Genomic DNA, 72089 nt, shown 5'->3' with positions numbered 1-72089 from the left:
AATTTTTTATACAGTATTTTCAGAAGCAGGTCAACTTTTCAATCGCTAAAGCCATCTTTCCCCAGTCAGTAATAGAGGTGATACTCACTCCAAGTTAGAATCAAGGAGAGCATTTCATAATTATGGTGTCATTAGTAATGATAGGTCAGAACCTGGGAGAACCCACAGGCCTAGAGTACTAGACATAATCAAAATATTTAGTATCCATTACCCACTGAGACCACTGGATCTATATCTTCCAAGAACTTTAGACATACTAAGTAGCTGTGGTCAGAATGCCTGCCTATTTAAGTGCAGTGGGTTATCATTTAAAAGTCAGCGTAAGTAACAAGGATATCTGTGGTACTGCAGTATGTTCTCATGCCTAACATTATAGTTGGATAAGCTACACTTTTCTCCTCCCATGAAAGTTTTCAATTTAAAGCATTTTGTCATCCCAAATTGGGCTGAAAAGTCAAAATCTTTTACATTTCTATGAACTGAAAATTGAAAAAAAAAAGCTGAGATGAGTTGAAACGTTTTGTTTTGATGATTTATATTTTTTATTGTTTGACCATAATTAGCTGAAATTTAAAAACCCTCCAAACTTTTTTTTTGTTCAGAAAATGTTGAAATGAAATATTTCAATTTGAAAACTTTTTTTTCCAAATTGAAAAATTGATCAAAAACCAACCCTTTACTGTACAGTTTTGGATTTGATTAATCAGAATTTTTCAATGAAAAAACCATTTCACTAAAAAAAAATCCAGGTTTGTGGTACTACATTGTCAGATGAAGAATTGCTATTTTATGTTGTAGTAAGCGCAGGATGATACCTAAACCATAATGGCACCATTCACTATAAAAAACTCTGGAAAAACAACTGATTTGGGACCTGATTTTTTTTTTAAATACATTTGACTTACTACTAGTAAACATTAGGGTGGGATTAGAATGTTCAGCAGTGGCCTAACTGTGCTTTTTATGTCAGAGGGAATTTTACTGTTGATGTCAAAGAGGAGACTTAGGCCAGCACTGTAATTTTTGAAAATCCTATCCCTAGAACCCAGTTCTTCCACTCATTCTTCCATTGTGTAGTGCCTTATTCCATGAGCACTCCTTTTTGTTTCATGAGCATGAGTAGAGAGTCAGAAACTGGCCCACAATTTGTTACACAAACTTTTATATCTTTCAAAAACAAAATTGTAGAGGGGTAAGAGATGGTAGTTAGGGATCTGAACTGGTGTTATTTACTACAAAGATGGCAGGGAGCAGAAAGGAAAAACTGACAACTGATGCAACTGGAAAAATCCGCAAACAGTACTGTGTAAGGTTGCAATCCAATGTCATTTCCTCAAGTTGTCTAAAATCCAGGACTGGCTCCAGGTACCTGCGCAGCAAGCAGGTGCTTGGGGCGGCCAACGGAAAGGGGCGGCATGTCCGGCTCTTTGGCGGCGGGTCCCTCAGCCCCTCTCGGAGGGAAGGACCTGCCACTGAATTGCCACCAACCCTGCTAAAATCATTATAGAAAAAGATGTTAGACTCTTCCCAAGGAGCCTTGTATCACTGTAACAATAAATCAAACACAAGAAACAAATTGGCTACTGATTCATTAGGGGCCAAATTCAATTGTTTCACAAGTTTTGTTTCACTGCTATCTTTAAAAATGTGTTTTTGTAAACAGATTGGTAAACAGAATCAATAGTCTATAATACTCTATAATTGTACAGCTCTTTTGACCCGAGGATCTCAATGTGGTTTATGAAGGTGGATAGCTATTACCTCCTGTTGAGGAAAGGACAATTGAGGCACAGAGAATTAAAGTGACATGACTAGCATCAGACAGTGTAATGGCAGAGTCAGAAATAGAATCTAAATCCCGACAAAATGCTCCAAATAGTGGAGAACTCTGACTACTACTGTCACTTCAACTGTCATGTTGCTCTCCCCGTACGAATCCCCAGTATTGTGTATCCAGGTCATTGTTGATAGATAAGCAAAATACTGTAGTATAAATTATCTTATTTGATAGCCTGTATGTGATTGAGAATTCCTATTGTAACTGTAAATTAGTCTAGTAGGTTGGATTCATTTCCTTGTTCTGTCTTCTCAGTAGTGTCAGCCAACTCAATGTACAATTTTTGGCTAGACAAGACAAAAAAGATATGTTATAGTCTGGTGCCTTCATTGATAGCAAGAGGGTTAAAGTAAAGGGAAATGGGAGAGTTGATTTCTGCTTAAAGGAGAAGAGCTCCTCTTCCTTTCCTGGGCTAAAATCAACAGCACTTCTTTGCAGCTTCCCTTCCTGCTTGGTTGATGCTTCAGACTCCTCTCTTCAATCTACTTTAACCACATCTTTAGCTAGGTTATCCAGATGAAGAGGCCCTTCTCCTGTACTGCCTTCCACCATCTGTGAAGAGATGAAGGAAAATCTGACTGTAATCGATCGCGCCAGGGCTCGACCCTCCTGAGGGCAGGAGGGGAGCCACACCGACTCACTCCACGTCTTCTGTGGAACCGGCTGAACAATAGTCAACAGGGTTAGGAAGCTCAGACCCTCTGGTGCAGGGCTGAGTGGCAATGCAGTACACTAAGCTCAGGCCCTTTGGTGCAGGGGCTGAGCAGCAGACAGTATATAAGGAGCTCAGGCCCTTTGGTGCAGGGGCTAAGCAGCAAACAGTATATAAGGAGCTCAGGCCCTTTGGTGCAGGGGCTGAGCAGCAAACAGTAGATAGGGAGCTCAGGCCCTTGGTTGCAGGGGCTGAGCAGCAAACAAAGTCAGGAAGCTCAGGCCCTTTGTGGCAGGGGCTGAGCAGTAAACAGTACAGAGAGCTCAGGCCCTTTGTGACAGGGGCTGGGCAGTAAACCGTACAGAAAGCTCAGGTCTCTAGACCGGAGCGGTGGGTTGAGGGGGAAGACTGCCACTCACGAGTGGGGTGGCAGGGGGGACACAGGCCCACCCACTCCACTGTGTCCCAGCCCGGGGCCCTAGCAGAGGCTGTCACTGCTGCTGGTCAGTGGGGTCCTGACCGCAACACACTGACATCGGCACTTTGGTGCCTGCAGCCTGACAGGGGTCGGTTACCCCTGGGCTACTTTCCATTTCCACCTCAGGGCCTACCTCGTCAGTTGCACTGGGTCCAGGCCAGTCAATAAGCATAGGCTCCTCGGGACCAGGGCTTGGTGGCAGGTCTGGCAACTCCTCGGGGAAGTCCGGCCAGGCCTGCTCAGGCGGCTCCTCTGGGTAACAGCAGGGGCGGGGAAGCTGCGGCGGCTCCTCTTCGCAGGGTGTGCGGGGGAGTTCCAGCGGCTGCCCCCAGTATCTGTCACAGGGAAGCTCCGGTGGCTCCTCGTTGTAGTGGGCGCGGGGAAGTTCCGGCCAGTCAGGACAGCTGCCTCGGGTCCTGGAGGGTTCCCAGTCAGGAGCTCCCGCCGGCACGTCTGCTCCCAGCGGTGGCTGGGCTCTGACTGAGCTCTGCCGGCCGGCTTTTCTACTTCCTGTCCCGCCCCTTGACTTCCGGGGGCAGGGACTGGTGGTGGTGGCTCTGCCCACTTGGGTGTCTGTAAGGGAGCTCCCTCCTCAGGGCAGGAGGGGAGCCACACTGACTCACTACACACACCCCCACTTAAGTCTGGCTCCCGCCTGTCGGGGCCAGGCTCTTCCATCCCCCATACGGGACAGGAAGTCCGCGTTAGTGTGGTCCTTGCCAGCCCGATGCTGGATGGTAAAAGCATAGGGCTGTAAGGCCAAGTACCAACGCATGATGTGGGCGTTATTGTCCTTCATCCACATCAGCCACCGGAGGGGGGCATGGTCTGTAACCAGGGTGAAGGGTGCCCCCAAGAGGTAGAAGCGGAGGGCCTTGCAGGCCCATTTGACGGCGAGCGCCTCCTTTTCTACCACCGTGTAGTTCCTTTCTCGAGGGAACAGTTTGCGACTAAGGTATAGTACGGGGTGGTCCTGCCCATCCACCTCTTGGGACAGGACCGTCCCCAGCCCTACCTCGGAGGCGTCTGTCTGTAAGATGAACCCTCAGTGGAAGTCTGGGCTGTATAGGACCGGCTCTCAACAGAGGCATCGCTGGAGGCTCCGGAAGGCTGTCTCGCACTCCGGGGTCCACTTCACCTGTCAGGGACTGTCCTTCATTAGTAGTCTGGTTAGGGGTGCTGCTATGGATGCAAACTGGGGGACAAACCTTCGGTAGTACCCGACAAGGGCCCAGTTACTGCCAAACATGTCGCTTAGTGGTCGGGGTCGGACAGTCCATTAGGGCTTGTACCTTTCCCACGAGGGGTTTTACCTGACCTCCCCAAACCGTGTAGCCGAGGTAGGTAGTCTCCTGCCAGGCGATGCGGCATTTCTTGGGGTTGGCTGTCAACCCCGCCTGCCTCAGGGACCTCAGGACTGCCGCGACCTGGGGCAGATGGTCTTCCCACCGACGGCTATAGATGACGACATCATCCAAATAAGCAGCAGCATAGTCGTGATGGGGTTGGAGCAAGTGGTCCATCAGTCTCTGGAAGGTCGCAGGGGCCCCATGAAGACTGAAAGGCATCCTTGTAAATTGGTATAGCCCCGTCGGGTGGCAAAGGCGGTTTTCTCCTTGGAGGCCTCGTTGAGGGGAATTTGCCAATACCCCTTACTGAGGTCGAGGGTGGTAATAAATTGTGCCTCTCCCAGTCGGCCCAGTAGCTCGTCCACGCGGGGCATCGGGTAGGCGTCAAAGCGCGAGATGGCATTCACCCTCCGGAAATTGATACAGAAATGGCGTGTGCCATCTGGCTTGGGCACCAGGACTACTGGGCTACGCCACTCGCTTTGGGACGGCTTGATGACTCCCAAAGCCAGCATTGCTCGCACCTCCTCCTCGACGGCCTCACGCATCCTGTAGGGCAGTGGCCGGGTGGTTTCCCGGACCACCTTCCCAGGCTCGGTCTGAATTGAGTGGCAGACCAGGGTGGTGTAGCCCGGAACTGCTGTAAAAGTCTTCTGGAAGGCCCGCAGGAGGCAATTGGCCTGCTTGTGCTGGTCTTCGGTCAACGACTCGCCCAGCATAGGTGTCGGGGGGTCCTCCGTCTGGGGCACGCGGGGGCCCAGTTCTGGCTTGGGTGGGTATGGGATAATTAAGAGACCCTCCTGGTCGCGCCACGGTTTTAGCAGGTTCACGTGATACCGTTAGGTCCCCTTGCGTCTATCCGGTTGGCGCACCTCATAGGTGACCGGTCCCACCTTCCGGACTATCTTGTACGGTCCCTGCCAGCGGGCCAACAACTTGGACTCGCTGGAAGGTAGGAGGAGTAGGACTCGATCCCCCGGCATGAACTCCCAGACCTGTGCCTCCCGGTTATAGGCCCGCTCTTGCCGCTCCTGTGCCTTCCTCAGGTTCTCACATGCTAGGGCCCCCGCTTGGGACAAGTACCCCTGCAACCGGAGGACGTAATCCAGGAGGCCCTGGGATGGGGAGGTCGACTGTTCCCAGGTCTCCCGCATCAGATCTAGGAGGCCTCGTGGCCGGCGCCCATATAGCAGCTCAAACAGTGAAAACCTTGTTGAGGTCTGAGGGACTTCCCGGATGGCTAATAGCAGGGCCGGCAGGAACTGGTCCCAGTGGCGGAGCTCCTCCGGGGGAAATTTCCGCATCATTCCCTTGAGGGTCCGATTAAAGTGCTCCACCAGCCCGTCGGTCTGCGGATGGTAGATGGACGTGCGGAGCTGCTTTACCCCCAAGAGGGAGCATACCTGTTTTAACAGTTGGGAGGTAAAGTTGGTTCCTTGGTCCGTTAAGATTTCCCAAGGGAGCCCTACTCGGGCGAAGACCTTTACTAACTCCCCGGCAATGGACCGGGCAGTAATGCTTCGCAGTGGGATGGCCTCTGGGAACCGGGTGGCATAGTCCATGAGTACCAGAACGTACTGGAATCCGGTCGTACTTTTCGGTAGGGGCCTCACGAGGTCCATGGCAACCCTTTCAAAGGGCGTCTCCGTTAGGGGCATGGGGACCAGGGGCGCCCGAGGCACTCCCGGCGGGGCAGCAAGCTGGCACTCCGGGCAGGAGCTGCAGTATCTTTTTATGTCCTGGTAGATCCCTGGCCAGAAGAACCGTCCTAGGATCCGGGCGAGGGTCTTCTCCTGCCCCAGGTGTCCGGTGGCCGGCACATCATGGGCCAACTTCATTACGGCTCGCCGGTGGCACTGGGGCACCAGCAGCTGTGTTTGCGGCTCCTGGGTACGCGGGTCCCGGTCCAGCCGATATAGGCGGTCTCGGCGCAATTCGAAATGCGGCCACTGAGTGGCCCGCTGGGGATCAATGACCGTCCCATCCACCGCTGCAAGTTGTTCATAACAGTGGCTGAGCGTGGGGTCCGCCCACTGATCTCGGCAAAAGTCTGTGTCGAGGCGGGGTGCAAGGGCGAGTTCTGGCTGTGGCCCTGTCGCGTCTGTAGCTTCCGTCTCATCCTCTGTGACATCATTGGGGCCTTCTGGCCCGGGCTCCTGAGGGTCCGCAGCTAGGGCCGGTGTGGCCCGAAGGACTTCCTCAAAGGCGGGCCAGTCCCGGCCTAAGATGACGGGATATGCTAGGTGGGGAGCTAGGCCAACTGTCAGCGTCCGGGTGACACCTGCGACCGTCAGGGGAACTCGGGCGCTGGGATAGGGCCGGACATCCCCATGGATACTTTGTAACTGTATCGACCTGAAACGGGAGTCGGCCGGAGGGCCCAGGTCCTGGCGTACTAACGTCTGACCACAGCCGGAGTCGATCGAGGCCTGGACGGTCCGGTTCCCAATGACCACTGGGACTGTGAGCTTGGGGTTCAAGGGTGGCCGGGCCCGGTTGTGCCCTGCCCAGACTTGCCTGTAGCTGCAGTCCATGTCAGGGCAGTCTGGCTGGAGGTGTCCCATTTTCCCGCAGCCGAAACAGGGACCGAGCTCAGGCCGCCTAGTCCAGGAGACCCCTCGGCTTGGGCTCCGGGGTGGGGGCTCCGTCGGGTCCCCGGGGTTCCTGGGCCGGGGAGCGTTGGTGCCGTCCACGGGGCCGCTTCCAGGCCACGGGAGCGTTGGTGCGCCGGACCCGGAGCAGCTCCGGGTGAGAAACGGTCCGCGGCCTGAGTGCCGTGCCTCGCTCAGGGTGTTCCCCTTCCTCTCCATGTGCGCTGGTTCGGACCTGGCGCTGGGACGCGGAAAGGTGGGGCCCACCGCAGTTTCGGCGGCGAGGAAGTCCTCCATGAGCGACACGGCTGCGGCTAGTGTCGCCGGCCGGTGGCGGAGTACCCAGGCCCTTCCTCGGGAGGGCAGGATGTGGATAAACTGTTCCAGGATAACCTGCTCGGTCACCTCCTCCGCCGTCCGGACGTCCGGTTGTAGCCACTGCAGGCAGGCCTCCTTTAGAGTCTGGGCCACCAACCGGGGCCGGGCGCCCGGGGGGTAGGCCTGGCTCCGGAACCGCTGCCTGAAGGTCTCAGGGCTGACGTCCAGGGCATCTAATATTGCGGCTCTCACTCGGTCATAATCCCGGGCTTCCTCTGTTGCCAGTCCGCGGTAGGCCGTCTGGGCCGTCCCAGTCAAATAGGGGGCTAGCAGCGTGGCCCACTGGTCTCGGGTCCACCCGGCGACGAGGGCCACGCGCTCGAATGTGACTAAGAAGGCCTCGGGGTCGTCATCCGGGCCCATCTTGGTCAGTCGGAGGTGAGCAGCTAAGCGGGGCGCCCCCGGCCCTTCCCCGGCTGACATCGGCACTTCGGTGCCTGCAGCCTGACAGGGGTCGGCTACCCCCGGGCTACTTTCCATTTCCCCCTCAGGGCCTACCTCGTCAGTTGCACTGGGTCCAGGCCAGTCAATAAGCATAGGCTCCTCAGGACCAGGGCTTGGTGGCAGGTCTGGCAACTCCTCAGGGAAGTCCAGCCAGGCCTGCTCAGGCGGCTCCTCCGGGTAACAGCAGGGGTGGGGAAGCTCTGGCGGCTCCTCTTCGTAGGGGGTGCGGGGGAGTTCCAGCGGCTGCCCCCAGTACCTGTCACGGGGAAGCTCCGTTGGCTCCTCGTCGTAGTGGGCGCGGGGAAGCTCTGGCCAGTCAGGACAGCTGCCTCGGGTCCTGGAGGGTTCCCAGTCAGGAGCTCCTGCCAGCACGTCTGCTCCCAGCAGTGGCTGGGCTCTGACTGAGCTCTGCCGGCCGGCTTTTCTACTTCCTGTCCCGCCCCTTGACTTCCGGGGGGCGGGGACTGGTGGTGGTGGCTCTGCCCACTTGGGTGTCTGTAAGGGAGCTCCCTCCTCAGGGCAGGAGGGGAGCCACACCAACTCACTACACTGACCTCAATGAGAAGTTTTATAAACATATCCTCTGTCCTCAATCCCTCCATCCTCACCCTCCTGTAATTTCTCTTCCATTCATGTCAGCAAAAGGAAAAAAAACATTTTTAAATGCTTATCCAAAATTGGGTAGGGGTAACATACTTAAATATCACAATGCTATTGTAAGCAGCACAGTACATTGCAGGCTGAAAAACTGCAGATTATGTCAACCTTAGGTAAGTATGGATGATATTAAAAGTAAAGTTCTCCCCCTTGCACCCAAAAAGCCATTAGCAAGGTTGTCAAAAAGAAGAGCCTATCAGGATTTCAAATAAAGGAAATGAAATATCCATTTATGACTACTTATCTCCCAGATCCTCGCTGCATCTTAAGCAGAAAATGATATATAGTGACTTCAGAAACACAATTACCACATTTAAACATCTCTGCTGTAGGAAAATACCAAGGACTATGCACAACAGTAGGCAATAGTAGAAGAGAAAGAAAAAAAAGGACAGGAGATAGCGGGAGGGAGGGAGGAAGAGGAAAAAAACAAAAAAAAGCTTACCTTCTGCCCCCTCCCCTTTTCAGAAAAGGAACTGTGAGTGGTTTGCCACTCCAAAACTCTTGTTGTATACAAAGAACATTACAAATTGCATCCTACTGTTATGCACAAATAGGAAAAATAAAGGCACAGAATTAATCAAACCATATTAAGAAAGATGTCTGTGTAACCCTCTCTAGAGTTGAGAGAGGGGGAAAAAGTGTTTATACATTAATTCCTGAGTCTCCCAAATTCTGTAGTTCTCCATTTGTAGCCCCCAAAAGGGGGCAGATAAGTGAAAGAAATACCAGCATAGCCATTACTATGCTTTTGGGGAAAGGAAAATGTGATAGCATAAAATGTAATATTAATGAATAATATTTTTTTACAGTTTTACTTTCACACTAAATCACCCTAACAAACTAGGTGACAAACTGTCCCCTACCAGTATGGGCTATTTCTTCCTATGGTCCATTAAAATGATGAATTTGGATTCACATGATTTCAAGTTGATCATTCCCTTGGACAAGCTAAATTTACCCTCCTCTCATGGTTAAATGCCAGGATCATCCACAAAGTCTTATTCGTATAAACACAAATTAAATTTCCTAGCATTGTCTTCTATACCAATTTTGAATGGAACACTGCTCAATTAAAACAAAGACATGATCTAGCAGAAAGTTGGGCCTGAACCTGTGTAATATCATCTGAGGTTGTTATTCACATCTAACACAATTCAACTTTGTATAAACTTAATAAAAACCTACTCAGTCTATTCTCAGTGGAACATTAATGAGATAAATTGCTAAATACTGTATAGTAAGACCATTTTTTGTTGTAAAAAGATAAATGGGCTTTATTTCTTAATTTTAAAAGGTTGCTAGTATGTGCAGATGAGCACAGCTCAGAATGTTATTGTAATAGGGTTGCATTCACCTCTTGCGAGCATCCTCTGGCTGTGTGTATGCACCTGCACTCTCTACTGGTTTGTGGTGGGTCTTTGCTGACTCAGCCCTCTGGCCAAGTCATACAGTCTGTCTGTGATAAAAGCAAAGCAAACCCCTTTTGGGGTACAAGTCCAGGGGCCTCTCTAAGTGCCCTCTGTAATGCCTCTCTCAGTTTGTCCCTGCTCCAGACTAGAGCAGTGCCCCAGGGCTTCTTCCCTGGAGGCAATATCTTCACCATCTTTGGGCCTTTCTGGCCACAACTCTCCAGCTAGGCCACTACAGTTCAGTTTCCCCCCTCTGGGGTGCCTCAATGTTCCAGCCACTTCCCCACTGTGGCTAATGAAGGGGCATGGAGGGACCCAGGCCCATTCACTACTCCAGGTCCCAGCCTAGGGACCCTGTAGATAGAAGCTGTCTGCTCTGTCCCTTTATCTAAATCACACTGCTGCTCTAATTCCCTGGGCCACTTCCCCACAGCCCTGTACTGTCTTCACCCTTATCTCAGGCAGGGCCTTGTCCTGATGGAGTCCCCACAACCAGCTCAGGGCTCCTTCTCACTCTTCCTGGCTTCTGGAAGCACTACCTCAACCAAAGACCTGCAGCTCCCTCAGCCAACCATCCACTCTCCTCCAGCTCTACTAAGGAACTGAACTCACTCTGGCCTTGCAGCTCTTCTTATATTGACCTGCTGGGCCCTGATTGGCTGCTTCCCACACAGCCACTCTAGGCAGCTTGGAGGACCTCTCTACTGTCCTTTTCTGGGGCAGAGTGTGGTAGGGCCACAAGGCCTCTAGCAGGGGGCCTCAGGGTCTTGTTCACCCTATCACAGGTACCATTTATCCTAAGGGCTCATATCAAATATTTAATATTCTTTAAGAAATACATTGTTGGTTTGGAAATGGTTTGGTAAGTTATTGTAATGGGGAACTGGCTTTCAATTTTTATTTGCTGCATAGTCTAAAATCATAGCATGCCAAGACTGAGATTTTCTCTTTGCAGGAGAATGTTGAAGTGGGAACTTCAATGATCTACACCCTATCTGCAGTATGCCTCTCTTTTGCAATCACACACTGTTTTTAAAGGCTTTTCCGAGTCCTGTGTGTCAATAAACACGTCTATTATAAGAAAAATCTGTCCCAAACCATTTTGGACTGCTCAGGCAGCACAGCAATGAATGTCGAATGGGGAAACAGATTAGATCAAGTAATAAAAAGCTTTGTCCAGAAACATCTAGCTGTTTCGTCTGGTTTGATGAGAACAAAATGTTTTAGGCAATTATGCTTTTGCGTAAGCTTTAACGAGTGGTTAGCATTTTGTCATTAAAACTATATGTAACAGTTTGGATTCAATCCAGTTTATGGCAAATATCACCACTGAGTTTATGGGAACCTACACAAGTTTTCTGCAACATTTTTTTGTGAGCTTGACAAATATCATTTCTACATTCCTCCTTGGGATGCTGTAGTTACATTAAACTTTCCATTGTGATGGTGTGTGAGACAAACAAACAAATAAAAACTAAACACCCCCTGCAATATTAAAATGAAGTACTGCAAACAGAATAGCTTTGTTTTATCAGGATTTCCAGTCCCAGGTCTTTAGCTTTGGATGCTTTTGTGTGACTTAAGTATCATTCAGCTGTGCTCCACATCTGAAATTGCTAGCATACAAAGGAAATGGAAGCTGTTCTCCAGCACTGTATCCAAAAAAGACTATATGATTACAATCCGTTGACTGTAAGGAAAGTGGGTTGATTTTCTTCTATTTGCTATCATCAGCATCATCTTTGTCAAGAAAAACGGTGCTATTTTCTTGTAACAGACTTTGTGAAGGGAATGAAGTATCAGAAATTAATCCCTAGAATACAATATGTTAAGAATGGTAGTGGTAAATTATTTTGACCTTTATAATATTCTTTATTTTGGTTGGCTAGTCATCCTATTCCCTCCTATTTACAGCTTTACCCATTTCTGAGGAACGCAAGGAATGGCTAAGTACTAAACCTGAAAATGTCAAATGCTACCATACTCCAAGGACATATTAGACATTCAAATTCTGATATTTTATTATTATAGCAAAGATTGCAACAAGAGTAGAAAATAAGCTAACATTAATCCACTCTCCTGGCAGACAGTAACAAAGAGGAGAAATGGTACAGGCCATCCTATTACAATTTTAAGATATTCATTTTGTGGTTCCCTTCAGAAGCTGCTCATCCTTTCTCAGATGAGTCATAAACAATGGAGCCTTTGAAAGCTATTACAGGGCTGTACATGCTGTGCTGTTACCTTCACCAAGAAAACCTGGAAGCAAGAGAAGTACAACTACTAAGTCTGCCTCTCTAACAAAGGCTGCTAAATCCACTCCTCCAATATTGCCCTTCTCAGTACCCTTCCCCAGTTAAAATGGGTGTGGAAGGACTCTCTCATTTACATTCTTTTGTTTAATCTAGATCACTTTCTCACGCTTCTGAAGTAATTTTTGCACCCAATCTCATCTCAATAAAACCCTGTCTTTCCTTCCCACATTTATTTGTACTGAAATAGTATGGTCAAGATACTGTAAGAATGCAATAGCTTCAGTTAGCTTATACATTTGTACCAAGTTTAGAGGAAACCAAGAGCAGTATCATAACAAATATATGTAAAATGGTTCAACAGCAGCAGATTTTTTTATCTTCGCAGTAAGATAAAAAAACATTAATGTGTTTTAATACACCAATTTTCCATAACATCATAATGACACTCAAACATAAAAAGTAAAGACTGTATAAGATTCAGAATCATGTTTTATTTACATATCCCATTTAGATTGCCATAGAGTAGTAGCTTGCCCTAAGTAAGCTTAATATTGTCTTTGTGCCAAAAAGAAAAAAAAAGTATGACATATTTACACAGAGCTTCATATTATATAATTGCTACATAAAAACAAAGGGTCAAAAGTCTGGAGCTGCATCAGTTCACACAAGCAGAGAATTCAGCTCAAGATGTATATATTTGGTGGATTTTTTTGTTTTTTGTTTTGCTTGTCCACTATTAATTTCCATCACAAAATTAAAAAAGAACATCTAAATGAAAACAAAATCCTGTAATTTGTCTTGCAGCATCAGAGAAACCAAACTCTCTATGAAGCCACTCAGTCTCTGTCAAAGAAGTGCATTACTTTCAGGTCCTCCCAATAATATTCCTGCTGGATAAAATCAGATGAGTATGTAGATCTTGTAATGGTTCATAAGGTTTACACGAGGGTAGAAACCTACCGTAACAGTGAAACTTGTCAAAAGCAAATCTAACCTAATAATGAACAGAATTTGTCTGTTCAATCTCATTTTCAATTTATAGTGCCTTCATCAAGGATTATATTAAGTGCTTTGTGAAGGATGCCAAGGCCTACATTTACAGAAAAAAAGACGTGTACCACATGTACCTTGTCTCATTGCCCAGTTGCAGTAATTGCATGTGCAGATGACCACACAACTGGACACACATTTTTCTGAAAACATATGGTTAAGTTATTGAGTTGCAGTATAGTCATGATTATGAAAATGATACTAAACCTGATGACCATGTAATCAGTGTAAATAGTATTTATTGATGACCTGCAGCCAGACCCTCTTAGGCTATGAACTCATCAGCTTTCACAAGCTAAGAAAGTTTGGATCTAATCAGTACCTGCATAGGAGACCACCATGGGAAACATGGAGGGCCAGATCTGATTATGTAAATTTGCTTGAGTACCCCAGCTGAGGATGTGACCCAAAGGCTGGTAGTTCATTAGGTGATATTCCCTCAGAGATAGTATTGAACCAATGTTCAAACACTGTTGGCCTAATTCTCCACTTCTGCACCAGTTTTATGCTAGCGGAACTCCACTGACTTTAGTGGAGCTATGCTGGTGTACAACAAGAGCAGCACAGTGGAAAATCAGGTCCTGTGGTTTATCTGAACAGGGAAAACATTTAGCTTATGAAAGTGAATCATTCATGTAAAAACAATGTCCTTGTGGTACTTAAATATCCCTTGAAAGTGTAAGGATATTGGCCAGGGCAATATCTGGTGTTTATGTTCTACCTACCATACCACCCCTTTAATTTCAAATCAGAAGATATTCTTCATTTCCTCTCTTAAACTGCATTAGGCACTGTGCTCCACCCAAAAGGTGATGAAAGTGATTCTTGAAAAGTATGAATTCATTAAATTTATGTTATATGGTAACACTCTTGTGTGAGATTTCCTCAGAGGAGATCCTACCAAGACACTATGTGGGATGGAATGGAGTAAGCTACTCAGTTCAACTCTTCTCATTTAAACTCAAATCATATCTTCGTTGTATTACAGCTATAACCAATTCTGTAATATACTGAGGAGATATCACAGAGTAAATTTTGAATGGCCCAAGTAATATTACCCTTTTATAGCTGCATCACTTCCAAGAATCACTATAAACATATCTTATTGAAAGTACTCACTTCGGTTAGTGTAGATGCAGGAATACAGAAATGTGAGCACTGAAATATGTTTCAAATGTAGCCAGAACATTTCCTAATATTAGAGTTTATTTTATAGTAAGTGCCTATTAAACCTCACTCCCTGATTTAATATTGAAAGCAGACAACCAAATGTAAGTACCTGGAAGACTGAACAGCCAGATTCAAAATATCATTTTCCAAGGAATTTTATGCAAATCTCCACCATGGTTCAACATACAAAGTATTGGCAGAGGGATTAGAAGTCATGTTCTGGGTAAGAGCAGCCAATCAGAGCTTCTCCAGGAGGGAAGCAGAGATTTCCCCCTCCCCTCTGCACAATCTCCTTTTTGGCTCCTGGAGAGGGAGGGAGAGAGAGAGGAAAGAAGTGTATACTATTTTCACAGGAGGAAGCAGAAAGAGTCCAGCTATTGCAACAGGGTGAGGGAGGGTAGAGGGCTCCTGATTCATACTGAGAAAGTAGGGTAATTGGCTTGTTATCTTAGGTGCATGTACACGAACGCAAGAAACCTGGGGAAACAAGAAGGAAGAAATGGAAATCCTGACACAGTCAATGAACTATGTGTTTGGAATAACAGAGACTTGTGGGGTAACTCACATGACTGGAGCACTGTCGTGGATGGGTATAAACTGTTCATGAAGGACAGGCAAGGGAGAAAAGGTGGAAGAGTTGCACTGTATGTAAGAGAGTGGTATGATTGCTCAGAGCTCCAGTATGAAACTGGAGAAGAGCCTGTTGACAGTCTTTGGGTTAAGTTTAGAAGCGAGAGCAACAAGGTTGATGTCGTGTTGTGTGTGTGCTATAGACCACCAGACCAGGAAGATGAGGTAGACAAGACTTTCTTCAGACAACTAACAGAAGTTTCCAGAACACAGGCCCTGGTTCTAATGGGGAACAAACCATCCCGCTGTGCAGAAAAAATAGCAAATATGGCAGGCAACCAGCTTGGCTTAACAGTGAAATCTTCGGTGAGCTTAAACACAAAAAGGAAGCTTACAAGAAGTGGAAACTTGGACAGATGACTAGGGAGGAGTATAAAAATATTGCTCGAGCATGCAGGGGTGTAATCAGGAAGGCCAAAACACAACTGGAGTTGCAGCTAACAAGGGATGTGAAGAGTAACGAGCAGAGTTTCTACAGGTATGTTAGCAACAAGAAAAAGTCAGGAAAAGTGTGGGACCCTTACTGAGTGGGGGAGGCAACATAGTGACAGATGATGTGGAAAAAGCTGAAGTACTCAAAGCTTTTTTCACCTCAGTCTTCACAGACAAGGTCAGCTTCCAGACTGCTGCACTGGGCAACACAGTATGGGGAGGAGGTGAGCAGCCTTCAGTGATGAAAGAACAGGTTAAGGACTATTTAGAAAAGCTGGACATGCACAAGTCCATGGGTCCAGATTTAATTCATTCGAGAGTGCTCAGGGAATTGGCTGATGTGATTGCAGAGCCATTGGCCATTATCGTTGAAAACTTGTGGTGATCGGGGAAGGTCCCAGGTGGTTGGAAAAAAGGCAAATATAGTGCCCATCTTTTTAAAAGGGAAGAAGGAGAATCCAGGGAACCTCAGCCCAATAAGCCATCCCTCAGTCCCTGGAAAATCATGGAGCAGGTCCTCATGGAAACCATTTTGAAGCAGTTGGAGGAAAGAAAGTTGATCATGAACAGTCAACATGGATTCACCAAGGGCAAGTCATGCCTGACCAGCCTGATTGCCTTCTATTTCAGTAGGAGGATAGTGAAGCACTGGAATGGGTTACCTAGGGAGATGGTGGAATCTCCATCCTTAGAGGTTGACAAAGCCCCGGCTGAAATGATTTAATTGGGATTGGTCCTGCTTTGAGCAGGGTTGGACCAGATGACCTCCTAAGATTCTTTGAAGCCCTAATTTTCTATGATTCTATAATTCTACCGAGGATGGTTGTGTTCCCTCTTCTCCCCACTCCATGTAATCAACAGGTTAACTCCTCATGGGTTCACCTCCCTCCCTTTTTCAGCTCTGGATCCCCGAGCCTATGAGCAGGTGAAGAGTCCCCACAGCTGCAGGAAGGGCAGAGGTGTATGGAGGAACAAGGGGCAGATAACTGACAGGGGGCAGGACAGATGGGCATAATGAATTGCTGGGCTGGGAGGAGACAGAATTAATTAATTAAAGCTTTGAAGCTGGTGGAGAAGTTGGGAGCTCTGCACCCCCTGGTAGCATTTTGTACATATCTCTGTAATTTGATCTCACTGGGTTTTCCAGCAAAAGCTCTTGCAGTAGAGGACAAATTCACCTTACTCTACAAACATGGCAGAGTCCACAACAGTAACTGTGTACTCACACACACGATGGGTGAGGGGAGTTTAAAAATTAAAAAGACCAACACGATGACATGACCTTGTCTTTAACAATGCTTTTTGGACCAATCATGATGGTCTGACTCATGGTTTTTGATTTTTGGGGAATTTGCAAAACTAGAAGCTAAAGATCACACCTTAAGACACAAGTCAGTCCTTTGGTAATTGCTTTAAGAACTAGTCACTTTGTAAGAACTCATATGCAGACACTAAGAGACACTGTGTTCAAAGATTAAAAGGTTTTTCTTCTTGTTTTAACCAGCAACATCTAAGGGCAGGTCTATACTTAAAATGCTGCATCAGCACAGCTACTATGATGCAGATGTGCTGTTGTATTGCTTAAGTGAAGACACACCTTCGACAAAAGAAGAGCTTCTTCTTTTGGCATAGTTAATCCACCTCTGCAAGAGGTGGTAGCTATGTTGACAGGAGAAGCTTCCCACCGACATAGCACTGTCTACAATGGGCTCAGGAGTGTGGATTTTTCATGCCCCTGAGTGACGTAGGTAGGTGATATAAGTCTGTAGTGTAGACCTGGCCTTACTCAGCTTTAGTTACTACCCCTTCCTCCATAATATTGAAATATTAGTAGCCATATTTTGTATTCTTCCTTCTTTATTACCTATTTTGTTTGAAAAACATATGATTTACTTCAGTGACAATTACACTAATTTTTGTTTTGTTTTGTTTGGAATTACTACCATGTTATATCACATTTTTTAGTTCTCAGGCTTGAATGACTGATGGCTGAATGTAGTACTTCAGCACCTGACTTTAATAGTACTGTTTCTTTGCTATGATGTCAATAAAATGATGGGCCAGATCCTCAGTAAGAGTAAATCAGCATATTGCCATTAGAGTCAATTTAGCTATGTAGACTTGCCCCAGTTTAGGATCTGATATATCATATATTTTCTTGAAGAGGACCAGTTACATACAGTTTTGAAAGCTAGGATCCATTTGTTTGAGATTTTTAGTTTACATATAAATACTATGAAAATATAAAACCCACTGAGTTGTTTCTTTGCTTAAAAGGTTACATAAATTCCCTCTTGCTCTGCAACACAGCTGTTATAGCACATTGCTAAACTTCTGGGTTAACTGCAACTAGTGAGTTATTGGCTATTTGGTATGTTTGATTTCACACAGGGCCTGCTTTTGTTTTTTCAAGCAAAACAACTTCCCTCCATCTCCAGGAGTGATCAAAATTATTTAAACTACGTGGGCAAGTGACACCATGGGTTAGTACTAGGGTTTTCACCTCTAGTGAGCTGGATTAGAATCTTACTTTTTTCTGAAAATAAGTGTGGTGTCATCCTAGTTATTCTTTTGTGCACAAAACTAGCATTGGCATGGTTTGGAGTCCGTGCTAAAGAGACTTAATCCTGAAACAGGAGTGTGTTGCATATTTTGACTGACAGGGCTTAGCACAGAAGTGTGGAGAATCTTGTACAGAACCTGGCCAGTTCACACTCTGTCTGGATCAAGTCAATGCTAATGGTCCCTTGATTTCATTAGCACTAGATCACTCACCAATATGTCTCAAGCAAATATACCCCAAGTAAAACCAAACAGCCACATGTTTTCCTTGGCTACATTTTGAAATGTTCTAGATACTATTACAGAGTTTTGGGGTCTCCTCCCCAAAGAACCCATTAGGAGAACTGCTAAAAGACCCAGAAGAAACAGACAGAATGACCCGTTTCCTCTTCCTTCCTTGAGCCTGGAGAACCCAGCAACAAGGTAGACACCAGAAGCTGACTCATATGCAGTATTTTTCTCTCCTTACCTCCACTTTCTTCTTTGCTCTCTATTAGATTTTGTAACCCACTAAGTCCTAAAAAGTTGAGGTGCAAGTGACACCTGCATGATGATTTCTCCTTAATAAAGGAGCTCTCCAATATGTTAATTTAAAATTACTTAGGTCTAAGTTGTCCTTCTACCTCTAGCCCACAGTAAGGGGCAGCATAGCTACACCACATAAGGAGCAGCCCAGGGAGGGAATTATTCCTCTAAAAGACTCAATTCCTTAACTTACTTTCCCAGGTAGAAGAGGAAGGGAGTAACATGGTAGCAGCCCTTGCCAGTAGAGGCAGTCTTACTCTCCTTCACTGTCTGTCCAGCGATGCGAGGTGGGCTACAATTTCTCTGTTACAGAACTTGACATCTCAACTAACAAGTTCCTGAGAACCCCCAAACCAAGTGTGTGCTAGTGAAATAATAGTCATAAAAATGAGATATTGTTTCTTTTCAAATCTCCAGAGAGAAGCAGCGGGACACTTTGTCACACTCCCTATGGGTCAACATTCTAGTCACAAAAAAGGGAAAAAAAAGAACCTTGGAGAAGGATAGGAATGTGTCTGCCATAAAGGCAGACATTAGAGAATTATATCTGAAATGAAATCAATGAAACCTTCAGGAATAATAAAAAAAGGTAGTAGAACTTGCTGATAGTGAGTGAAGTTGAGACAGGCTTAAAGGATATACAAAGTGATGCAGAGAATCGACTTCAGATTGGTTGCCAATTAGCAATACATTATATGGAGAATAGAATAAGAAGGAACGATACGAATCTGAAAGGACTTTCATGTGGGTTAAAAAAAGGAGGAATGCAAAAATAACTATCTGGAGACCCTGCTAAGAGAACTCAGAGGGAAGGAAGCAGCAGCTCATATATGTTATATAAGCACACTGCATATGTTTTAGGAGTATGAAATCTGGCTGCACTACTGTGAATACAAGTATAACTTACAATACAGCATTTCATTCTGTGACTTGCAGTAAGTGCACATACAAAAAGTGGTTGTTTTTAAAGATTTGGCCTCACTCACATTAAGAAGAACAATTAATGAAGTATTGAAGTAGGCCAATATAAAACACCACTGGAACTTCCCATTTGGACATTATTGTAATATCAGAGCTGTGAGTGAGGGTGAACATTCCCTAAAAAGAGTTGAAATTACACGTTAAGACAGAGCACCAGGAGGAGAAAATGAGATAGCAGCAGATCTCCATTCATGGGGCAGCAGGTCAAGTCCCAGAGGGCCCATAACCAGAACAGACGTCTTCCAGAGAGACCATATGGTGATGAACAGAATGAGGAAGAGGCGTATGAGTAGAAAAGAGATGGCCAAGGGAGTAATCAAAGAGATCAAGGGTTTCTAGGACATGGTTAACTCTGAAACTTTCCAGTTTATATTTGGTTATTAGAAGTTGTGTTAGTGCATGACTGGTTTAATATATTATAGAGCAAAAAATATGTAAAAGGTGAGGATAGCAAGAATGTTAGGTGTTTTCTCATCATCTGGAAAGAATGTAAGGGCTGGGGACACACGTAAGGCAATCTACTCTGGAGGGTTGGAATATGATAGCTTTTATTGCTTTAATTCAAATTGATTATACCCAGCAGTATGTTTTTCACCAAGCTTGGGGCGGTGATTGGGAAGGTATCTCTATGGGGAGAGTTCTAGCTATTTCAATATTTGACAACTTCTTAGAGTGCTGGTTAAATAGCTTACTGATGAAAGTACTTAGAGGTATTTTTCAATTAATTAATTTTACCTCAGGACAGGATGGAGTTATACTATTAAATACTTACCATGATCATTAAATTTTCTGTTTGGACTTTGATTTTTTTAAAATACAAAAAAAAAAAGTGTTGGATGAGTCAGAGGAAGGTCCTATTTATATCTGTTTTGACTAGAAATAATAGCACATTTTAAGAATCAAGGAGAACAGTCGACTCCTAACCAGTTTACAATATTGGTGGACCACTGCTGGCATGACTGAATACTCCTTCTCGACTACACAGAGGAGAGATGGATCTTCTGTGAAGGATTGGCAGAATGTGGGAGGAAGAGGGGAGGCAAAAGGAGAAGGAAAGGGAATTTCAGCCTTTATGGAACAAAACCATTAAAAATATGCTTGGGTCTGAATGTAGGAATGCTATAATTGGCTTAGCACCAACCAGAGAAGGACATCAATGACAGTAACTATAAGTTTGAGAAAAAAGGGTTATTAAGAGACAAGGTGGGCAAGGTAATATATTTTATTGGACCAACTTCCTGTTGGTGAGAGAGACAAGCTTTCGAGTTACACAGAGCTCTTCTTCGGGTCTGGGAAAGGTACTCAGAGTTTCACAGCTATATAGAAGGTGGAACAGATTGTTTAGCATAAATAGTTAACACAGATTGTAAGAGACCATTGCAAGTGAAGTGCCTGTTAACCCCTTTGAAGGCATAGGACAAAACAAAGTTTATGGGGGGTGGTGGGGGAGGAAATTAGTGGTTTACAGATTGTTGCAGTAAGCCATAAATCCAGTGTCTTTGTTAAGACCATGATTTTTAGTGTCTAGCAAAGTTATGAATTTAAGCTCCCAAGCTCATCGTTTGCAGGTGTTGTGCGAGTTTCCTTTGAGGATGAGGGCTGAGAGGCCAGATATGGAGTGATAATTTTGTATGAAGTATTTGTCCATGGGTGATGTGGTGTTTTTGTCTTTTAGCATTTGAATGAACTCTCACAGAAAAGAGCATAGTGATTGTCTGGTTTCACCCACAAAGTTGTTCTTGGTGTCAGAGAGTTGTCGGTTGGTCTCGTTAAACTGTGATGACGGTGTGAAACCTACAATGGCACCCCTTTTGTCTGCTGGTTTGATCACTATCTGGTGGTTGGATTTCATGGACTGTATAGCTGTCCTCTCAGTGGTGAAGAGATTGTGATGGATGTGATGTTTGTTAAGGATTTTGCTGTCAATGTATTTCGTGAAGCAATCAATGTAATGATCAAATATGTTCAATTTCTTGGAAAATACAGATAATTCAGCTCCAGTTAGGGCAGTCTTGATAAATTGGTGATGTCAGGGAGTAGTGTAGTGTTTACTTAGCGAGTACTGGTGTCATGTTTTTCCCCAACGGAGGTATTCTGTGGGTTGTACAGTTGGTTCAATTTTTTATTTTTCTGTTGCATTGCTGTCATTAATTTTTTAAAAATAGTTGTTTTGGGTTTCTTGAATGATTTGCAGGTAGGCTTCCTGATTTTTTCCTTCCAGTGAATGGGAATATGTGATGATTCCTTCGTGCTCCCTTCCGGCGTGTGTGAGGTACAGGAGATGGTTCCTCAGGTTTTTTTTTTGAATTCCATCAGCAGAGCTGATCAGCATATTTGGAGTTGTATGTAGTGGTCAGATGGTTACAGATGACGAGTCCTCTGGGGATGATGTTTTGTTTCTTGTATTTGCTCAGGAAGTACACGTCACTGTTAAGCTTTGCTTCCTTTTTCTTCATGTTGTGGAGTTTCCATTTCAGATGGCAAAAATGAATATCTTTCATTGTTTGCAGTGCTGTTGTAGCTGTGTTTGTCCCAGGATATTTCTCAGTTTTTCTGAAATTCTTCTGCAGACCTTGATGAGCCTGGGAGCTTAAATTCATAACTTCACTGGACACTAAAATTCATAGTCTTAATTAAGACACTGGATTTATCGTTAATACAACAATCTTTAAACCACTAAAGCCCCTCCCCACCCCTTTTTATCCTATGCCTTCAAATCTGAATGGTCTCTTACAATAGGTGTTAACTACTCATGCAAAACAATCCGTTCCACCTTGTATTTAACTGCGACACTCTGATTACCTTTTCCAGACCTGAAGAACTCTGTGTAGCTCAAAGCTTATCTCTTTCACCAACAGAAGCTGGTCCAATAACAGATATTACCTCATTCACTGTAACAGGGTTCACCTAGGGAACCTCCTCCTGGCTGCTCTGCGAATTAGCTCCTTCTACATCGGATGCCCCTTCTATTCGTCATTCACTTGCCCCATAGCCTCTCTCTCACTTGCTCTCTCTGCAAGTCAGGATGCTCTCTCTTCATGGCTTGGCCCTCCGGCCAGATCCCTATGTGTTTTTCCCTTCCAGGTGTATCAAACTGTCCCAGAGTGTCTTCCCATTCACTGCCTAGACTGTGCCACTTCTCCAGTGGCTGGTGGGGGAACGTCCTCGAGCTACTCCAGGTTCCAGCTTAGGGGTGCTTTAATCAGCAGCTAAGGTCTGCACCACCTTAGACCTTGCTGCCATTTCCCTGAACTTTTTCCTACACCTTCTCACCGTAGGTTTCCCTCCTTCCCTCTCTAATGTCCAGAAAGTGGCTGCAGGCTCCCTCACTTCAGCCCCTTCTGATGCCAGCTTCTTGGCTTTATTCTAGCCCCACCTGTTCCTTCTCAGCTAGTCTCCATCATCATTCAGGGGTAACATAAGCCACCTAATTCCATTCAGCATTGACCTATCTGGTTAACTGGTGCCTTCTCAGCCTCATTAACTTTTTCTAGTCTAGAAAAGTCTGTGTCTTTCTAGTCTAGTCTAGTCTGTGTCTTTCTAATATCCTGGGACAAACATGGCTACAACACTGCAAAGAAAAAGAGGTTATGGCATCTGAACAAAACCAGACTTAGATAAATATTAGCATCTTATCTTAAATGTCAGAGGCCTGAATGTCTGGATTTAAGAAAATGCAGCCAGAAATTCAACAAACTCATTATAAAAGGGAAAGAAAGAATGTTAGCCTATGACTGGGTGCAGGCAAGAATTTTATGCCTCCAGAATTTTAAAAAACAGAGTGTTTCTATATTGATGTCTAAATCATTACAATTTGAAGTCAAAGCTGTCAAGAGACAAAACATGTAGGTGTATAATAAGGGGTGACCATGTAGGCAAAGAGATCACCTGGTAGGGGTGGGGATCTGGCATGCCATCTAAAGATATACTTATGGTAGGAGACCAGATACAGCAAAGAGTTCACATAGGTAGATGCCCTGTACTGGCCCCAACTAAATTATGTTTGGAAGTGAACATTCTGCATTCTGGGTGGGGAAACTATTCCAACTTTAAGAGCTTACCTCCTCTTTTCCCCTATAAATTATAGGCTGAAAATGACCACATACAGTAATGGCCACATCTTCTCAGAGGCCCTTTCTTGTTGAAGTTACTATAAAATGGTCCAACCATAAAGATGGCATTATTCTGAGATTGGACCAGTAGTGAACCCAAAAACCATGAAATTTTAAAAAAACAAAACTTTAAAAATGTGATTACAGATTGTTTTTCAATGAATGAACATTGGGAAGAGTAAAATTTTCAAAAGTACTTAAGAGCTAGATTTTTGAAAGATGTTTAGGCACCTAAAGAGGCAGAAACACCTAACTACTATTGAAATCAATGGATGTTCAGCACCTAGGTATCTGGTGAGATTTTCATAAGTATCTTTACCCAATTTAAATACCTTAAAAAATCTTGAAATTGTTTCCCCAATATCTTAAAACCATTGCATATGCAGAGTGTCTCTCACAGTGCTTTGGAGTAAGCTGACTGCAAGAGCCTTTGGGCAAAACAGAAGGAGAGGTTGGAAGAACACATTTATTTCAAAATATTACAAAAATAGATTTTAATTGATCTTACTCCTGGGGCAATTTTAAGTTTTATTCAGAGGTAAGTGACAGCACTTAGTTGGCTAAAGTAGTTTATTGTAAGAGAATAATAAAACTCAGCTATTATTATAAACTGAAGTAAGCTAGGCAAAATAAAAACAATTGTAAACAAGATGCAAAAATGACTATTGACCAAGACGCCATAGGCAAGATGTTTGAAGCTTTGTTTACATCTATTTATATATGAGTGAAAGGACAGATAAGAGAATATTGAAAATGAAAATTTACCTAGTCTTACCAAGGAACAAGGTGAGGGATTTTACAGAATCACTGATGCAAGAGAGGTCTATAATGTAATTAAATGGACACCTACAGTCAAATCATCAGGCCCTGATGGGTTATCATGTGAATGTTATAGAGCTTTAGCAGAGGAACTGAGCCCCAAACATGCCAGTTTAATAGTTTCCCAGAATGCTCTCAAATTCCAGAACCAATGAGCCATAGACAAAATTGATTGTGCCTCTTTCTTATAGAGGCATTTCCCTAATAAATAAGGATGTCCAGATACTTACCACTGGGGTTTCTGAAATTAACTGATACCAGGCAGGTTTTATTCAAGGCCAACAATTAGTGGAGATATTTAGGGATAAAAATAAAATTATAGATATAGTAATGGCAGGTTTCAAGAGACCACTAACAGAGAAAAGGAAATAATGAACTGTAGTCGGGAGGTTTCTGGTGTAATTTTAAAATAGATGGAGAACTTATTAAACTTTATGTGGCAGACAAATGTAATTAAATACTTTAATTGGGGGAAAAAGAGTCAAGATAAGGAGATTACCCTAGAACAGGGATTGGCAATCTTTGGTATGTGGCCTGTTAAGGAAATCTGCTGACGGGCCAGGCCGGTTTGTTTGCTTCTCGCAGCCCCCGTTGGCCTGGAACAGCAAATCACGTCCAGTGGGTGCTGCGATTGGCCGAACCGGCAGACACTACAGGTAAACAAACCATCCTGGCCTGCCAGAGGATTTCCCTGGCAGGCCACATGCCAAAGGTTGCCAATCCCTGCCTTAGAACTTCAGTCTATTTGGCATTGAGCAGCTTCTTCTTCCGTCTGTGCAGCAGCAAAAGAAAGCCATTCTAAATTAGAGATACAGTGGTGGATGAGGTCACATCTTTATTGGATCAACTTTTGTTGGTGAAAGAGACAAGGGGCTTGTCTTCACGTACAGCGCTGCAGTAGAGCTTTAGTGAAGATGCTACTATGCCAAAAGGCGAGCATAGTTAATCCACCTCCCTGAGAGGCAGTAACTATGATGATGGGAGAAGCTCTCCCATTAACATAGCACTGTCTACTTTGGGGGTTAGACTGGTATAACTATGTCACTCAGGGGTATGGAGTTTTCACACCCCTGAGTGTTGTAGTTACGCCAATATAAATTTAATGTAGATCCGGGCAAGGTTTCAAGGTTACAAAGCTCTTCTTACAGCTCTGGGAAAGGTCACAGCTAAATACAAGGTGAAACACATTGTCAAGCATAAAGAGTTAACACATGTTGCAAGAGACCATTCAAGGTGAAGTGGGCAGTTAAAGGAGTGTTAATGGATTAGAGATTGTTGTAATGAGCCATTAATCCAGTGTCTTTATTGAGTCCATGATAATTCAAATTACTATTTCACTGGTACCTGACACCTGATTAAAAATAAATCTATACAATTGCTGCAGAGAATTTAGAAAAAAATACCTTTTCTAGATGTAGTGGGATAGTTTCTCAACACACAGGAATATTGGCCCAGGATTTTAAACCTCATAGTCAATTTAACTAAGGTGAAATTAGCAAGTGGTCCATTGGTAGTGCTTTTGGCTGTGTTGGAGTAAAAGATCTATCCATTTCATAATGCAAAATTACTCTCAAGCCTCTTAGTATCAGAGTGTTCTGTGGGAGATTTTTGAGGAGGAAGGAGTCCCCTGATACTATTTGTGGATCAGGAAAATATGGGATAGTCTCATAAAGGAAAAGTACACAGATGTCCTGAGACAGGGAGGTTGTTTTTTTACAGCTCTATCATTTTTGCATTATGAAAATTAGATAAAAGAAGCGTAAACCTGGGAAATACAGATATTTTGTATTACCATGAAACATTTACAATCTTTGGCCTTTGTTCTAGTAATATATGGAATAAAACTGATGGAGGTTAAATCAGCTCTCACTTCAAAGCCTGTCATAGTGTTGTAATATAATTTGAAATGTAAGAGTGATTTTTTTCTTGCATCTGCTTGAGTTTTGTATTCCCTCTGGTACATTCCTAGCCCCTATGCTGTATTATTGTGGTAGCTAGTTTAGAATGCCCGTTTATTTAGTACATTTATCTATTTCAGGGTTTCTTTTAACATTTCACATTAATAGATGTTACAAGGTTTAACAGAGTAGAAAACTTGGGAAAATGATGTAGATTTTTACATTTATTTGAAAAACAACATTCAACAAAAGTAGAATATTGATTACACCAGAGATCACAAGTCAATTTTATTTTGCTATATTGCAAAATTGTTAGAATAGATTTAATTGTGAATATTGTCCATTAATAAATACTTCCTAGAATGAGTAATTTAAAACAAAACAATGTTCTGCAGATGCAAAGGACAATTTCCTCACCTTGTCATGGTGCTAAGATATAAATTACATTTAGGTGTCTGATAAAGAGTGCCAGTGGTCCTTACAATCCCAAAAGTCTGCAAGAAAAGACCTTGTTTCAGTGCCAGTTCATTCAAGTCACTAATTTTTCAGGAGAACAGCCTTTCATAGCTAATTCATTTACCTGTCTACAGTTGTGGGCTATAAGGGCTGCTTGTGAGGTCAGGAAAGACACAAGCTTCCTGACTGCAGCATAAGAAACTTAATTGAAACACCAAGTATTGAAATACTTACTAGACTCAAAGCCAAAGGATTCAAACTACTGGCTTTTAAAAAAAGGGACGCTTGCTGTATTTGAAAGCTACTTTTTCACATCTAGAGACCTAGGTTCAGGATTTTACATGTCTTAGAGAAATTAGTATGATAATCTAGACTGGTGAGGTATGGACTAGCTGCTGTTCTCATTCACCACAAATTTACACATGAAAAAGTAGAAGTTTGTGAGAACAGTGCACATTTTGGGTCATGCACCTGACTTTGGAATACATGGAACAATTAGTGTGATGATGTAAGTGTTCTTTAGAACAGAACTATCCCTTTTAAAAGAAAGGGTTTAAGATCTTGTCCCAGTATTGACAGATACAAGTACTCTAATTTTTATCCCTAATTCAGGCCCCAATGCACCAAGCACTTAACCAGCTGCTTAAAGTTAATAATATCCTTTAAGTAGCTTGCTGAATCGGGGCCTGAAACAGGATTGAAAGTCATCATAGGGGTATTTCTGGAAGTATCAGTGCTGGAAGGATGACTAAATGCTGTGCATATGTGTTTGCACCGAGGTTGGGAAGGCCTAATATATGCTTAATCTACTCATAATTTATTAAAGACCAACAGGGGTTAGAGCAGAATAGACAAAGAGACTTGCATTCAACATCCGGGTCCTTCCAGATGGTGTCCAAACACTTTAGAGAGAAGAATATGAACTCCAGAGTTTGGAAGAATTTTCTTCCAGACTTGCAAACAATACATATTTCCTATAAAGCAGCTAGGACAGATCTGATTTGAATTCAGTAGAAAGATAAGAAGATTTTTGTCTATGGCCAAGCATATTGTCATGTAACCACTGAGACTGCTGTTATTTTAAAATTAACTGAATTTTGTCCTTACATTTTTCCTTATAAATTAAAAATTTTAAATTAAAATTGATTTATTGAAGTAATAAGTGACAATATATTTTAAAATAAAAAACAAAAACAAGTGCACTTACAGGATATGAAACATCCTTTCTTCCAATCTACTCCTTACCTCATATCCCCAAAAATCTCTTGACAAATATTTGCAACAGTTATTGACTTTGACTGACTTTAAGGTTACAGGTAATCATTGACTTTAATACAAAAATTTGATTTTCAAGTGTAGCTATACCAAAAGGAGTTGAGAGCTAGTGAACATGTAGGTAGCAGTCTAGTTCATTACAAATGCATAGAAGTACAAGCCTGATTATTCTTAGTGAAGCTGGTTAGAATTCCTCTTCTTGTCCCCCCCTACCCAATTTTCATTAATCCTTTGAGAGGCCATTAAGTCCAGTTTCACTGACTAAATGGAAAAAAATGCTTCAGGGGGTCTCCAATTTCATCTGTTTCATTCAAGTGTAATGAGTTCTGCATTACTTTGCCTATTTCAAATTTCCACTTTCACTGTCATTCCCAACCTACATTTGTGTATTAAGAAAGGCTTAAATGATTACTGTGGGTTTTTTTCCCCCTCATACTTTTTCAAATGCAAGACACTTCACATGCTAGTTTCACTTTACTTGTCAAACCCTAGGTACAGACCCATTGCTAAAAATGTACAGTATTGCCCAGATAAAGACAATGTGTTGCACTTACTACACCTTCCAAGCTAATAAAAATCAGCAACACTGTTGAAGGATGCACACTCGCTTGCTGCTCTAATGAATAGACACAAATATCAGAACTTGTTGAGATAAGAACAAAGAAGTTGCAGGTTTAACAGTGGGAATCACCGGGCTTTGTTACTTATGACAGTCTAATCCCCACTACTCTGCTCGACAGAAGGGGAGAGAATTTGACTCAAAGCCAGGGAGGGGAAGTAACAGTAAAAGCTTAAGCTGAGATCCTGTGTGGCAGAGCTGAGTTGAAGGAAATAATTCGTAGCACTAGTGACTGAGAATTATGAAGTAATTATGAAATATTTCAGAAACCTGTGGAAATGACACTAATAGGACAAAGAGAGCTTAACTATAAGTTGCCATTATGGAAATTAACTCTGCCCCACAGGACTATACCTTTGAAACCAACATTTCTAGGTAGATCCCAGCTCCCTGAACAAGTAATGCTGTCACTAGGATGTACACCAAACACAGGACAGTAAAATGTGATGTAGCCAAGCACTCTACTCAGCTGCTTAACAAGGATGGGCTTTTAATAAAGGGGGAGCAGAACAGAGCAATAGATTAAGGCATACTCCAGAGCTCTCTTAAGACAAGGAGTTGCCTAATAAAGTGGTCTCTTGCAAAACTTTCAATATATCATCAATCTAGCCAGATCCTCTCCAATTCACCTGGAGCTATTTCTGTGTCACACAAGGGGTATTCTAGGAAGGAAGAGTGGGCACTGAGGAATGCCCATGTCAATTTAGAAAGGCAATAGGGAGGTTCCTGCTGCCCCATTACCTTGGTCATCAGTATTCTTGTCTCAGGAACCTGGAAGGAAACAAAAGAGAAGAGTTAGTGTAATTTATAAAACAGGGTCAGAGAATGAAGTCTCACTCAGCTATGACGTTGGCCTGATTACATGTTGCAAACTCCAGTTTGCCTAAAAACAAACACCAAAATCTATTTTAAAGGTTAAAAGGAGATACTGGCTGACTGGAGGAGATGTGGTGATGCTCATCAAACTCAAGACTGCCAGGCTTAGAGACAGTTGAGGTAGTTGTTGGAAGCTGCCCCCAAACCACCATCCACTAGGATACAATCTGTGAATGTCACTCGTTAGGATTCACGTGTGTCCACAAATTGGGCAATATCAAAACACTAGAAGAAATTACTGAAACTAGCACAGTACAGTGCATAGCTTGCTAGCTAGCATCCATGTTTCTCTTGCACCATCATGAGATGATCCTTATGTGGAGAGGACACTCCAGTTTCTTGTCTCAGACAGCCTCCCTTGGTGATTCCTCCTCTTCCTTGCCTCTGACCTACTTGGCTTTATTTTCTACATTTGTCCTCACCTCAACACTTGCCTTCCCTGTCTTACTCTTTTTCCAGCCACTTCTTATCGCTCTCAGCTTTGCTCCTTTAACCCTATTTTTGCTTTCCTCTGCCTTTTTATCCTTCCTTCTCCTCATCCCTGCCTAGCCTCATTTTTGGCCAGAGACAAAGGCTTTTGGGGTGATACCTCAGGCATTCAGGACTGCCCATGTCAATTTAGAAAGGCAATAGGTAGGTGCCTGCTGCCCCCTCACCTTGGTCATCAGTATTCCTGTCTCAGGAATCTGGAAGGAAACAAAAGAGACGAGTTAGTGTAATTTATTTTTGGCAGTGCAACCATGAGAGCATCAATAAATAGATTAGAAGAGGAATAGGGAGATGGGTTCCATCCAAGCAGGCTACAAAGACAGCTCGAAACCCAAAATTATCAGGATTTGTTTAAAAATAAGGAAAAATGTTTTTCATTTAAATCATTTCATGTAATAAAGGAAGAAGGAGGGAAGAAAAAACCCACCCATGGGTGGAGAGATGTAGGGATCAGCCAGGAAAATCTGGTAATAGTGTCCCCTTGTTTTCCCTGTTTTATGTCCCATCTTATTTCTCCTTGACCTCTCTCCCCATTTTGAGTACTCCATCAATTATAGTCTTGTCTTTTTTTGATTTTATCCCTTTCCCCCTGTTTTGGCTCTGTATTTGCTCCTCTCCCCTGTAGTTGTGTTATCCCTCCTCATGTGGTCATTGAAGCCCCTATTCAATTTAAGTTTAAGCACATGCTCAAGTGCTTTTCTGAGTAGAGGTGCTTTGCTGGTTTGCAGGTCATTTACTTGTGAAAAGCAAATGTAAAAAAAACTCCAAAAACACCTATCACCAGAGTGGAGAATTTTGGGTTTGTAGCAATTTACTCTCACTGTGGTTACCATGAACATGTGACAATCACTACTCATGGTGCCTGGCAGTGGAAAGTCAGATTTTGTCTATATCTGGTATTAACCCTGATTTAGCCTTTAGGGATCAATTGAGACACACCGGTGCAATCCTCTGTTATAGAAAAGGAAATCCATGATTTGCACTGGTTAAGCTTATCCCTGCACTGACTGATATCCACCAATGGCTGAATCCCAAACACAGACAAGTCATTGGCACACTGCACAACATGCACTTCTGTTTCCTATTGAAATAATTTGGTAAAAATCACATGTAGCCTCTCCCACTTGATTTTGTTCCTGTAAGCTGTTCTAAACCATTAATTTAAATTGCTGTTTCTAACTTGGATATTTACACTACTAAGATCATTTGAATCAGTCGTTTTCATTATTTCTACAAAGTCATTGGATTCAGCTGACTCTCAATGGAATTGAAACAGCTGCTTTATAGAACATTCCCTGACTCCATGACTCGACAGGGAGATCTGAGGGGAACTTGAAAAGAAACACTAGAGCACAAGTGCACGTATGTAGGAGAAGGCAGACTTGGCCCATTCTATTTGACTTGCTTTGATTAAGTAACATTCATGGAGGAGTTGAACAAAACCACCTAAAATGGCTTATTCTTTTTTAACAACATTTCAAGATAGTGGAAGACTGGATTCACTGCTGGAGAACCCCCTCACAGCTGGGCATGGCATACCACCTCTTTCTGACAGTTGCTCTGCTCCTGTGATAGTCTGTCTTCTCATAACTCAGCCCTCCAGCTAGGTTACTTTTTAGTCCCTCCCACCTGCTCCTTCAAGGTGGACACAAAGTCAAACAAATAATCTCAATCCTTATATCTGGTGTTCAGCTCCAACTCTCAGCCCATGGTCATTACACCCTCGTCTGAGGCAGGTCATCTTTATGCAGGGAGCTTGACACCACTTTCCCAATAGCTGGTAGGGAAACCCTGGTTCTCCACTACCATGGATTCAAGTCCAGGAACCCTGTACCAGCAGCTTAGGTCTGTTCTCTCAGACTCTTTGCTTCTGTTTTCTTGGACTTCTTCCTACCATAGATTCCCTTCTCTCCTAGGATTTATCCCCACAGCCTTTCTAGGTTCACCTCTCTTTCAGGCCAGGAATCCCCCAGCAAGATCCCAATCCCAAAATTACAAAATGTAAACCAAATTCTGCCCTCCTCAGGGTCTCTCCTTTCATTCCTCTTAAGTTTTTCCTACTCTATTCCTCAATTAAATACCTCTCAGAGTTCTCTCCCTGGAAGTCTGGTGCCCACATTTTTATAAGGACTTGCTTGCTCTGACTGGTAGCTACTCCATGTCTCTGCTGGTCTTTTACTTCTCTACTCAGAAGAAGATTCCGACATGTCCCCCTGGGTTTCTTCCTCAAACTCACCAATCTTACTGCACTCTAGTGTCAAGAAGAACTGCAAAGTTCTTTCCCTTTCTGCCTAAAACTCCCTTCTTTCTTTTTCTTTTCCTGTCATTCTATGGCAAGGGAGCCTCAGCATGCAAGGTGGTGCCCACCACGTACCACAACAGTAGTCCTTTAATTCAAAAAGTCACTTTTCTCCCCTTTGCCCTCGTGAACTGAAGCACAGTTTCAGAGAGACCCAAAGACTAGCCAGTTGCATTTTGAAGTGATAAAATAGCAAGTGATGCCAGTCTCTCATTGGCCATTGTTGATCGAAGATATGTTTTAATGAGCCTGAGCTTTGAAAAGATGTGCTCACTACTTGTGACTGTGACCGACAGCATGAGCACAATCCTCAAAGTTATCCACACATTAGGAAAAGTGCCCTTTAGCTCTGCATCATGAGTGAATTGGAGAACTAGGAGTGGAGAGTGCTTCCCATGTTGCAAGATATGATGGATGTTGTCCAATTCGACATAGAAGTCTTTATCATTGATGTCTGAACATTCCCGATGTGTCAGCATCCAGTGAAGGTCCATACAATGGTCCAGGCATATTTTCCTGCTAACCGGCAGCTTACTAAGGTCACCCCTCACCCAGGTCCTGTCATGGTGCTTCATTTGTCCAAACCTTTCTTTGATGGACCCCCGAGCAGCATCAATGAGCAAGCAAAAAAACTTCCTCTTGAATTTTTCTTCTGAGCTTCCCATCATCGCAATTCTGTCCTCGTAATCAAACTGTATTTTCTTCCAATGAATACAAGTTTCCTTGAAGACACACTCATTCAATGCCATTTCTTTGGCAGCTGTGATGGCATCTTAAAATACACTGTCTCTGTAGGCCACAACAAAATCAAGGCAGCTTATCATCAAAGTAATAGCAGTCATGATGTTAATTGACTGAGTTTGTAATGCCTTGCTTACAACATTGATTTGGAACAGTTGTTCCAAACCACAACTGAGACCATAAATTTGAAGTCAGTGATCTGGTTTGCCTGGCTGTTGTGTCTTGTGTTGGATTCTGGACTCAGTTTTACTCGACTGCACCAGTACCATCAGGGCCTTGTAAACCTCAGTGACTTGGTACCTCACTTGCCTTGTGCTGTCAATGTGGCTCTCCCACCATGTGTCACTTAGTGGCTTCCTGGGCAGATTTGTAACATTGTCCATGAGGATCTTTCACCTGATAGTTGATGCTGAAAACAGGAAGTATATCCTTTTCAGTGCTCCAAAGAGATACTGACTCTACAAAGGTCCAGAACTTTCTAGGATGTTAGTGAAAAATGAACCCACATATAGAATACCTGAATTGTTTTACTTCAAACATTCTATTTACCCTTTTGTCACTAACAAGAAAAACAGCACCCCAAGTCTCCCAAACCCGGCACCCCAGATGGTCACCTGATCCATTTGCCCCTAACTCTGGCCCTGAGAGTACACATAATCCATCTTTGTGTCTATTTATTTGAAAAAAATATTTTTGTTTAAACCACAATGGCCAATTAGTAATCTAAACAAAGTCACTTTATTTTTTCTATCCTGGGCCTGTCGTATGGTATCCTCAACTCTAGGGCACAAGTCAAAAATTTTCTTCCTCTTTTTTCATTAATACAATTTTTTTGACATCTCTCTTTTAAATTTTTCTGTACTAGGTTTTTTAAATGCTATTTACTCAAGGGTATTTCTATCTCAGTCTTTTCAGTTCTTCCAGTGTTTTAGTTGCTTTGTCCACCATTTCATTCCCTGTTATCCTGATGTGCACTGAGATTCAGGCTATGCTACATGTATCTTCATCTGTACTAACTGTTATTAGAAATATAATTTCATTGATTAAATCACTTTGACATACTTAGACACCCTTTTTTATTGCCATAAGGCCTCAGATTGAATTAAAAAAATGACCACCACTGCTGGGCGTACATCCCAGATCCAATTTAGTGCTAGCATAATTATTACTAGGTCAGCTGTCATGACAGCTACAAAATCAGAAAGTCTTCTTGATGTACTGATTCCAGATTTTGGTATACAATATGCTGTCCCTACTCTTCCTGATTTTTCTTTTTTTGGACTCATCTGTATATATTTGATTAAACTGACTACTTTTCATCTATATACTAGTACACTTCATTTTTAGTATCTACTGTCTTTTTTACCCTTAAGTTTATAAAATAAATCTAACTCTGTGTTTGGGCATGCAACTTTCCATCCATAACTAATTATCCCATGACTAAAAGTTTTGACATTTAGCTTTTCCTCGTCTTCCAACTTCTGCACCCACACCACCTTGAATGGCATATGGATTTCTAACATCATGTGTGATAGTTCACCTATCAAATTCTGAACAAGCCTCATATGCCTGTATAGTACTTTCATCATTACAATTCCTATTAACTTTGGCCCAAAAAGTTAGACTGAATAGTTTCAAACTCCCTTCTTCTCCAGACATCCTCTGCTTATAGTACCACCCAGCTCCTCTCTAGTTAGGCTCCCTCTTTAATCACCTGAGCTGTCCCACTCTCCTGGCACTGGCCTCTCAGTTATTGCATATCCTTTTGCTGGGAGGAAGTTGATGGTAGAAGAGTCTGGTGGCTCTGCAACAAATGTTCATTTGCTTTCGCTAAACATCCCACTTTATAGGTGGGCACAATGCCCAGGTACCACATGGTACCTCTTGGGGGGCTCTGCCATGATTTGGAGCAGGACAATACAGCAGGGATTCTGGAGTGTCTGGTTTGGGTCAGGGCATTTCTGGGCCCTCACAGGGCATGCATCTATGGGGGAGTAGTCTGGGGAGTACAAGAGATCAGGATAAGGAAACTAGCACAATGGCTGTTGGAATTTACCTGGAGATTTGGAGGGTCCACGCCGTAGGACCGGCAGGGGGCTGAGGTGCCAAAGGAGCTCCAGTAATGACTGGACTAGGAGAGGGAGTATTTGTGGCCCAAAACTGGAATAGTGCAGTGGTGAATCAGGGTCACTATATTTAATATCCCTTTCAATTTTATCCCGCATCAACTTATTATCTCATGTGACAACAAAGGGATACTTGCACCTTCCCCTGAAAGATCTGGTATTAGCCTCTGTCAGATGGATCTTGAGTCTGATCCAATATAGCAATACAATTCTGTGATCCTATGTCTAAATCCCCTAGTCTGATTTGAAAAAGTCACAACATGTATGAACACACATACAAGACTTAAAATGTGTAAATGTTCATGGTTTGTAAGTTTGTGATGATTTGAGAAATCTGTCTGCATAGTTTATGAATTCTGCATGAGATCAGTCAAACTGCAAATTCCAAGAGCTGGTGACAAAAGAGATAGCAAATGAGAATCGTTGACTTAAAATGCTCTCCTATTCAAACAGAGGATCTCTAAACAAGAGAACTGGATTATCAGAGGAGAGGTCACCTAGCAATGAAGTCATCTGGTAGGGGTCTTGGGACACCAAGAGAGGCTGTTCAGGAGGTCCCTGCCAGAGGGGTGGGAATATTATAAAGGACAGAAACTGCTCTTTTCTCTCCCTCCTTCAGCCTTTTCCCACCCTCTCATAGTGAGAAGATGAGGCCTGATGAGGACATAATCTTCCTGAATATCAAAGGAAGAGTGAGCTAATGAGGATGTTTTCAAAATAGTCTGTACTCTCTGCTTTATATGTTAAATAAAAGAGTAGTGATGTTGGAATCCTGTAGGCAGCCTCTGTGTGAGTTCATGTAGGTTTTTGAAGGATTAGATTTCTGCCAGTAAACACCTATTGCAAACCCACAAAAATATTTCCAGCAATGATAATTGAAATATACAGAAAGGCAAAATAAGAAAAATGCTGCTTGAGAACTTACTAGAGTTTGATAGAAGGATATTTACTTTGTATATTTTGATGTGATGATGGCAACTTGTGTTTATATGGTTATAAAGTTAATTTGAATCTCAACAGCTGCTGTCATTAAATAATTATTGTCTGATCCTCTGTTTAGCCCACACAATTTCCTGCAACTATGAACATTTAAATCAATAAAAATTGAAAAATGCTTAAAATAAAAATTGATATTGTTCATCAAAATGATATATATCGATTGAATTCTGCCAAGCCTAGGTATATGGTTCACTTACAGGTTGCTGTCTGAGAGAATTAAACTGGCATCCAGAAAGCTCACACCTTTAGTGGGATTCTGGGAGAGGGTCTGTGTCAAACTGCTGGGGTATCTTGAAGTTCATCATTGGACTTGGGGGCCTAAGGCAGATGAGATGAAAGGCTCCATTTCTGTGAAGAGGTAGCAGACTGAGTGTCAGTGCTCCGGAAATATGCCAGAGAGGCCAAGGGGGAAAAACAGCGCTGCAGCCTGCTGAAACTCAGGGAAGTTTTAAACTCCCACAGATCAGAGATTGGATTTTCACCACAGTGCACAGCAGGGGGACCATGGCTGTTTTTTGACAGTTTCATAGTGAAATAAATATATATTTTGATTGTTTCAAATAATTAATATTAAAGTTTTCATCTATTGTATCAGTGGAAAGGTAGAGGGTGAAAACCTGGCTCCTTTGAAGGCAATGGGAGTTTCACGTATTGTCTATAGTTCTGAGCTTCTGGAATTAGCTTTGACTCTTTCAACTCCTGTGTTAGGAGTTGTTAGCTTTACAATCAGAAGAGTGTGTCTGTCTATAGAAAAAGCTCTTTTAAAAAGTTACTTTCTTCATTCACCTACACTTGCTTTTTCCTTTGTTACATTTAATTATATCATCCCCCCAGGCAGACGGGAAAGAAAAAAAATTAAGCAAACATGTTCCACTTCAGAACTTGCTCTTGCCCAAAAGGTGTAATTATGACTAATAAACACAACCACACTGTGATTTAATTAACAATTAAGAGTAAAACAAAACAGTAAATCTGTTATTTCTTTAATATATATAAGACTGGTGCTATCTTTTATCCGGGAGCTGCAGCGATAAAAGATAAAGTATAGCTACCAAACAGTCTTAGCATATCATCTCTGGACTACAAAGTAGGACTCTGCAAACATTGCCTCTGCAGACATTAACTGGGGGTGTCAAATGCTCTTTTCAAAGCTGCTCTGAATCCCTGGGATTTATTATTCATCAAACCCTTCCTACAGTCTAAACACTTTTATAGTGTTGTCAGCTATTCAGTATCTAACACTTTTGTGTCTTTTTCAGAAGCTTTGTTAAAGGAAAGAAGCAAGATAGCACCTTCAAACGTGGGTGATGCTGAGTCAACCCAAGTCTGGTTTATCTGTGGGTGTCTAAATGTTCTGTGCATAGATACCACGCCTTTGTCAAATTAGTTTACCTTATCTGTCATAACTAGAGCAATCCATTGGTGTTTGGGAAATCAGGACTAGCACATTGTTCCCTCCCTCTCCTTCCTTTGTAGAGCAAGTATAGGGCCTTAGGAAAGGGGGAAGCTGAATACAGAAGGACTATTTGTCCCCTCCATGTCCAGATTTGGGGACACAAAGTGGCTCTGAAACTAACATTGTTGGAGTTTGGCTCAGCAGAGCCTGTGCTCCAGGAGACCATGCTTACAGCACAGAAGAGAATAGGTCCAAGTTCTTTGCTACAACTATCATAGCAGTGGTAAGCACACAGAGCACATGGAACAAGAGCTTTTTCATAGCCACACAAAAAGAGCTGTGAAATTACTGCACTCCAAGGATGGTCTACACATGGGAGGGTGAGGTTAGCTGCTTCCCATCTCAAACTGCAGAGACATGGAAGATGGTTTGGTAGCAGTGCCTTGCTGCCTGCCTTTGGGGGGAGGGATAACCCCCAAAGGCAGGGTTTGACCATTGGCCTGCTAAACCCAGGGTTGTGAGTTCAATCCTTGAGGGGACTACTTAGGGATCTGGGGCAAAAATTGGTCCTGCTAGTGAAGGCAGGGGGCTGGACTTGATGACCTTTCAAGGTCCCTTCCAGTTCTAGGAGATTGGTATATCTCCTATTATTAATTTTATTTATTAATTAAAGTGCAGATCATATGGCCAACAACAGAATCTGAATCCAAACTTCTGAATTCTTTCACTCTTTTAATGATGACCAAAAAGCGGTTGCGGGGGGAAGGGAAGAAAAATATTTAAATGAAAAGAAGCCATTTCTCACAAATTCAAATCCAAAATATATTTCCCAGGAGTACTGCAGAAAGGTATCTGGGGGTCATAGTGGACCACAAGCTAAATACAAGTCAACAGTGTAACACTATTGGAAAAAAGCGAACATCATTCTGGGATGTATTAGCAGGAATGTTGTAAGCAAGACACAAGAAGTAATTCTTCCGCTCTACTCTGTGCTGATTAGGCCTCAACTGGAGTATTGTATCCAGTACTGGGCACCACATTGGAGGAAAGATGTGGACATATTGGAGAAGAGAGGAACAAAAATGATTAAGAGTCTAGAAAACGACCTATGAGGGAAGATTGAAAAGAGAAGACAGAGGGGACATGATAACAGTTTTCAAGTACATAAAAGGTTGTTACAAGGAGGAGGGAGAATAATTGTTGTTCTTCCCCTCTGAGGATAGGACAAGAAGCAATGGGCTTAAATTGCAGCAAGGGAGGTTTAGGTTAGACATTAGGAAAAAATTCCTAACTGTCAGGATGGTTAAGCACTGGAATAAATTGCCTAGGGAAGTTGTGGAATCTCCATCATTGGAGATTTTTAAGAGTAGGTTAGATAAATACCTATCAGGAATGGTCTAGATCACTGCTTCTCAAAGCCGGTCCACAGCTTGTTCAGGGAAAGGGTGGCCAGCACATCCCTCAGCCTGCACTGCTTCCCACAGCCCCCATTGGCCTGGAGCAGTGAACCACAGCCAGTGGGAGCTGTGATTGACCAAACCTGCAGATGTGGCAGGTAAACAAACTGGCCCAGACTGCCAGGGACTTTCCCTGAACAAGAGGCAGACTGGCTTTGAGAAGCACAGGTCTAGATGATACTTAGTCCTGCCATGAGTGCAAGGGACTGGACTAGATGACCCCTTAAGGTCTCTTCCAGTCCTATGATTCTATCTCTGCTTCTTCCACTGATTTTTCCTCTCATATCAGGCTTCATGTCTTGCCATTATGTATGACTGTTCAAGGGATGTCACTGATGGAAATTTGGGATGAAATCCAGTCCCCATCAAAGTCAGTGGCAAAGCTTCCATTGACTTCAGTGTGGGCAGGATTTCACCCTTGGTTTCTGTTAGAACCTGTGAGAATAGGTGTGATTCTGATTCCCACGGGTTCATGCAAACCCTGTTTTTCAGGTTTTGTTCCAAGCTTGTTTGCACCCCTTTGAATATCAATTTTAATTTGAACTCAAAATGTAAATCAAATACATTTATTCACAGGGTTTGCATCCAAAACCATAAACTAGCTCAAAATGATGTGAAGGTTCAACCAAGTTCAGAACTCATTCCAGGTTCATCAAAATGTTCAGAGATTTAAGAACATTTCATGACCTTAAGCAGAGATTTTGGTTTGTAGTGACACTCAAAACAAGGCAAGTAACCAAAACAATTGAGTTTCACTTTATGTCAAGTAAAATTCAGGAAAATGAGCAAAAAGATGGAGAATGATTTATAGAGATAAATCAACTGCTTTTGGTTTCTCAATACAAGCCTCTAAATAAATAACCATCATGATGAATGGTATTCTGAAGGTCAGGGCTGCATAGTCTAAAGACATCTCAAATGCAATGCACTTTTCAGACATGTATAGAAACAATTAAATGCTATCCATTTGTTGAAGATGAGTTATGACCTTCACAATGCTGATATCTATGTCTTTTCTTTGGGTAGACCCAGGCATATTGCAACAAAAAGCAGATTATGCAACAGCAATAATGGCAAAAGACAACTGCAGAAGACATTAATTCATGATTTCTGTTTGAGGATTCTTCACCATTATCACTGAGTCAAAAATTACAGTCAAGTGTACTTGTACCACATATCTCCAGTAGTGCCTTACTTGCTACCCTGGCCTATCAGTGAGCCATAAAACTTGAAAAAGAATCGGGATTGAAAAATGCCAGCCCATGCACATATTTCCCTAGCACAAGGTCATGACAAACAAAATTACATTTAGTATTACTCCCACAATGATTTTGTATTATGAGCACAGTAGGCCCTATCGTGTAGGGCACCACACATACACATATGTCCAGACGCTGCCTGGACCTTACCTGGGTATGCTTAGGAGGGGAGGGAGTAAGGATCTTCCCTTTACACAGTACACAAAAGAGCCAGGCAGAATTCTAGTCCCTGTCCACAATGGAACACAAGGACTGTTCTCTCCTTGAAGGTGCACAGTGATCCAAAGAGGGCAGAGGCCTGGCATAAAGGAGTGGGGAGAAGGGCATATGCTGCATCCTGTGAAGGAGTATAACAGTACACACAATCTCCATGCTCCTTATGTCCACCTAGCATTTTGGAGCAAGCAGGAACAAGCCTCCTAGCCTGGGTCAGGGGACTTGGGCTAGCGGGGCTCACGCTCCAAAAATATTTGTGTGCCCAGCACTTTGAAGTTGCAGCTTGTGCTGGAGCTCAGGCTCTGAAGTCTAGGGAAGGGGGTGGGCTTCAGAGCCCAAGCCACAACTTCAAACCGCTGTCTACACAGCTATTTTTAGAGTTCCAATGCCAGCCCTGCAAACTCAAGCTTTCACTGAAAACTCTAAAGCTGGCAAATTTTAAGCAGCTCTAGAGCTCAGTGATTTTTTAATTCTGAAATTTTTAAAATCTAAAACAAGAAAAAAACTTTAACGTTTTAACCAGCTCTAATATCTATCTACTTATGTTCCTATCTCTAGCTAAACATAGATACAGACATAGATAATCAACTTTTTTTTGTAACTGTCAAATTAGACACTCAGCTCAAATTGTCAAAGGTATTTAGGTACCTAGCTCTCACTGATTTCATCTGGGCCTAATATCATACTTAAAATAAAGCATCTGAACGTTGTTCATTAATTTTCAACACTCTAATCCAATATTAACATTTGATTAAAGATGGATTGATTTACTAGACTTTAGTTTTCAAATCTTTAATCAGTGAATAGTTAATACTTAAATATTTGCACACAGAACAAGATCTAGGAAAAATATGGTTTTACTAGAATCTGTTCTCTTCTTTTTCTTCCTTTTTCTTCTCCCTAACATAATTTAAGGTGTTTAACCACTACAGTTTTGGGGCCTGAATCATCAGTGCCCTGAACCCTTGGGTTACTCATGCCAGTAAAAAGTAAATGCAAAATGGATGTAGAATACACCAAACTGTTCTGAGGATGTTTTATACCCCTTTTGCATTCCCTTTGCACCAGTGCAAAAGACCATGCAAAATGCAGGGCAAGAGAATCAGGATCTTCACAGATTAAGATAACTGAATGATCTCTGATCTTGTCAGTGAAAGTACCTGTGGACTGCCTGTGTCGTCTTGTTTTCCAGGGTTCTACTTTTGGTGTATTCAGTTCATGTGGCTTCACTAATCTTATCCTTGTAAAATACAGAGTTAAGTCAACAGTAATTTTGATTTGTTTACTTATTTGTAGAGCTGGGATTATAATGTTAATAAGCAAAAAGCTGCACCTAGTTGGAATAGTATGGACACCATAGCGCAAGACTGAGGAGAATCGGCAAGGACGGAGAATCCCTGTCAGGGCAATTGCAATTCTCAAGAAAGAGAAGAAGTTGTATACCTCATGCATTAGCTTACTTTGTTGAAAAACTGTGTTAAGCCATCATGTGCTTTTTTTACTTGTAACTTTTTAGGAAAGCAAATACTTATTATTCTGGCTAGAGCTGAGAGAATGGAAAAAACACATCAAGGACTAGACTGGCATTCAGCCACCAGCCTTGATTAGGGAGGGGATACACAGTCACCCCATTCTAGGAAGCCCTCCAGGAGATTGGCTAATACTGCTCCCTGCATCGGGGCTGTGCAGAATGTTACCCACAGCAAACCAGCACCATTCTGCAAACTGGTGTAGAGGGGAGACATGGCCTGCCTCTGTTTTGCTGCCTGGCTTTCTGAGAGGAGCAGGGATGAACAGTAGCTCAAGTAGCAGTAGCTCCTGAGCAGCTAGGCAAATGAAGAGTCTTCTTGCTCTGCATGGCCAACATACAATCTGGCCTCAAGTGAGCAAGGCTTTGGTGCTCTGTAGCCATACAAGAGCTTCTAGTTATACAATGTGTTCCAGATTATACCTGTGGGTCAGATTCTGATACCCCTTGATTATGATGAGTAGTATCATATTTCACGAGCACTCTCAGTGAAGTCCCTGAGATTACTTGCGTAAGTGTTCCCCAGAGAGCTCCACAATCTGGTCCCACAATTTTAAAGCTGCTTCTTTATTCACTCAAAACTCTTTGAAGTTTGTGCTTGTCCTAGCATTAGAATTAATCTGCTTATTGTAGCTGAATTCCATTGAGACTACACCAGATGCTGCCTATTCACTCTTGACATTCTGAGACAGACAGGAAAGAAAAGGAGACAGACCAAGAACATATGTAGTAGTGTGCATTCCTGATAGAAAGGAAAGTTATGACATTAATGATCGGTACAAGAAACAGAGAATATACGTGGGTGTGATGAGGCAATCGTATGAACAGTGTAACCAGCTATGATGAGGTAAGAAGGTCACTTCTCATTGACAAGGATGTCTGATTTGCACTCAGACTGCTCTCCTGTAAACCGGAACATCGTACTAGTACAGTTATGATACATAAACCTTCACATTACTGTAAGGTAATGAACCACTTTCAGATTTCACTGCGTCCCGTGGAAGCAAGCTAGTCACTGCTGGTGAGGTTACTCAGTGCTATGGTGTGCAAGATGTCATGCTACATTGTATCACTCAGAGAGATAACATCTGACACCACAATAAGCATAGCACTATGGTATATAAAAGTTGTTTACTGTGCCCAAGTGGTCCCCAAATTTTTCAGGTTGCACTCCCTTTACCAGAGGCAGCACCAGTGCAGCAAACATGTGCCTGGGGCGGTAAGCCACGGGGGGTGGTGGCCTGCCAGTCATTGTGAGGGTGGCAGGCAGCCGGCTTTCAGCGGCATGCCTGCAGGAAGTCCGCCGGTCCCGCGGCTTCAGCAGCAATTCAGCTGTGGGGACGCCAATGGCGCAGCACCAGTGGACCTCCCACAGGCATGCCGCCGAATCCATGTGACCAGTGGACTGCCCGCAGGCATGCTGCCGAAGGCTGCATGCCTGCTGTGCTTGGGGCAGCAAAAAACAGAGCCGCCCCTGCCCTTTACCCCAGTCTATGCCCCACCTCCAAAAGACATGGCTGGAATCCGGGGCCAGGAGTGGAACTGCAGTTCCGGGGATGGATGGGATACGGGGCCACGGCTGGGGCTAGAGCCATGGCTGGGCAGGCAGACAGGGGCCAAAGCCAGGGACACAGCTGGGGGTGGGTCTTCGACCAGGACCAAGAGCAGAGCCAAGGCCAAGGCTGGGGTCAGGGCTCGGGCTGAGACTGGAAGTGCAGCCGCTGTTGGTGCCGGCAGCTGGGGATGGGAGGAGAGACATGGTCAGGACCAGCAGCCATGGCCAGGCGAAGAGCCAGGGGCCAAGGCTGGGGCCGTAGCTGGGTGTGGGTCGCAGCAGAGCTGGGGGCAAAGCGGGGTGTTGAGATGGTGCCAAATTATTATGAATTGCTGTTACTGATTTGAATAAATGTGGCAAGCATGAGTTTGGTATGGCTTGGTATGTCTGAATCTGCTAGAGGATTCTGAGAGCAGAATTCTCTTAGTATTAGATAAATGATGTGGGAAATTACTAGAAGTGCTGAAACTGCACTAGAATGGTTAATAATGGCTCAATCTGCATGTATGTTTCAACATCGAACGTTGGAATATCGGGGGGGAACCAGCTCACAAAGTAAAGAAGATGTAAAATCACGCTATCAGTGGGCTTGGAAGAAGCTGACCTGGGTCAAATTGACCACTCTGGATGGCATCATGCTAAGAGCTTAAGTGAATGATTCATGAGAGGTTAAACATTGATTGAACTTTGGTCTGTGTCTGCTTTGCAGTCCCTTCTAAAATACGAGGAAAAAAAATCAGTGATGAATGCCCATGGGGCATATTTCTAGACATATTACTCCTTTGAGAACAAAAGGTATAAATGCTAAGCAAAGTAAATTATTTAAGTTAGTTCCCCAATTAACATCTGCAGAAGTTCAAGACCATGAGACAGAAGTCCTTGGGGTAACCTAGACCCCACTTCAAGGGACCTTTGTGGGATTCTAGAACCAGAAGAGTTCAAGGTGACCTAGACCAGGGGTAGGCAACCTATACTATGTGTGCCAAAGGCAGCACACGAGCTGATTCAGTGGCACTCACACTGACTGACGCTGCATGAGTCCTGGCCACCGGTCCAGGGGGACTCTGCATTTTAGTTTAGTTTTAAATGAAGCTTCTTAAACATTTTTAAAACCTTATTTACTTTACATTGTGACAAGATGGCCAATGTAGTATGGTGGGTCCTGCACTTTTCTTGGTAGAGGGCTAAGATGCCACCCCTTGCCCCTGCTCTTGGGGCACCAAGGGCCCCACTATTGGCTCAGGAAGGTGGTAAAGAAGGGAAGCAGGGGAGGGGTCTGGGTTTACTCCTTACTCTGAGCCCCAGCCCCTCTCAACCCCTGTGGGTTCTTACCCTCTTCCCCTTGGGTGGGGAACCTTCAGTCCTTAGATGCTGGGGGAGGGAGTTTCCCTCCCCTAATGGAGCAGGGTCTCCCTTACTCTGGTTTTCTGATCTTTCACATTTCCAATCCTCTCTCCTTCTCTCATGACTGCCTGAAGCATGGGGTTTTATTAGGTTCCTAACAGGGCGTTAATTGACTACAGGTGCTCCAATTAACCTGTAGCAACCCTCCCTAGTCTACAGGGAACCACACCTTAATTAGCCTAGGATTTATATACTTCCCCTCTACCACTCTCCCTGGCCCTCCTGTATCACAACATACAACAACAGTTTAGCTATATATTATAGACATAGAAAGAGACCTTCTAAAATGTTAAAATGTATTACTGGCACGTGAAACTTTAAATTAGAGTGAATAAATGAAGACTCAGCACATCACTAATGAAAGGTTGCCAACCCCTGACCTAGACCCTGCTTTGGGGGACCCTTGACAGACCAAGTACCTGAGAGGGAAGAAGAGAAGAAGTCACAATCTAGGACTGGTAGCTATACCTGCTTTGTTTGCCAGTCAGACTACTGTGTAAAGCTAACATAGTTACTGAGGGTTTATGCTTGGGGAGTGGAGGCTTATTGGAAAAGATGTGTACTGTGTAACTTTAACTGCTTGTGTGATTCTTTCTCAAAGAAATGTCTGTGCATTAAGCATACTGTACCTGAGTCTTTCACTGGTCCTGGTAACAATCCACCCTGCTGTGGGCCATTAAAGATCAGTTTCAACACAGGGCTGGGTGGCACTCTCTCTCCACCTCCTGTGGGGGCTGCCCCGGGCCCTGCTGCATCCTCCCCCCCCCCCAACATTCTTACATGCTCCAAAGTTTGGGGGACCTCTGGTCTACCCTGTTTAAATGGCCCTCTGATATAATTCTCTTTACTATGAGAAAAAAAATATTGTCACTTCTTTGATTTCAAACAAATCTCTAATTTCATCATAGCCATTGTGTTAAATGAGGAGAATTATTGTGAGTCAAGAGACATCTTTGATTTACTGGGTCCTTTCATTCAATCACAGCAACACAGATTTAGAAGACTTCACAATTATTATTTATTATTATGGTAATACGTAGAGGCCACAATCAGGGATCATGGCTCTATTATGCTAGGCAGTGTGTGGGTGCGTGTGTGTAATTCAGTGAAAGCAGTAGCTAGAAGCAAAAGAGAAGCAAGCCCACCTAAATGGCTAGAATGCTTGTTAAGAATCTTTTTTGAAAGTCCATCATCTGATTCCTACTCTCCTTTCTAACATGTTCCTCTTTCCCTTAATTGGTGCATTTTGTTCTTTTTAGAAGATACACCATTAGTCACCTAGCAGCGATATTCCTGGTTTACCCTGGAGATAGCCAGTTATTATTTGTATAGGAGTAGCTGTACAAATGAGACAATATAATGAGAGTATATGAATGACTTTGCTGATAACTGTATTAAGCTGTTGGACATACTCAGAATGAGCTACATGTTTCCAGGATCCAGGACAAACTCAGTAGTGTTTATGCAGTTAATAAAAAGGTGCCTTGTCTTCTCTGCAATCAGCTTGCCTCCTAAGGAATGCTTAATAAACCCTGCATGCGCCTCCATGGACGACGTGAGTTGTTGAGCAAGAGGTGAACAAACTTCTCTCACTTATGCTGGGAGCAAAGCTGGCTCATTTGGAGTTTGGAATGTGATTTCCTTTTTTAAGCAATACCTTAAGCACTAGCTTGGGGGATTTTGAGGCATTAATTCTAATATGTAAAGTGAACCAGTCTATGGATTGTGTGCAGGCTTTTTGACTGCATCTAGTCTATGCTTCCCTGAAAATTCTCCACCATATTGAAGTCTCGGGAACACAACAGCAGCATCTTCTAGTCTGGTGCCAAAAATGAGTAAAGGCAGCATACAGCTGTAACAGATAACTCTTGATCCTTCTGCCTTTATTCTAATGTCCTATTTCATTCTGTACATATTGCATTGCCTTCCTCCATATTGCATATGCTATTCCATCTCTTCATGCTGTTGCCCCAGTTTTATGTCCTTCCTTGATACTCTTCACTATTTTGCCTCTTTAAATTCAGCATTTCATTCTCCTTTGCTCCCTGGTAACATTCCACAATCTATCCAAGGCAATACCACAGTAACCCTGCTGCATCCCTTGACTATCCAATATTGTCTACTTCCTCTATTACATAAACCATTTCTCCATCTTTGTTGTATTTCTGGTGCCATCTGAGTTAATTTTGGTTTGGTGTATAAGCCTCTACATCCTTGGAGGTGAGGGATGGAATTAGGAAGTGCAAGGGCATGCAGTCCTAATACTCCTACTCACTATCACGCTTTCTTTGTGATACCTTGCACTGCATTGCATTATTCTTACGAGAAATATGCTGCACTATCTAGAAAAAATATCCATGAATCAGATACCTGGTGGGCTTGTCAGTTTTCGGAAGATGGATACTTAAGGCAGTAAGTAACTTGTTCTCCTCCTCCACATTCAAGCAAAAACAGCTGGGCATATTTTTCTGATAGCAAGTGTGTACTGAAGAATCTCTGTCAAAGTGGCATAGGTTTTGAATAGAAGTGTGAGACAAAAAGAATAGCAAGATTGCAAAAATGCAAAAATGCAAAAAAGTAAAATTAGGGGAGAGGAATTCATTACCTGTCTGATTATTCAAATGTATATGAAATGTGAAAATGTTGGTTTTAAATACTGAACGAAAATAGTCTAAAAAAAAAAAATCCAAGCTGCTGTTCACGTCTCTTCCTTTTTTTTAATACATTTTCATGCACAGGGATCAGAGATCCTACACCAGAGAATGGAGTAGGTTCAGCTTCCTATGCCTTTGTACTACTAATACGAAGTGTCAGCATTTCCTCTGGCTCTATCAGTGGAATGATTTTGTTCTCTTGGATTCTGTTTTGCTTTCCTCAGTCTTTGAATAATTCACTGTACTGCAACATTTTGAAAGGAATCGCTGCCTAAATTTCTCACTAGATGAACATCCCAGGAACACAGGAATTATTGTATTGAATCAGATCTGAATCCATCTAGTCCAGTATTCTATATCCAAAAGTGGCCAGTACCAGAATGCTTTTAAAATACCCTGTAGCAGGCCATTATGGGATAATTTGGCACCAGGGAAATAATGACATTCATAGATTATGGGATGGGATGGTGTGATGGGAAAATCCTATGCAACATCATTCCAGCTAGAACCATAATAGATATTCAACAATGACCAGCTTTACTGTGGGCTCAATTATGGCTCGTATGAGCTTGTGCTGTGCTGGGGAGGGTAGAGAGATGAATCTACAGCTCCTTGGTGCCTGGAGCAGTGCTCATTGCTGCAACACAGGAGTGCATTCATAATCCCTCCACTCTCCAGAACACCACCTCTAGGGCTACTAGTTCTCTAGCCAACCTCATTTCCCAGGTCTGGGAGCCAGATTAGAGTTGGCAGATGCCTTTCCCTTTATCTTTTCTCCCTGCTAAAGGACTCTCAAAAGGGAGGGGGATGTAATTTAGCTCTACGTATGTACTTCCTGGGTGCTTGTGCTACAAAATAAAATGGATAATTTCTGTTTTCTAATGATTATTAAGCAAGACATCAGGTCAGAACTTCATATAATGTAAACTGGTGTAGCTCTATTGGCTTCAAACAAAGCACAGCCTCTCTTTATGCAAAAGCAGCAAAGAGTCCTGTGGCACCTTATAGACTAACAGATGTATTGGAGCATGAGCTTTCGTGGGTGAATACCCACTTCGTCGCATGCATGTATCCGACGAAGTGGGTATTCCCCCACGAAAGCTCATGCTTCAATACATCTGTTAGTCTATAAGATGCCACAGGACTCGTTGCTGCTTTTACAGATACAGACTAACACGGCTACCCCTCTGATACTCTTTTTATGCAGTTTTTTTCTTCTGTAAAATGGCATTAGCCTGCACATAGTGGGTTAAAGAAAAGATGCAGCCCAGGACTGTTCATTGCAGCTGCAGAAGATTATCTTCAGTCTGTAGCTCAACAAGTGGATGTTAAGCATATTAAGTGCTGATGTGAAAAATCTTGTAAATGGAGAGCTTGGAAGATAGCTGAAATCTTTGAACCAACAAGGTAAATTGACTTTATTAAAGAGACTTCAAATTGCTATGTGTACACTTTACCTAGCACTTTTCACGTGTTTGGATTATAAGAGCTGCATAGTCTATTTATAAAGATTTCTCTACATGAAAAAAGTGGGCTTTTAAAGAGAGATTTCCATGCTTCCTGTGTGCGTTTGATCTTCCCCAATGTTCCACATATGCTGTATATCTTGAATGATGTTAATAGACTCTATCCTGAGAAAAGTGTTTGAGTTCTAATAAATGCAGCAGCATTATCTGAGTATATAAAAATATGCAGTTTTTGGTTTCCAATATAATATATTTGCTGAACAACATAGTTTCTACAGCTCATATTTTTCATTCTTCTGTTGGTGGTTGCCTGTGAGGGGCCTTCTAATGATAAGGTTCCAGCTGTTTCAAGGCATGAACTAGTCAGATGGAATCAGGAAAAAATCCATTCTTCCTGCCCCTTCCCACCAATATGCATAATGCACAACTAGGAGCAAGGGCAAGAATCTTTCTTCTGTCAGTGCTCTGCTTGCACAGCAAAGAGATGGTTGGAAGGCATCAAAAAACAGGTTCAGTTCCCTGATTCTGATGGCCTGCCATATCCCATGCTATTTGGAGCAGCTGCTGGCCAAATTTAAGTTGTGGCACAGAGGAAGAGTTTGTAATGGGCCCTATGCCAGTGGAGGATTAGCAAACTACAGTGGAACCACAGCGGAACTCTGCCATGCCCTCAATATGCCTCCTGCTCTCAGAGAGGAGTTGGTCCTCATGTGCAGGACTCATATTGTGGGGGTCGGATAGCTCAGTAGTTTGAGCATTGGCCTGCTAAACCCAGGGTTGTGAATTCAATCCTTGAGGGGGCCCCTTAGGGATCTGGGGCAAAAATTGGTCCTGCTAGTGAAGGCAGGGGGCTAGACTCAATGACCTCACAAGGTTCCTTCCAGTTATAGGAGATTGGTATATCTCCAATTATGTTATGTATTTGGCACATCTATGCCAGTAGAAGGTTCTCCTACACCTGGGAAGCATTCAGCTGGGGATTTGTGATCAGTCTCTTTCCCCTTTGCACCTCCTTTGTGGAACAAAGGGGATGGATCTCTATAGAGAATTTTTCCCTACAGCTTATTCCCCAAACATAAGCTGAATAAGTGGCTTGCATGCTGAGGAGGTCCAGAGGTGGAGGAAGGAACCTCAAACACAGACTCAAGAACAACAGCAGAGTCACCTAGTGGCTGCTAATGTAGCCCCCAGACTCTGATTCTGCAGCCACTCAAGAGCAGAAATAAAATGAACACGTTATTTACAGTGAAGAGCTCCACTAGATGTAGTGGCCAGACTGTTGCATCTTGACCTTTTACATATGCAGTCCTTTGCACAGGCATATGAGTGCCCATAAGACGCCCAGTAAAGGAATGCCTGAGATAGATACACAGATGTTGAAAATCATCCTGTGCACATGCAAAGGGATGAACAAGATGCTCATCTGGAACTAAGTCTTACATGTACTAAAGAATGTAGGCCCAAGGAGATTAGGTACTGTGTTAGGTGTCTGCTGGCACATGCTGTGAAGTTGGGCACACAGGTAGGACAGCTCCAGAGCCTTGTTGGGTGCCTGTGTAACCCACACACCTTCTGGGTGTGGTGTTGTCTCATCTAGTGGCACAGAGACCACTTAGAGAGAAGGAGAAATTAATGAGTTTGCTCTAGAGACTTAGCTAACAGCCGTTAATGCGGTACAGGCTCATGCACTATGCTCCAGAGGCCGTAGGTTTGATCCCACCTGCCGACGACCAAGGTCTGTCAGCATTACACCAGCATGCTGCTTACTTATGGTAATAAATTTATAAACCCTGCACTTTACAGCATAAACCCTACAGGTAGCCAACACAGTGCTGATACCTAGCAGCTTTCAGTACCTAATATCCACTTGAGTTGTTGTGCAATACTTAAGCCTTGATCCTTAACCATTGAAGTCAAAGGGACCAGGCTCCAGCCCTTTACTGTGTGCATTCTCTTGAAAAATCAGTTTACAAAAGCATAGTAAAAGCTAGTTGTACACACACAGGATTTGTGAATACAGATTCCTCTTTGAGTTTGCACATTAGTGCATACTTAAGTACCCTGATACACACTACTTAAAAAAAAAATCTGACCACACTTTATAAATAACTGAGGGTTAGTGTGAACATCAGCAAGATTCAAGAAATACAATACAATCTACGGAAATTAGAAATGTGGGCAGGAAAGAATAAAATTTTCCAGCCTGGCTTCATACAAGCTAACATATAGGTGGTAGGGAGAATAAATAAAATACAGATATTCATTGAGAGTGAGCCACTTGGAAATTAGAATTACATTCAAATCTTTTAAGAGACCACCAAGGAGCCAACAAAATCTTAATGGTGGAAGTCTCCCAATAAAAATGAAGCACAACTGTACTCATCACATTTAGCTTAACTTTGAAGTGGTCTCTTGAACCGATTTCATTGTAGTTAATGTGCAGGCCTTTGAAGGTGAACAGGACTAAATAATAATGGCAACTGTTCATCTCAAAAGATGACTGTGTATCTGCCAAAGCTGTGCAGTTACTATGTGTCAGGCTGCAGCATTGCAAGTGCCTAAAAAGTCCAATTTTCAATCAACGGTCCTTACCACAAATAACGCAGACCAGAAGATGAACCCAGAGCACTACCAGAGTTTGAGGCCTGCTATGCTTTCCCCTTCACTCTCGTTTCTCTCAACCACTTATCTTCAGCCACTTTGACTCGCTGGTGCAGCACAGCCTTCTAGTGTGGCCTGTTTCTATTTGCATCTTCCAAGTGGGCAGTGTCACTGTTGAAAGTTTTCACATCCTTCTTGCAAATATCCTTGAACCTCAGTGTAGGTTGGCTCAGAGGCCTTGGGTCATCTGCAACTTTTTCACAGGGGAGAACCTTTGGAATGTGTCCATTCTATCTGATGCAGATGACCAAGCCAGCGGAGACATCTGCTATAGAGAATAGTGATTAGACTTGGCAATTTTGCTGTCTCTCATACTTCAGTGTCATGAACTTTGGTTTCCCATTTAATATTAGAATATAGTGAAGACAGCAGGTATGGAAGGTGTTTATCCTTCTTTCATGCCTGTTATAGGTGGTCCAGGTCTCACCACCATACAGTGGCATGCTCAAATGCACATTTGGTAGACCACTATCTTGGTGTTCAATATCAGTTTCCTGTTAACCAATATATTCTTGGTTAGCTGGCTGGATGTGGTGGCTGCCATTCCAGTGAGAGAATTAAGCTCACCATGTAGATATAAGTTATCTGCTACAGTTTATCCTAGATAGCAGAACTTAGGCAAAACTTTTAGCAAGGTGCTAACTATTAAAACTTCTGGTGCAATCAACACATGTTGTGCCATAATCATTGTCTTCTTTAGACTGATGGTTAGTCAAAACTCATCACAAGCTAGAGCAAAGCTATTTCAAAGTTCCTCGAGCTCCTCTTCACTGCGTGCAATGACCACTGCATCACTGGTGAAAATAAGTTCTTTTATCAGCAGGTGTTTGACATTGCTTTTTGCTCTTAGACATGCAGTGTTGAAGTTTTCCATCTGATCTTGTATGGAGATGTAACCCATCAGTGTTAGATGAGAATGCATGACAAAGAAGCAGACGGAAGACAGCAAAGACTTTTGGTGCCAAAATACATCCCTGTTGGATATTACTGCAGATTTCAAAATTGTCAGATTGATCACAATCATATTGGACTGTAGCATTCATACCATCTGTAGCAGGGTGGACACCCACTCCTGCCCTGAAGGGCTTGAAACAGCCCTGGGAGAGGGCTGTGGCAGGGAAAGCTGGGCTGATTGGGGAAACAGTGTCAGCTGTGGCCATGCCCCAAACAGACTCAGCTGGCCCTATAAAGGCCAGGGGAGCCAGGTGCATGAGTAATCTCTCTCTGTGTTCAGAGAGAGACAGGGCCTGGCTGTAGGGAGCTTAACCAAGTGCCCAGAGTGGAGCAGGGCTGGGAAAAGGCCAAGGAAGCCGAGGAACTCTGGCTTAGGAAAGCCCCAGGCTGCAGGCCTAGGATAAGGCCAACGGAGCACTTGGGTTGCAGGAGGCAGCCCAGGGGTAGGCAGAGACAGCAGGTCCAGACCCCCCCTTGCCTGTGATGAGTGGCTGATACACTGCAGTCTGCCCCAGTGAATGGGGGCTAAGTGGTGACTGGTTGTAGCCAAGACTGAGGTGAGGTGGGGATAGAGTGTGGGGGTTCCCCTGGGAGGAGAGACCCTGAGATTGGGGGTTACTGCCAAAGGGGCAGCACCCCAGAGAAAGGGGCACCGGGGTCCTGGGAGGGACATGGGGCCAGTGGTAAGGCAGATTGCTGGCCTGCAGAGGACACTCTGATGACTGGAGAGCTAATTCCTGAGACAACCAGCAGGAGGCGCCACAGGGGTGAGTCTGCCGCTTATACCATTACAGAAGGCTTGAATTAGACTGAGGATTATTGGGGTGGGGGTGGGGGGCAACCAAGTCTCTCTAGCAAATGGAAAAGGCCCCTTCTGCTGGCCAGATTAAAAACGCCTTTGTAAAATCTACAAAGGCAATGTAGAGAGGTTTACTTTGTTCTTGACACTTTTCTTGAAACTGCCTTTGTGTGAAGACCATGTCGGTAGCTGATCTATTGGCATGAAACTGGCTTGTTTAGCCTAACCAAAAGAAGGTTGAGGGGGGATATGATTGCTCTTTATAAATATATCAGAGGGATTAATATCAGGGAAGGAGAGGAATTATTTAAGCTTAGTACCAATGTGGACACAAGAACAAATGGATATAAACTGGACACTAGGAAGTTTAGACTTGAAATTAGATGAAGGTTTCTAACCATTAGAGGAGTGAAGTTCTGGAACAGACTTCCAAGGGGAGTAGTGGAGGCAAAAGACATATCTGGCTTTAAGACTAAGCTTGATAAGTTTATGGAGGGGATAGTATGATGGGATAGCCTAATTTTGGCAATTAATTTAGCAATTGATCTTTGATTATCAGCAGGTAAGTATGCCCAGTGGTCTGTGATGGGATGTTAGATGGGGTGGGATCTGAGTTACTACAGATAATTCTTTCCTGGGTGCTGGCTGGTGAGTCTTGCCCACATGCTCAGGGTTTAACTGATCGCCATATTTGGGGTCGGGAAAGAAATTTTCCTTTAGGGCAGATTGGCAGAGGCCCTGGAGGTTTTTCACCTTCCTGTGCAGCATGGGTCACGGGTCACTTGCTGGAGGATTCTCTGCAGCTTGAGGTCTTCAAACCACAATTTGAGGACTTCAATATCTCAGACATAGGTTAGGGGTTTGTTCCAGGAGAGCATGGGTGGGATTCTGTGGCCTGCATTGTGCAGGAGGTCAAACTAGATGATCATAATGGTCCCTTCTGACCTTAAAGTCTATGAGTCTATGAGACTCTCTGGATATACACGTACCGCAAGAACTTATAGTCTGTTGAGAATGATCTAAGCAAATGCCTTGCCAGCAACACTAAGGAGAGAGATTCTTCTGTGGTTGTTGCAGTCACTCTGATCTCCTTTGGTTTTGTATGTTATGATGCTGGCATCCTTCATGATTTGTGGCATCCCTCCAGCAGGCAAGCAAGACATTGTGCAGATGTTTCAGCACAACCTAGCCTCCTTGTTTCAGCACTTGAGCTGCAATTCCATATTTTCCTGTAGCCATTCATGGTGCAAGGAAGGCTATTGCCTTTTCAAGTTCACTTACAAGTACATATACATGAATCTCTTTGATAGTCTGGAGCCTGGGAACCACATTTAGTGCTGCCTCAGAAATAGGTTTCATGTGAATAACCTTTGTGATAGTGTTCCACCCAGCATTGAATGGGTTTACTTCGGTCAGGGATGAGGTCTCCATTAAGAGATTTGAATAGGGCAATCTTCTTGGCTGAAGGATCTGTTGCTTTCTTGATTCTGTCCTACACACCATCTCAAAGGATGTTTGTATCTTCTTGCACAGATCGAGCCAGTATGATCGAGCACGTTGCCCTGCTGTTCATTGCAATGCACTTTTGGTTAATGTAAGGTTAGGACATCCCTCAGGAGAAGAGTTCATGTTGTAACAAAGATATGCTGTGTGTTTTGCTGCAGTAAGTGGAAGCATTTTTTCAGAATATGCTGGAAACCAATCTTTACCTTGTACAGGATTTTTTTAACCTAAGGCTAAGGTTGCAGTTATCTAGATATTCATTCAGAGTGTGTTGCATGCCATATCAGCATTCAGGGGAGATGCAAGCAATGACATAACTTCTCTAAGATTTGCAGTGAATTGGGGACAACTTCCTTGGTCTTTTGTGTTGTTGATACTAATATGTGAGTAACAGCTTTGTCTGATACAAAAGAATTTACATAGTGAAAGCTTTTTATTTTGTAGCATACATATTCACGATTTGTGTCACAGTCTCGACTGTAAAAACTGAGTACAGAAAACAACCTGCAGATGCTTTCTGTGAGTGATTATTCAATTCTGTTGCTGCTAGTGTCCAGATCTGGGATGTCTTGAAGAGTCTTTCCAGCGGTGACTGCCTTGGAAGTAGGTGTTGCTAATACAAAGTTTATAGTATACAGAGCTCCAGTATCCTTTGCCCATTGTCATGCATTTTTCCCATTCCATAGTGGCCAATGCATAGTGGCCAAATCTCCCAATATGAGTAAACTCTTGTGTTGAGGTTTCCGAGTAGATAGTCGCTTGCCTGGTGGTAGCTTACTGATGGGTTGTTGATAGAAGAACTCTTCAGAGATTCAGGAAAGTGTTGGGGCATATGTACTGACATTGTCAAAGCCACCTGTGGCAGATATTCTTAGTGATAGAATATATTCTGACATAATAGGACATTCAACCATGGGTACTAATCAGTTTTTGACTGCAAAACCCACCCCACATTTGCAGTGGTCGTCTTTGCTTTTTTCCATGCCAGAAAAAAAGGTGTAATGCATCTCATGTAGAGAGCCTGTCTCAGCTAGTCTGGTTTTAGAGAGAGTGGCTATGTCAACGTCAAACTTGGCCAGCTCTCTGTCAATGATGGTGGATTTTCTAGGGTCATTGACTTCCTCTAGATCATTTGGCATACCACTGTACACTGTCCTCATATTCCAATAAGCAAGTTTGAAGAGGGTGACTACCATATCCAACCTTTTTGTGTGTCCATCTAGGCAGAAAAAAAAAGGAGGCAGAGGCTTGTCTTAGGACCAAAGACCCCTTCTCAGTGATACTGACTACTAGACCCAAAGGTTTGGAGATCAAGACATCTGAAAGCTATCACAGCTGCAGGAGATGCCAGAGGGCAACACTGAGTTGAAATGCCAACTGCTTGATGTCTTCTCCACAGTGGATTTGATTCAGGGTTTTCTCCCCTAGAACTTTGTTCAGCTAAGACCTAGCTGCAAGGAAGAAGTGCCAGATGGAGTTACCCACTGGAATGAAAAAAACCAAAATCCATAAAGGAGTGTCTGGCAAATATAAAAGAAGTAATGCCAATAAAGAGCTAGAAAAGGTGGTGAGCGGTAAATTAGCTATGAGATTGCAATGCACTATGGTACAAAAATATGATTGTTGTATGCAAATACAGAGTTATATCACAGAGCAATGGTTCAAGGGAAATGATCATGCAAGTTTAGCTTGACTAAAAAAACAGCTAATTCTCTGCAAGTATCTGAAGAGTACAAGCACTAAGGAGAGAAAAAATGTTTATAGTGTTGTAAAGAATATAGCTATAATAATGGGAAAAAACAGAGCAAAGAAAGATTTAGACTAAATATCAGGACATTCTCATAGAGCTGAGTGATGTGACAGAAACCCCATCAATTGAATTACTTAGAACTGGACATGACACTTTAGAACACATTGTATCGTAGGCAATAGTCCTGCATTGTCAGGGGAATGGACAAAAGGATTCAATACTTCTTTTCCACCATTAATTCCTTTGATTCTATACCCTCTTTGTAGACCTATGTTAAGTGCCTCTAAAAGGCACTAGAAAGCTTATACTTCCATTTATTTCTGTTGCTAAAAGCTAGTCTTCGATCATATACTCGTCAGACAGCATGTCTATTAGCTATTGTCGTTCACTCAGACTGGGGAGAGAATATTTAGGGACAATGAATATAATAATGGTTCCAATCAATCAATGTGAATTACTCCAGGACTTTATGCAGCCACAGCAACACATGGTCTTAGTGATGAGTAATGTTGTAAAAACAATTATGGCTGCTTAGTTATCATTTCATTATCTAGTATAGAATGAAAAATGGATCCACTATCGCAGCTGGCTTCAGGATGAGTTAAACAACAAGTTAAATGGGGGCATGATTCTTTAGTAAAATGAGAGACAGCCCAAGATAAGGATAAATAGTGGTGCCCGTTGAGGCAGCGGATAACGGTGCATGGGTAGCCTCAAACAATACCCAGAATGTTGCAAAATCAACCCTGGTGAATGTTAATTATCTTTCCTTTGAAAACATTTCTCTGGATCAGTGTTGCTTGTGTAAGATACAAGCACTGGTGCCTATCTGAGGTCCCCTGGTCCTCCAAATTTCAGGTTGGAAGATCTTTTCTGTGGTTTGTGGCCTCCCAAGGGTTTTTCTCTTGCCCTCATATATATCATCCAAACTATTCATTTATTTAAAACTTGTGCAAATTTTCTATTTATTTTCAAGTGTATGGTAATATCAATACAATTAAACCATATACAGCTAGTTTCATATTCTTAAAGGGTTCACGCAACATAGACACATTAATGCTGCTTTGTGGTGTGCTAAGGAGTATTTTGCTTTCTGGGTACCTCATCAAGGCATTTGTTAAACATCTTGCTGTTTTATTTTCTTTCTACCAACATTTCTTTGAGAAATTTGCTAATCCTGCTGATTTATTTATAGATTATTTAAATATTTAGTCCTGCCTGTTTCAATAATGAAGAATGCTGTGAGTGTGAAGATTAATATTAAAGATGTGCCATCATTTTATGATTAATGAAGTAATCACAATTTTGCTTTCTGAGGTGTCGGTTGAGGGTGTCTGTGCTACAAATCCTGTGTATGGGACAGGCAGTGTGTAACTGCACTAATTTAGATCAAGACTAGTAATCACACTCAAAATTACAAGCTGCTTCCCTGTTTCCCCCAAAACAAATGTTACAGTAACATGTATTCATCCCTGACCAAGTCTCTCTGGAAGTTATCTATAATCATAAAAGTTGTGGGTTTTATGCTAGCCAGGCTTTCCATGATCTACTTAGCTGACAGAGTTTATGAAAATTCCAAGAAGAAAAGAACTGCATTGGACTGAATATTAGACTTTTTCAGCAAAAGACCATTAAAACCAGACAGATTAGAAAAAATAATGAACATTTATATTTATCAGGAAGTATTTTTAACATATGCAGATAAAGACAAAAAATAATCTCTGAAGACTCCAGAATGTTAAATTATTTTCAAAAACTTTCATTTTAAGAAACTGAAATTATACAAATGAAGGGAACAAACAAATAAATAACATACCTGACTGGTCCTGCATTTGCACGAGACATCCTAGAAGGAAACTTCTGTCTAAGCATGGGGGCATCATGCAATATTGAAGGACACCGCTTGGTGGATGCCAAGCTACTAAAAGAAAGGGATGTAAAAAAAAAAATGTCTCAGACCTCAATTTTCTGGACAGAGGGTTAAGATATGACTCCCAATCAAACCAAGCCTTTGTTTATTGCATGAAGAAGGATATTGCAACCTGTGATCAGAATACCAAGACTATCACTCAGAAACAGAACACGTTTGGCCTTAAAGAAGCACAATAACTACTCACAAGCAGACTCCAAGACTTTCGTAGGAAAGAAAAGGCCTAATCTCTTCAGTAACTACCAAGAGACCACACACTTTTCCAGAAGACACACTCCAGAAACAAGCTCCAAGAAAAGAAAAAAAATATTTTGAAGAAGACTAAGCCAATTTTACAAGCCCTCTGGCAGTGAGAATGAATGTGCTAAGTATTGCCAAGGGGCTTAGATTAAGTATGAACATTCTTACTATAGCGGTGGTTTTCAGCTAGGGGTCTGGGGCCCCCTAGGGGGCTACAAGCTGGTTTCAGGGGTTCTGCCAAGCAGGGCCAGCATTAGAGTCACTGGGACCCAAAGCAGAAAGCCAAAACCCCACTACATGGGGCTGAAGCCTGCTACCCAGGGTTGAAACTGAAGCTTGAGCAATGTAGGTTTGCAGGGTCTCCATGCAATTGCTCTGCTTTCTACTCCCTGATGCCTGGCTTTTATACACAAAAAAACCCAACAACAGTTATTATGGCACAGGTGGGCCATGGAGTTTTTATAGCATGTTGGAGTGGTCTCAGAAAGAAAAAGGTTGAGAACCCCTGTACTTTGGGGGGGGGGGGAATCACAGAACTTCCAAGTGTGATCAGTTGCCTAACTCAGAGCTAGATTGTGCTACTTAGGCATAGCCCTCTAATGGACAGTGAGGCTCCAGGGAAATTCTGGTCTGGTGGCAAATGTTGCCCTGGAGCTCTGACACGAGCAGGAAAAATGTATCCACCGCTATCTCCTTTTAAGGAGCACAGCATACTCTCCATTGCCAGCCTGGGCAGTGCAGAGCCATAGCTTCACCTACTGACTTGCCCTTCCTACCCCTTTTGGGGCACCAAGCAACCCAATTGCTCGCTGATAATAGCAACTACAATTCTGCCAGGACCTTAGAAGTGCCGCAGAAGGTGTGTGGGAGTGTAGTGGGGTCCTCAGTGGACTGAGTGGCCTAGTAGTTAGTGTCCACTCAGCCACGGGGCAGTGGTAGGAACGCCTAGACCTGCCCTCTCCACCAGGCTCCAACTCATTGCCCTAGGAGGGTTGCCCCTCTTGGGTCACTTCCTACCACTGCTCTCTCCACTTCTGGGCCCAGATAAGGCAAAAGGAAAAAATAAAAAGGAAACCAAACTGCCACTCCCAACCAGACTCAGCATACAGTCCTGTTACTTCACGGAGATGTCTCTAGCCCCTTTTGGCAGGAACCTGCAGGGTAGTTATGTACTCTGCTCTGGCCTTCTGAGTTGGGTTTCTCCTTTTTCAACCCTATCTCCAGCTGCAGCATGCTCTGCAGGTTGGAAGGGTGGGGCTAGCTGGGCCCAGTACTGTCTTTTAACCCCTTCCATCCCAGTGTGGGGTCCGTATACCCCATTACACGGAGGTTCCTTTCTACTTCCCCACACTGCATATCTGTGTAATGTTAATGCAGATGCTAGCCCTTAATGAGTGAAATATTGCTAATACTTAAGAGTCATTGGTTCAGTTGGAAACTGCTGTGTGGATAACAGCCACACTGTAGGGGAAACCTGGTCATCATGTATATACCAGTATATTAGTAATTGAAACTTGAGCAGCTTCACTAGCAACCCTTACCATTTTGGGTCATCCCATAAACAGCTAATACAACTAGTCCCCTATTCATTTGGATCACCTCAAATGAGTGATTAAAACAGCAAAGGGAGACTCCCATTGAGATACAGTCTATGTCCTCAATACAAACCTTGATTTCTACTATCATTCTTCTCCTCAGAACGGGTAGTCCAGCAGAAACAAAAGATAACATAAGATACTGGGTCAGATCATCTAGCCCAGCATTCTGTCTTCTGGCAGTGGCCAATGCCAGGTGCCCCAGAGGGAATGAACAGAACAGGTAATCATCAAGTGATCTATCTGCTGTCACCCATTCCCAGCTCCTGGCAAACAGAGGCTAGGGACACCATCCCTGCCCATCCTGGCTAATAGCCATTGATGAACCTGTCCTCCATGAACTTAGCTAGTTCTTTTTTGAACCCCATTATAGTCTCGTTCCAAAAGACATGGAATGGTCCTAAAGTAGTAATAACTGTCTTTGTTTTTCTGAATGCCTTTTGATTGTTTCACTGAATATATAGTTTTTGTGTATTAATGATCTGTCTTAGAAGTCTGTGGTGTATCAGCCTTAGGGTAACTTTTGAATGTTGACCTTAGACGTTTGTTTGCTTTACAGTCACTTCTGTATACTTGGCTTGGATAATTCTGATAGAATTTGCAAGTAAACTATTTTATTCTCGTTTTTCTTTTTTTAATCAAGCAAGTGCCTCTAGTTTAGCTTATTAACTAGTTTTTAATCTTTTTCCATACTAGGATTCCCTTTTCCGTACTGGGATGAAGACATCCCTTCTGCCCCAGACGCTTCTTCCTGTCTAGGCAGGATTTAGCCAGGCCTTCCTCTCCTTAAACAAGGGGGGGAAGGGGAAGGTGATTGTGTCCTCCAGCCTGAGAATTACTGTTGTAGTCTATACGTATTTGTAAATAGCAGGGCTAGTTCCCTGAAAATTTGTCCTACTAACTGCTGTTTTAAAGGCAAACTGGCAATTTGATATATGGCTAGTAATCCCCTTTTCCTACGAACATCTCTAAACAGTAATACAAAGCATTGAAAATGAGTGATATAAAGTACAGTAAATTGCCAAGGCTCACTGTGGGCCAGAATCTGCTGCTCGTACTCATGTTGATTAGTAAATTTATTATTTGTTTCAGAAGAGTAACAGCTCCAATAGATATTAAGAGCTCCATTGTACTGGGCACTGGGTATATACACAATGATGGGCAGTTCTTGCCCCAAAGAAGTCACACGCCAAGGGGAAGATTTCAAAGGCACAATTGGGAGTTTTGTCCATGAGTTGGGCATCTAGGTCCCACTTATGCATTTGAAAATCTGCTTCTAAAAAGACAAAGGATTATAATTCCCAAATTCCAGATGGGAACTAAGCACAATATGGGTGAGACTTCAGTGTTGCAATACTGAGCTAACTTGTAGGCACCTAGAAAAATTACAGGAAAAACACTGCAGTCCACAGAGTTGAATTCAGTGCCTACATTCCCTATACAATAAATGGGGAGAGATAGGTACCTAAGAATGCTATTCACTAAGGCCAGCATGCTGAGTGGGAAGCCACCTAAACTAGCAAATCAGAGATGCCACCAACAGGGGCGTGTTGTGTGCTGAACTCTGCCTCTCTCTTAAGGTGCAGACTTAGGCACCTATCTCTTCCAAGTGGTTTCAAAGTCTGAGGTTTAGGCACCTATGTGACTTTCCCAAGACAGCACCAAGAATTGAACCAAGACCTCTTGAATCCCAGCTCTGTAATTTAAGCACAGTATCATCTTTTTTCCTCTGTCAATCAATGAGACTATTCGGAGTGAGTAAGGGTACCGAAATCTGGCCTTATATGATATCTGGGGCTCACTAAGCAAGAGCAGGCCATCAGCTGCTGAGGGCAGCACAGCAGAAGCAGGATCAAACATTGTGTTTTGTCCTCATCTGGTCCCTCTGACAAAAGCAGACAATGGACAGGCCTGGAGTTTGCACAGTCACTCCAGAACTTCAGGGCCCCCAAAAGTGCAGTGCTCCAAATACTCATTGCTCAAATCCTGCAAGTCACAGATGAATTATTTCCTTGCTCAAACTGAGAATGGGAAACTTTATAATTAAAAGTGGAACCGGCAGGGAGAGCCCGTATAAATACATTGAGTTGTGAAATACAGAAAAAGGCAATCTCTGTTTTTTGGAAAAAAGACTCTTACATTGTTTGTGTGACCTATAATGTGATTGCCAGGCTCTTTCAGTGCTGCCATGAATAGTAAGAGAAGCTTCTTCTACACAGTCTCATTTTGAAAAAAACAAAACAAAAACTAAGATTGTTTTTCAGTTCTGCCAGCAAAAGGCCAATTCCTTTCAATAGGAAAATCACTGCTATATCAAGGACAAACTGCCCTGCAAACAAGGTGTTTTTCTATTAAAGTTCATATGTGTCTATCCTAGGGGATTTGCGACATGTTTAAAAAAAATGATCTTCATTGTATCTTAAATAGATGATACTGTTGCTAGGTGATGCAATATCTATGTAATCCTATGACCCCAAAGCAGGGTGATATCTAATGACATTTTTCTTGTTTATAGCAATACAGCATTGGGTGAAATGCGGGTGTCATCAGTTCATTCTAGTTTTACATGGACCTTTTCAGCTTGACATGAATTCTTTCTATCTTGATTTTTTTGCCAGATTTTTTTAATACTAGCCTTTTCCTTAAAGTGTGGCTAATATTCACCCTGTCCTCAGTATTAAAATATGTGAGGATTTCCAAAATGACCTTTAAGCAGTCCATCTATTTGGTTTTAATCTCAACTCTTTATTTAATCTTATATTGTAGGCAAGTCAAGCTCCTGAGAAGCAGAAATGTCACAGGCAGATGTTGTTTAGGTCTGCTTCTATGGTGGGCAATCTCCTGCAGTGTTTCAAAGGTCTTGATTGTTTGCCTACGTGTGTGCTGGTATGGGAAGGGAAAAGAGGAAGGAATAGGGTGTTAGGGAAGAAAAGGTGCTAATAGTAAATGGATGTTGAGAGCAAGTCCAATTCAGTTTGAACTCTTCTACTAACTGAATTAGAAAAGTGCATTATCCAACCCATGCCTACTATCTAGTAGAACAGAGATGGAGGAAGCCTTACTGGCATATTTATGCAAACTTTCAGAAGCAACATATTTACCCTTAAATAAAAATTCCAGCATGCTCAGCCATGAAAGATTAACTTGGCTTTTAAGTCACATCGATCCCAGATATTATATTCACAATTTTTTTTATTGAAAACAACAAATGAAACTTTTATTTCTGGGGCATGGAGAGCATTGCCAGTTGTAGAACCTTACTGAGGATATGCAAGAATCCTGTACATAGGGAGCCAAATTGTTAGCAAAATGACCAGTAAATAAGGTACTTATGCCAAGAATAAAAGGTATGAGAGCCTGCTATCAAACAAAGCTTGATAGTCCTAATAACTGCAGCTAAGAATAGAGGAGAGGGAACAATTCTGTTTTAAGTCAAATTAAAATTCTTCATGAGCCTAGTGGAACAGAATTTATATGAAAGTCTTTGCATATTAAGAATATTTACTCATATCTTACTAGCATTGTATTGTGTTCAAATTTGTTTATGCTAATACAGCATGAACAACTTTTACAGCATAATGATTTCTGTTATAAATGTCTTGAAAGAATGAGCCTTGCTGGGAATATGAGAACAAAATATCAATGATAACAGTATTGTACAGAAAGGTCCTGCTAATTTCATATTCCATTACCAATTACTGTAATAGTGTAATGAAAAGATATATTAACTAATGACCAGGGAACCTCACATGGTTCAGCAGCTTGGTTCGAAGCAGGCAACCTAAAATTTTGGGTGCTTACACAAACCTCATCTGTATTCTTGGGTGTTCAGAAATCTGTTGAAAATCTCTTGAGTGCACTCCCTGACACTGTTTTAGCACCCTTTTTTTTTCTCAGTCCCAGCTGGAACCAGGAAATAGTAGTGAATGAAAATTAAAGCTAAAGATGAGAAAATAAACTATTTTTTTGGTCAAATCTTTAGAAAGTTTCTGCTTGTTCTGAACTAAGTTTCAGTTCACTTAGGTTTTTTTTTCCAAACTACCGTATATACTCATTCATAAGCCAAATCCTTTTAGTAAAAAAAGGCGCACCAGAGAAGGGGGTCGGCTTATGAACAGGAATAGAGAGGGAGAGGTGGGACGCAGCCTCTCCCCAACAACAGAGGGAGCAAGAAGAGGCAGCACAGCCAGCAGAGCCAAAAGGGAAGAGGCGGGGCCAAAGTCTCTCCTCTTCTGGCCACGCTGCTCTCCCCCCAGCCTCCAAAGCAGCTGCAGCTCTGGGGCTAGCAGGCTGCAGACATGCCACTCTGCCCCGCCCCCCAGAGCAGGCAGTGGCTGCGCTGCCCGGTCTGCTGGAACATGCTGTGGCCGCGCTGCCCGGTCTGGCCCGCCGGTGCAGGCTGCGGATGCGCTGCCCAACCTACCAGAGCAGCTCCAGCCAGTCCAGAGACATCCTCCCCGGGCCCTCCCCAGAGAAGGTGGGAAGGGATGGGATGGGGAAAGTGTGGGGGTCCTGGGCTAGGGCTGGGGTCATGTGGAGGGTGGTCACAGGGGTTACTCCCTTGGCTCCCAGCTTCTCCCCCCACCCAAAAAAATTTCCCCACCAGTTGCTGTACCGGTCCATCAGGGTAAGCAGCGGGCGTGCTGGGACACTGTTTACTTAGGTTTACCTCTGTGCCTGCAGACGCTCGAGGTAAACAAACCATCTCGGCCACCAGTGGCTTATCCTGATGGCCCAGGAGCCAAAGTTTGCTGACCCCTGAATTATACGGTCAGCTTATGAACGAGTTATAAACATTTTCCATTTTTACTTATCCATCTTGGGGGGGGGTCAGCTTATAAACGAATCGGCTTATGGTCGAATACATATGGTAGTTTGTCCATCCCTAATATTAATGTAATGATTCTCTATTCATTCAGAGTGACATCTTGCCTGCCCAGCCATATAAATCTGTGAAAATTTCACATCTTGGCTCTGCAACTAATTAATTTGTCCACCCCCAATTTACCACATATTCTGCAGAAGCATAGAGACCAAAAAGAAAGGATGGATCATATTGAGAAATCTCTTCTGCTCTGCACAGTTTCTGCCTGATACCTGCAGCCCCTGAAGCTCTATTCCCATGATATTTTTGTTTTATTTTGATAATGTTACTCTAACTTAAGATCACATTAACAGCCTGAGATTGCTGACAGGTGCAACTGATAACCACCCAGGTGGTGAAACTCATAATCTAGTTTCTTATTTCTTTGCAAGCCAAGTTGCATTGCACCAGCGTATCCATTTTTGATCAAAGATTGTCTGATCAATATTCACATTTTCCTCGTTCTACGTTTTTTATAATACTGTACCTTAGATGTCAACATTTTCCCTGACAATTTATTGGCTCAGAGCTGCTGCTGTCTTTCTCAGAATAAATAATGTCATCAGATTCACTGTTATCACAGGACTCCCCCAAGGTGCTTTGTGTACTTCCTTTGAATATGGTGAGCATACCCATGCTCAGCGTTCAGAGAAATTGCACAGGACACCTTGCCAGGGAGAAGTGGAGGGAGTTCAGACAAACGCCAAGTCCCCCACTGGCAGCACAACATCACCTGACTCATATTCCCTGGGTCCCAAGCCCAGGTAGCCAGCCAGGTCTAAGCTAAATTTTCTGGTTCAATGAGACTCTCTATTTGTTTTCTTTGATTATTTTATTTTTGTGCCATGCTGTTGATATATATAGAAGGACAGTATCATTTAAAAAACAGGAAACTCATGCAGTAGCATAAGAAATCATTAGTGTACTAGAAAGCAAGTTTGTACAATGCCAACCATGTCCATCAAATACATTGGATGTAGATATCACTCAGTTGTGGCTCCACGTTGAAGTCTGCCTACATCTTACAGGAACAGTAAAAGACAAGTTTAAATTTTTCTAACAGGCATTGCCTTTCGTAACATCCCATCTACCATTTGCAATGTACAAATCCATATTATCCCTTTCTTCAGGGGAGACTGACTATAAAAGGAATCAGAGTAGCAGCTGTGTTAGTCTGTATCCGCAAAAAAGAACAGAAGTACTTGGGGAACACTTAGAGACTAACAAATTTATTAAGGTGCCCTAAGTACTCCTGTTCTTTTTATAAAAGGAATCTGTCTCTATTACAAGCAGGGAGGACAGAAAAACAGTGTCATATTTATGCAGCACATAGGTGGCGTTCTCATCAGTCTTAATCATAACTGGACTAACCACATCTTCCGGATAACCATTCTCCTTATGGATCTGTCTCCAGCAGCACTTCTCACTCGTGCCAAGTTATTTCTTAGTGTTGCCTGTGATAAGGCAGCATTGGATGTACACAGAATCATTTATATAGCCCCAGTTAATGTTGCATAATCTTTCCACACAGGCATAGCACTCTGTTATCTGAGTCCAGCAGTTTTCAGATTAGAATTACTCTGGCTGGCAAGGAAGTCACAAAGGCAAGCTTGGTGGAACTTGCATGGCAGAACAGAGAGTCATACACACAAATGGGCATGCTGTGAGGAGGCCAGACCCAGACAGATGGAACTGGACATCGAAAGATGTCCTTTGTGGGATTAAAACAGATGGAGATATCAAGAGGTGTTCCTAGATCACATTGATGTAGCTGTGTTAGAATATATATCATGTAATGAGGGCAAACTCTTTTCCTGTGGCTGCCTAGACCTGTGGTTTTATCATGTAAAACATCTTGGAAACAGTTGCTTTTTGTACTGTACAGTGAGCACAGTAAAATATCTACCGAGAGGAAAGTTACATTATCTGGAGTGGTATTTGCAGACTTTTGTTTTATATATATATATATATATAAGAATACAATACAGTAGAATTTTTTTTCAAATTGAGCCCACTGTACCCATAAATATCTACTAAGTATTCATTTACTTCACTTACAACCACATTACAATTATGGGGCCAAGTGCTGGGGAAAGGTGGTGAAACATATTGATTTATTTAAGATTATGATTATTCAGTAGTTCCTATCTATACAGGAACAAAATGATTGCTTGAAAGAGAATTCGTGCTTATTGTGGCGAAGATATACACAGGCAGCCCCTTAGGGCAGTGTGGCCCCACGGCTCGAGTCACCAGGGCAGGCCTGGGTTTCTGGACCATAATACCTAATGGCTAGGTAGCAGCTCTCCTTTTTGGGACAGCGTGGCCCAATGGCCAGGGTCAGTCAGGTTGTCCTGGGGTATAGGACAATAAGGCACAGTGGCCAAAGTCTAGGTGGCCACCCTTCTTCTCAGGGTGGAATGGCCAGAGCCTATGCAGCGCCCTTGGGTCCAAGTCAGCATGGCCTGCTCCTTTGGGTGGCGACCGCACCCAGTGGTGGGTGCAATGTTGGGTAGGAGGGCCCTGGCCCACTCTACTCCACTAGATCCTGACCCAGGGCCCCGAGGAAGCAATTTTCCTGTGTTTATGCTCAGTCTCTCTCTGCAACGATTGGGTTCCCTGGGTTGCTTCCTACCCTCACTTCCAGCATTAGTAGTGTCTCAGTATCAGCAAATTCTGTCACCCTCAGTGGTCAACTGGGTGTCCACAGGGGCCTCAGTACAATCAGCCTCTGCAACCCGGGGCTCCAGCAGCTTCATGGCAGGAACCTGCAGCACAAGTCTGCTATCCTCCTCCATCAGCCCAGCCTGAATTGAGTTGCTCCCTCTTACACTGTGGTTCCAGTTAAAGCATGCCCAGCAGAGGTGAGAGGAGATTGGCTTCCTCAGCCCATAGCATGGGCTCAGTGCGAGGTATACCCTGTCACAGTGCCATTTGTTAAAATCTGCAATTCAGGATGGCAAGATTTATGTAAACAATGGGCTTATTAGAAGCTCACACTGGGCTCACCACTGACCAAGTCTGACAGAATACCATTCAATAAATAATAATAATACAGGGCACTTACTTAGTGCTCAGTAGACCATATTCATCCCTAGTGTAGCCCTACTGAAGTCAATTACAGTAGAAGAAATCTAAAACATTTATCTGCAAAGTGATATACAAGTACTAAGTGGTTCAAATTCAACAAGACATCATTGGCATGCCAAGCTATGTGTTGCCAAAGTGTGAAAAGACACACCCATGTTGATGGGCCTATTTGGACTTTATGGGGGGCCAAACCCAAGAAGCCCAGGCAGCATGTGAGATCCTATTTTTCAACATTTGCAGAAGATGCTGTGAGTGATGTCTCATATGGGTAGAGCTTGGAAGAGTACCAATAACTTTGATTCCCAAGCTGACCCCTGTCAAGAGGTTAGAATTGTTGACCCAAGGGAATAATGGTAAATAGAAGAGTTATCTTCATAACACCCCATTGGTATTAATTACCTTTTCCAGATAGGCAAATAAGTACAATGAGATAAAAACATCCCTAGTATAAATGTGTCCCTCAGATAGACAATATTCTCGTGACCTTTAAACACAGTGGTCCATTTGTTGCTGAAAGCAAAAGGAAAAAAACTTGATAGAACACATCTAGTCAATTACTTCTGTCTCTATGCTTCCTGTTTTGAGTTTATCAAGAAAGTGTCGACAGGTTAGCTCCAGAAGCATCTGATCTCTTTATCTCCTGAATTCCTGACAGTCAGGTTTCAGACTTGGGCGTGACATGAAGAAAGAGTTGTACTCACTGGTATATGGTCACCTGAAGGCAATGAACTGATAGCACATCTATCAGTAGTCTTCAGTATGGCAGATCATGAAATAATCATCTCACTGGCAGAAACCTGGCTGGGAGAGTTCTATTCTTTTTCCTTTTTGGCAGGGTTATGATTAATAATTGAGCATTCACCCTGAGAGCTCTCACTGGTGGACCCTAGCAAAGTTGCATCATGTCCCTGCTTTTCCAGTGTATAACAGAATTAAGGGCTTGGGTAAAAGGTAGCTGGATTAAACTCAATTCTCATAAAATGGAGATTACACTTATTGGCAGGAGAAAATGGTTTGAGGAATTGGCAAGGAAAGTGACTGCATCCTCAGCGAAGAAACATGTCAACTGATGTCAATTGTTATGCAATCTTGGGCTCTTATGGGATCATGTCTCCCCTTGGAGACCACATAAAAATAGTAGATTTTTTTGTTGTTGTTGCACAAGAAAATGTGTCCTTTCCTCTCAAAGTTACCATGCAGTATAATTATATTTATATTATAATTATTCATACTTGTTATTTCCAGGAGGTCTGCTCTAATACTGTCCTTGAAGGCCACCCATCTTCAACTAATATTGAACGTGGCTAGGCACATTCTCCAGAGGCCAGACAGATGAGAGAATATTATACTTGTGCTCCAGACTTTAATCTAGTTGTTAATTCACAATTCAAGGTGTTGATTACCTGTAAATTACTAAATGGACTAGGACCAACTTATCTTAGAGATCACCTCTCACGCTATGTCCCATCACAGCGCTTGGGACATATGGACCTGATACACTTTCCTTTCCTCAGGCTTTCGCTTGCAGGGCCTGGTGGGTGGTGTTTTAAGTGGCAGGATTTAGCTATGGGGAGGAATATAGGCACCAATGACATCAACAGGAGTTTAACACTGATTTCAATAGTAACAGGATTTCACCCATGGAATTTGCTCCTCCTGGCAATACCTTAGTGTGTGAGCCCTGCCACATGTCATGCAGAAAGACACGTGTCTGGTCTGTGTTTTCTGTCCAGTGTGTGTTGATATACACTTTGTATTCTCTCTGTAAATGGGTCTTCTGGTTGGTAATTCCTCATTTCCAGGCAGGCAGACCTCTCACTGAAGAGAGGGAGAATATGCCCTGCATTTTCCCTTTTTCATGGAAATAAAGTAGTATAGTGCATGGAGACCCAAAACAGAGTAGAACTGAAAACAGAGATCTTTTATTCTGGTAAAGATTCGTGCAGACAACTAAGTAGCCTCTATCTTGAAAAACTCATCCTCCCCCCATCCCTCCCAATCATTGGAGCTTCCTCACTACAATCTTAAAACTTCTAATAATAAATAGCTATTCTCACATTGGCCACCAGGTGGTAATAATTGTAATAAAAATGACTACAACACTACACTCCTCCCCCATTAAATTATTAGTAATGATAAACTTAAAATATTTAACATAACAACAAAACAAAACATCCTAACTAAAAGGTTGGGGTAGACTACCTTAAATCCCTCAGGCAATTACAAGAGATTATTCTGCCCTCTCTAACATAATTGCCATACTATTACAAGTTCAGTCTATCTGTAGCTTTGGGAGATTTCCTGGAGCAGTGCAGTGGAAAAGCCTGTGGTCCCTGACCAGTAGCAGGTGCAGAAGAGCTTTCTGATAATATAATCATCTCTTTAGGTGTAACTTCCAAATCCACTGTTGTGGTTGTTATGAGGTCCCCAGCATTCTCACTATTTCTGCATGTAGCAATTGGATTAATGACTCCTTAACCCATGCTACCACAACATCTGAAAGAGAATTCTTTACCTATAGCTCCTCATGGTACTGCAGACAAACCTGAGTATATATTGAAGTATATATACCTAATGTTCTTGGTGATGCTCACACATTATAATATAATTTTTGTGCTGACTGCTTTTCCCCAACTTTAGCAGCTTCATCAGTGTGTAAAGAGCCCAATTGAGTTTTTAGTTTCCTTCCAATTAAGATTTCTGCAGTTGACTTTCCTATTGTGGCTTATGGTGTCATGCAATGCTGGAGAAGAACCCTGGCAGCTTGGCTTCTAAGCTACCACATAGCATCTTCGTCATTCCCTCTCTTATGGTTTGCCCAGCCCACTCTGCTAGGCCACTTCATGCAGGATAGTAGGACAGAGTATTAATGTGCTTGAGGCTGTTTTTAAAAATAAGTTCCTGAAATACAGTGAACGGGATACCATTGCAGGGCCGCCCAGAGGGGGGGGCAAAGGGGGCAATTTGCCCCGGGCCCCGGGTTCCGCAGGGGCCCCCAAGAGAAGAGCGGAGGCTCCCGCCTCCGCCCCTCTCCTGGAGCCTCAGCGCATCAAGCGCCCAGTCTCCGGCCGAGCCCCTGAGCCCCGCCCCGCTCCGAGCCGCGTGGTGAGGGGGCGGGGCTGGGAGCTCCAACGGGGCCTGAGCCCCGCCCCGCTCAGAGTCGCGTGGGGAGGGGGCGGGGCAGCTGCCTCCGCTCGGCCCGGAGCTCACACCCCCGACCCCACACCACGTGGCTCTGAGCGGACGGAGCTCAGGCCCCGCCGAGACGCGCTGGTAAGAGGCCGGGCCGGGCGGGGATCCGCCGCCGAAGCGCAGCCCGGTCTTCGGCGGCGGGGGGCCCCTTCTGTTCTGGGACCCGCCGCCGAAGTGCCCCGAAGGCCCGCGGCGGGGACCCCCCCCCGCCACCGAATTACCGCCAAAGACCAGGCTGCGCTTCGGCGGTAATTCGGCGGCGGGGGGCTTCGGGGCACTTTGGCAGCGGGTCCCGGAACGGAAGGGCCCCCCGCCGCTGAAGACCCCGGGCCCCCGGAATCCTCTGGGCGGCCCTGTACCATTGTCATTCACCTCTGTCTTAGGCAATCCAAAAATGGAAAAGGTAAGTCAAAGTTTAGCAATTGTAGCCATAGCTGTAGAGTGGGGCATTATGTGTGCTTCAA

Source organism: Mauremys reevesii, linkage group 3 (genome assembly GCF_016161935.1).
Source record: "Mauremys reevesii isolate NIE-2019 linkage group 3, ASM1616193v1, whole genome shotgun sequence".
In the NCBI taxonomy this organism is placed as follows: Eukaryota; Metazoa; Chordata; order Testudines; family Geoemydidae; genus Mauremys; species Mauremys reevesii.
This window is presented reverse-complemented; position numbering follows the sequence as displayed.